Source organism: Magnolia sinica, chromosome 18 (genome assembly GCF_029962835.1).
Source record: "Magnolia sinica isolate HGM2019 chromosome 18, MsV1, whole genome shotgun sequence".
Taxonomy (NCBI): Eukaryota; Viridiplantae; Streptophyta; class Magnoliopsida; order Magnoliales; family Magnoliaceae; genus Magnolia; species Magnolia sinica.
In genome coordinates, this window is record NC_080590.1 from 56,023,639 (window position 1) to 56,095,727 (window position 72,089).

General features: G+C 39.3%; 1 protein-coding gene and 1 long non-coding RNA gene across 4 annotated transcripts; both read left to right on the plus strand.

Annotated features, from left to right (window-relative positions):
- The first annotated feature begins 13,179 nt into the window (after window positions 1-13,179).
- On the plus strand, window positions 13,180-14,806 carry LOC131233633 (uncharacterized). The gene is made up of 2 exons (XR_009165304.1): window positions 13,180-13,660; window positions 13,743-14,806. It is a non-coding gene; the product is annotated as an uncharacterized LOC131233633 (long non-coding RNA).
- Window positions 14,807-26,361: 11,555 nt separating this feature from the next.
- Window positions 26,362-34,476, plus strand: LOC131233799 (annexin D8-like). Of its 3 annotated transcripts, XM_058230597.1 has the most exons (6): window positions 26,362-26,439; window positions 30,023-30,218; window positions 30,311-30,538; window positions 31,494-31,712; window positions 32,001-32,090; window positions 34,132-34,476. In XM_058230597.1, exons 2-6 carry the CDS (start codon window positions 30,150-30,152, stop codon window positions 34,333-34,335), a joined length of 810 nt encoding a protein of 269 aa, XP_058086580.1. In that variant the 5' UTR covers window positions 26,362-26,439; window positions 30,023-30,149; the 3' UTR covers window positions 34,336-34,476. The 3 variants fall into 3 exon arrangements, with proteins under 3 accessions (XP_058086580.1, XP_058086579.1, XP_058086581.1); XM_058230596.1 differs by lacking the exon at window positions 26,362-26,439 and having other exon boundaries at window positions 29,469-30,218; XM_058230598.1 differs by lacking the exons at window positions 26,362-26,439; window positions 34,132-34,476 and adding an exon at window positions 32,263-32,366 and having other exon boundaries at window positions 29,473-30,218.
- Window positions 34,477-72,089: the final 37,613 nt, after the last annotated feature.

Sequence of the window (72,089 nt, forward strand, 5' to 3'; positions counted from 1 at the left end):
AAGAAACTTTCCAACCATATTTGAAAAAATACTTAACATTCATTGTTGGAAAGTTACTAAGGCGTTGCACAATTCAAATGGCATCCGTTTGAAAGTAAACGTGCCATATGGACAAGTGAACCTGGTTTTATCTTGGTCTTCCAGGGCTATCTCTATTTGGTTATATCCGGAATATTCATCAAGAAAACTATAGAAGGAGTGACCTGCTACCCTCTCTAAAACTTGATCAATGAATGGTAAAGGGAAATTGTTCTTCTTTCTGACCTGGTTCAATTTTCTAAAGTCAATGCAAACACGCCAACCTGTGGTGACACGTGTCGGTATGAGTTCATTATTAGAATTCTACATGATAGTTATTCTGGATTTCTTTGGGACTACTTGAGTTGGACTCACCCAAACACTATTGGATATTGGGTAGATGATTCCCATATCCAACAGTTTGATCACCTCATTTTTTACAACTTTCATCATGTTTGGATTGAGGCGCCTTTGAGGTTGTCTAATTGGTTTGGCGTCCTCATCGAGGTGGATCCGATGGGTGTATATAGAAGGACTTATACCATTGATGTCAGAAATGGTCCAGCCCAAGGTTCCTTTGTGGTCCCTTAGAATGTTCAACAATTTAATCTCTTAATCCTTGTCTAAAAATAAAGAGATCACCACAAGATAAGTTTTATTTTTACCTAAGTATACATACTTAAGCTCATTTGATAGTGGTTTTAAATCAAGCTTTAGAACATTGGTTGGTAATGGTAGAGGTCGCAAGTCCTCAATAAATTGGATTTGAGTGTGCGGTCTCCATTACCAATGTCATGGGTAGTAGTTCTCTCATTATCATCACAAATTTCAGCAAGCACTTTTTCTAAATCAGAATTTTTTAAGTCCCCAAAGACTTAAATCAATTACTTAGTCAGACTAGGTTCCAATTCTTCTTCTTCTATCAAGCAGTCCATGAAATTCAACTCATGGATCTCATTATTGTTAATGGGCTAGTTACATATATTGAAAATATTTAGCTCTAGAGTCATATTACCAAAAGACAATTTCATCATTCCATTACTGCAATTTATGATTGTATTTGAAGTTGCTAGGAATGGGCGGCCTAAAATGATGGGAACTTGAGCACTAGCGGTTACACAAGGTTCAGTGTCTAGTACAATAAAATCCACGGGGAAGTAAAAGTTCTCCACTTGGACCAGCACGTCCTCTAAAATTCTCCTTTGTACCTTAATGGAGTAGTCAGCGAGTTGGAGTATAATCGTGGTTGGTTTAGGCTCTCCTAACCCCAATTGTTTGTAAACAGAATAAGGTAATAAGTTGACACTTGCACCTAAATCTAGCAAAACATGCTCAATTTAGAAATTCTCAATAATACAATGAATAGTGGGACTTCCCGTGTCTTTGTATTTGGGTATGCCCCTTTGTTAAATGATAGCGCTCACTTTCTCAGTAAGGAATGCCTTTTTGTGCACATTTAATTTCCTCTTTACAGTGCACAAGTCCTTGAGATATTTAACATATAATAAAATTTGTCTAATGGCATCAAGCAAAGGAATATTGACAGTAATCTTTCAAAGCACATCCAACACCTCTTAATATTTCATGGGGACAGTCGGGTTCCAAAGTCTAAATGGGAACGAAACTGGAGGCTCATGTGACTTAGTCTCTTTATCCTTTTGTTGTTGCGGCTCTTGAACCGTAACTAGATCATCATTCTCTTGAGACGGTGGCTCATCTTACGGTATTTCTACCAGTTGCATTATCTTGTTATCGACCTATTTTCCACTTCTCAAGGTAATGATGGCCTTGGCTTGTTCATGATGTAGCTCACTTGGATTTGAGTCTCCAATGAAATGTGTATTTCTAGGGTTTGGCATGGGTTGAGAAGGAAGGGTGCTTTTTTTCCCTAGCATTTAGTTGAGTCTCAATCCTAGCCATGGCCATTTTTAATTCCTGATTTGATTGGATTAAAGGCTGATTCATTTAAGCTTGAGAGTTCATGAATGCGGTCAATACATCCTCCACAGATGATCGCTTTGGTGGGGGCACATATGGTGCATTGTTAGGTGCCCCAAAGAAGTTGTTTTGTGGAGGGCCTTGAGGTGCATTGGGCACATTAATTTGTGGTCCATTCTTCTAACTAAGATTAGGATGGTTACGCCAATTTCGATTGTACATGTTGTCTATTGGTTGCATAACTGACCTTTGGTAGTTATTTATAGCATTTGCTTGCTCATGTTCATGCGTGATATTTTGTACAACTGGGATTATTGGACAACCTTTGTGTCATGGTTTGCACCACTACAAATGCTACAAAAATTACCTAAGGAAGTGTTTACTTTAACCATATCAACCTTCCTAATTTTCAAGGCTTCGACCTTTCTAGTTAATGCAACGAATTTTCCATTAAGGTCGTCTTCCTCCCTTTGGACATGCATCCCCGCTTTCTCTCTATGAATAGGTCTAGTTTGATCTGGTTTAGCAGAGACATCTCATGTCTGAGTATTCTCTGCTAATATGTCTAGAAAATCCCAAGCCTCATTATGATCTTTGTCAAGAAAGGTTCCATCACACATCATTTCTATGATCTAACGGGTATCCATGGTGAGCCCTTTTCGGAATGCATTAATCAAGTGTTATTGTTCATAACCATGATGTGGGCAAGTAAGTAGAAGGTCTTTGAAGCGCTCCCAAGCTTGGAAAAATAGTTCATTCCCCTTTTGGGAGAACGACATGATTTCCTATTTCAGTGCATTTGTTTTGTGCTCGGGAAAGAATTTTTTCAAAAACTCTCTACTTAAGGCTTGCCATGTTGTGATGGTATGAGGTCTTAGAGAGTTGAGCCATGCTTTGGCCCGATCCTTTAGAGAAAAATGAGAATAACCTAAGTTTGGGTAATTCCTTATTGCCATTGTTTATTTGTAATGTTGCAATTACTTCCTCAAAGTCCTTGAGGTGCAAGTAGGGGCTTTCAGAATCGAAATTTAGGAAGCAATTGAATCTCACCTGATTTAAAATCAATGTTCCCTGTGTGAGCAAGGAACACAATACAAGATGGTAAAGTTGATCTCTCAGGGTGTAGATGTTCACGTAAAGTCTGTGTTTGGTGTAACACATTCCTATGAACTTCATTTTCATCTTCAAGAGGAGGGTTGCGTTGATTTTCACTGTTTATAGTTGGATCTGGTAGATTTGGATTTACATTATCAACTGGGTCTGCCATGGAATCCAAGTGGTGTTGACTACCTCTCCTAAGTGAATGATCAAGGCCTAGAACTAGTCTGTCTTCGGAGGAGAGTTGATTGTTTTGATCCCTACTCCAACGGGACATAAACCATCCACACCACACAACAACAAAAAAAACACTACTTCAAAATAGTGAGTATGATATTTAAAGTTAAAACAAAAACTTATCCAACAACCCAAGCGACAGAGCCGACCATGAGGGTTCAATCCACAAAGCAAAATAAATCAACAACCCAAGCGACAGATCAAACCATGAGGGTTCAATCAACAAAGAAAAATAAATCAACAACCCAGGCGGCAGGGCTGACCATAAGGGTTCAAACCACAAAGGAAAAATAAAAAATAAATCAACAAAAGTAAAACTAATATAGAAATTAAACTATGTTAATCTAGAAAATAGATTCAACGAATGATCTTTGTGATTAAACAGCAACTGTAGGACAACCATAGCACTTGGGTGATAAAATCCCAAGCAGGGCAACCTTATGTCACAGTTAGTGCTTGAAAAATCCAACTGAATTTACTTTTAAAGAAAAATAAAAAATCTACAGAAATTTTGGAGGGTTTAGAAGAGAACCTACCTTAGAAAAGAACTTACCTTAGCTATCTTACACAGATTTAACCTATCTCAGTCTTTCCCCGGCATCGGCGCCAAAAACTTAATTGCTTGCCTCCAAGTGCAGAGGTTCGTAAGTAATATCCCGTGAATACGAGGTCGATCCCACAGGGAGATGAATTGTGAGAATGAGAAAATCAAATGTAAAATAAACTAAGTAATAAAAACTAAACTGATGATTTGATTTTGGAAGTTTTGAATGGATGTAATTCAACTGAATTAAAACAACACCCAAGCTTCAAAGTTCCACACATAGGTTAATGTTCCAAAATCATGATGACTTGGATAACACAATTAGGATCTGAGCACTATGGTCGGCCTAATCGAAAAATAAAACAGTTTAAACATTTTAAATAAATGATATAAAATATTAGAAAATCATGGATTTACACCATTGATATATATTCTCAAGTGCCAGTGATTTTAAGCATTCAATATCCATGAGATAATGAATTAAAGAAATGTAGCAGGTTGAGAACATCTCCCATCTAGGAAATCTAACCAATCTAGGTTAAGCCTATCCATCAATATGGATCTCACATGAAGATAAAAAGCCTAAACTTAGATAATTGATAACATGCATACACCATTCATTTTGTCATTAAAAAACTCAATCATCAAAACTTAAAGAATTATTAAACCCATGTGCTTCCCTTCTAGCTTAGGCTAGAAGAAACTAGAAAAACATAACTAGAATAGAAAAAGAAAGCAACAAGAAAGAATAAATATCTAAAAGCTTGTAAAGAAAAATAAATTAAAACTATGAAACTTTTCAAAAACCCTAGATAAAACTCTCTAAAAACCCTAGATCTTTTTTTGAGATGCCTTGAATGATGCTTAGGAATGCCCTGGGAAGCCCTATTTATAAGTGGGGAACCCCAACTTTCGCACCTAGTTGGAAAACTATATAAACTGCCTCAAATTTACGCAGTTTGCTAAAATAGATTTCACGCTACGCAGTTTTTCAAAATAGACTTCAGAGTTTGAAAATATATTTTTTCAGGACAATTTTAGGATTCCTTTTTTTTCACTTCAAATCTTTGATTCTCTTCATTCCTCACTTGGTTTTCTTAGATCTTTATCATGTGAATTCTTCAATCTTGGTTTCCTAAGATCCATCCTTTACCTTGGTGATTCTTGAGCATCAAATTCATCCTTTTAGCACCCTTTCCAATCCAAGCTCTTAAATTCACCTTGCAACACAAACATGAGTAAAATAGAACATTGAGCTAATTCATGTTTATAAAACCAAGATATAAATGAGGAAAATTATGCAATATTTGAGTCTCAAAAATGACATCGAAGGTCACTCGATGGGAATAAATTCTGATGCAGAACTGTTTAGCAAAGATTCAAAGAAAAATTTAGATTTTCTCGATAATATCAAAGGTTGATTGATGGCATCGAAGGGACACTTCGATGCCATAGAGGGTCGTTCAATGACATCAAAACTGATAGATTTCTGTTCATTTTTTGTAACTATTGCAAATCTTCTTTACATATATGAAAGAATGGTTTCTTAGCAATTCAGTGAAAAAGAAAGAGTCTTGTGTGAGTGAATACCTATAGTTATTACCCATCTTCCCAAAGATTTCTTTCCTCACAGAGTTAATCATTCAATTCATGTCTTAAATATATTCATTGAAGCATTCAAAGCTTGGATTGAATAATGAACTCCAACATTCATTAATGCTCTAACAACCTCACTTATAGGAAAATCTTTATGCTAGCTTGCATTGAATGCTTGGCAGTGGGAATCCTTAACTAGTTCATAAAGACTCATCAATATCAAGTTAGGATTCACTAAACCTTAACCCAAAAGCCTTGTATCTTCAACATCACACTACAAGAAAAGGGGTTTTTAGCGACGAAATTTTTTTCGTCGCTAAAAGAGACTTTTAGCAACGAACAAAACTTTCGTTGCTAAAAGTTTACATTTAGCGGCGAAATTGTAAATTCGTACCTAAAAGTAACTTTTAGCAATGAAAATTTTCATGCTAAATGTTGTGAACATTTTTTAAATGTGTGAACACTTTATCTAAAGGTTTACTTTTAGTTACACATATTTTCGTAGCTAAAAAACGTGGCTGGGACTTGTAGCGACGAACATTTTCATTCCTAAATGTGTGAACAGTTTTTGGAACTTTACTTTTAACTACGAAACGTTTCTGAGCTAAAAGAGTGTCTAGGACTTTTAGCGACGAAACATTTCGTCGCTAAATGTGTGAACGTTTTTTGAATTAAAATCCAAAGCTTTACTTTTAGCTATGAAACTTTTCATAGCCGAAAAAGGCGGCGGGGACTTTTAGCGACGAAAAGTATCGTCGCTAAATGTGTGAACAGAATCCAAAGGTTTACTTTTAGTTACGAAAATTTTCGTAGCTAAAAAATGTGGCTGAAGCTTTTAGCGACGAAAATGTCGTCGCTAAATGTGTGAACAATTCTAAATGTTTGCTTTTAGCTACCAAAATTTTCGTAGCTAAAAAAACATCCCTGGGACTTTTAGCGACGAAAATTTTCGTCGCTAAAGTCTTTTTTTAAAAAAAAAAATCATCTCAAATTTCCTTTCATCGTATTTTTCCTGATATACACCTGTTATATAAAATATTTCATCACATTCATATTCACATCCATCTAAACCGAAACTACATAAATCCATCCAGACATAAGCTACATTCATCCAAACATAAACTGCATCCATCCAGACATAAACTACATTCATCCAAACATAAACTGCATCCATCCAGACATAAACTACATCATCCAAACAAAAATTGCATCCATCCAAACACAAACAATCCTATGGAAAAAACAAATGAAAAGAGAGAGAACATATGAAAGATGATCCAGACAAATGAATTTAAGTTTAGGTTTAGGTTAGGGAGTTGAGATTGGGATTTGGTGTAGGTTTAGGTTTAGGGATTTGAGAATAGGTTAAGGTTTAGGTTTACAAAATCGGGTTTGGGTTTGGGATCGTGTTTAGGCTTAGGTTTTCAAGTTTAGTTTTAGGTTTAGGTTAAGGAGTTGAGATTGGGATTTGGTGTACGTTTAGGTTTAGGGATTTGAGAATAGGTTAAGGTTTAGGTTTAGGAAATCGGGTTCGGGTTCAAGTTCGGGATCGGGTTTAGGTTTGGGTTTTCAAGTTTAGGTTTAGTTTTAGGTTAGGGAGTTGAGATTAGGATTGGGTGTAAGTTTAGGTTTAAGGATTTGAGAATATGTTAAGCTTTAGGTTTAGGAAATCGGGTTCGGGTTCAGGATCGGGTTTAGGCGTGGGTTTTCAAGTTTAGGTTTAGGTTTAGGTTAGGGAGTTGAGATTAGGATTTGGTGTAGGTTTAGGTTTAGGGATTTGAGGATTGGTTAAGGTTTAGGTTTAGGAAATCGGGTTCGGGATCGGGTTTAGGCTTGGGTTTTCAAGTTTAGGTTTAGGTTTAGTTAGGGAGTTGAGATTGGGATTTGGTGTAGGTTTAGGTTTAGGATTTGAGAATAGGTTTAGGTTTAGGTTTAAGAAATTGGGTCGGGTTCGGGATCGGGCTTAGGCTTGGGTTTTCAAGTTTAGGTTTAGGTTTAGGTTAAGGAGTTGAGATTAGGATTTGGTGTAGGTTTAGGTTTAGGGATTTGAGAATTGGTTAAGGTTTAGGTTTAGGAAATCGGGTTCGGGTTCGGGATCGTGTTTAGGATTGGGTTTTCAAGTTTAGTTTTAGGCTTAGGTTAGGGAGTTGAGAATGGGATTTGGTGTAGGTTTAGGTTTAGGGATTTGAGAATAGATTAAGGTTTAGGTTTAGGAAATCGGGTTTGGGTTTAGGTTCGGGATCAGGTTTAGGTTTGAGTTTTCAAGTTTAGGTTTAGTTTTAGGTTAGGGAGTTGAGATTAGAATTTGGTGTAAGTTTAGGTTTAGGGATTTGAGAATATGTTAAGGTTTAGGTTTAGGAATTCGGGTTCGGGTTCAGGATCGGGTTTAGGCTTGGGTTTTCAAGTTTAGGTTTAGGTTTAGGTTAGGGAGTTGAGATTAGGATTTGGTGTAGGTTTAGGTTTAGGGATTTGAGGATTGGTTAAGGTTTAGGTTTAGGAAATCGGGTTCGGGATCAGGTTTAGGCTTGGGTTTTCAAGTTTAGGTTTAGGTTTAGGTTAGGGAGTTGAGATTGGGATTTGGTGTATGTTTAGGTTTAGGGATTTGAGAATATGTTAAGGTTTAGGTTTAGGAAATCGGGTTTGGGTTCGAGATCGGGTTTAGGCTTGGGTTTTCAAGTTTCGGTTTAGGTTTAGGTTAGGGAGTTGAAATTGGGATTAGGTGTAGGTTTAGGTTTAGGGATTTAAGAATACATTTAGGTTTTAGGTTTAGGTTTAGGTTTAGGTTTTAGCTTATAAGTTTAGGTTATAGGTTTAGGTATTAGTTTTAGGTTTAGGTTTAGGTTAAGGTTATAAGTTTAGGCTATAGGTTATAGGTTAATGTTTAGGTTAAGGTTATAGGTTTTGGTTTAGGATAAGGTTTAGATTTAGGTTTAGGTTAAGATTATAGGTTTAGGTTATAGGTTAAGGTTATAGGTTTAGGTTAGGTTTAGGTTTAGGTTATAGGTTATAGGTTATAGCTTTACGAATTGAGAATAGGTTAAGGTTTAGGTTTAGGAAATCGGGTTCGGGTTCAGGATCGGGTTTGGGTTTTGTTTCGGGATCGGGTTTAGGTTCGAGTTCGGGGTGGGGTTTAGGTTTGGGATTTGAGAATAGGTTTAGGTTATAAGTAGATGTTTAGGTTAAGTTATAGGTTAAGGTTTAGGGAATTGACTTTAGGTTATAGGTTATGGGTTAAAGTTTAGGTTATAGGTTCAAGTTCTAGGTTATAGTTATAGGTTTAGGGTGTAGTTTTGGTTAAGGGTGTGGTCCCTGCAAATACAGATATAAACATGGCCACCAGCGCAAATGGCCAGGCCCCTCCAATGCTGTCCATAGGAAATGGACAGCTTCATTATGATCATAATAGTGGTTCCCACCTTCCAAGGACCCCCGCTCATCCGGATAGCTCCGACGCACATCCAGGTCTGCTCCATTAATTTTGAGCAAATACATAAACACGGCCTGTCCAAATGGCTAGGCCCCTCCAATGTTCTCCATAGAAAATGGACAGCTTCATCATGGTCATAATAGCGGTTCCAACCTTCCAGGGACCCCCACTCAACATCCAGATAGCTCCGATGCACATTCGGCTCTGCTCCATCAATTTTGAGCAAATACATTTAAAAACAAGTTAGGCATCTATTTTTTTATAGATGAAAACCAATCTTGAAGACTATTCATCAGGCAGTCCCTACAATGGATAGTAGTTGGACATTGAATGATTAAAAGCATTAACCACTTCTGTTGCTTTTCTACATATACATAAGATTCATAGGCTGAAAAATTGCCATTGAGTTCGTATTTTATGTTCGATTAGTAGAGACGGACAAGCTCTTTATACCATATGACCTATAGCTGATGAAAATTTCAAGTAAATTGTACGAGGTTTATAATAATCTTAGAGTGCAGAAAATTTCCTAGTATGTGCATTTCAGTCTGAGTTATTTGTCTAATCACGATAGCCTTAGGAAGGTTGATACAAGGGATGGGTTGATTGCAAGAGGCCTGATTAAAACTGTATTGGGTTATCTTGCCGGACATAATCATTTCAGGACCAGCAAGATAACCCAATATAGTTTTAATCGGCCTCTTGCAATCAACCCATCCCTCATATCAACCCTCCCAAGGCTATCGTCATTAGAGAAATAACTCAGACAGAAATGCACATACTTGGAAATTTTTTGCAGTCTAAGATTATTATAAACCTCGTACAATTTACTTAAAATTTTCATCAAATGAAATAGTATGTGCCAATTATCAAATCCCAAAACCTATAACCTAACCTAAACCTAGACTTATAACTTAAAACTATTCCCAAATCCCAAAACCTATAACCTAAACCTAAACCTAAACCTTATCCTAAACCTATAACCTATAACCTAAACCAAAACCAAAACCTATAACCTAAACCTGAACCCATTCTCAAATCTCAAAACCTATAACCTATCCCTAAACCTTAACATATAACCTAACCTAAGCCTATACTTATAACCTAAAACTATTCCCATATCCCAAAACCTATAACCTAAATCTAACCTAACCTTAACCTAAACCTAAACCTATAACCTATAACCTTAACCAAAACCTATAACCTAAACCAAAACCAAAACCTATAACCTAAACCCGAACCCATTCTCAAATCCCAAAACCTATAACCTAAACCTAAACCTAAACCATATCCTAAACCTATAACCTATAACCTAAACCAAAACCTATAACCTAAACCAAAACCAAAACCTATAACCTAAACCCGAACCCATTATCAAATCACAAAACCTATAACCTAACCTATACCTATACTTATAACCTAAAACTATTCCCAAATCCCAAAACCTATAACCTAAACCTAAACCTAAACCTTATCCTAAACCTATAACCTATAACCTAAACCAAAACCTATCACCTAAACCTAAACCAAAACCTATAACCTAAACCCGAACCCATTCTCAAATCCCAAAACCTATAACCTATCCCTAAACCTTAACCTATAACCTAACCTAAGCTTATACTTATAACCTAAAACTATTCACAAATCCCAAAACCTATAACCTAAACCTAACCTTAACCTAAACTAAACCTATAACCTAAAACCTTAACCAAAACCTATAACCTAAACCAAAACCAAAACCTATAACCTAAACCCAAACCCATTCTCATATCCCAAAACCTATAACCTAAACCTAAACCTAAACCTTATCCTAAACCTATAACCTATAACCTAAACCAAAACCTATAATGTAAACCAAAACCATAACCTATAACTTAAACCCGAGCCCATCATCAAATCCCAAAACCTATAGCCTAACCTAAACCTATACTTATAACCTAAAACTATTCCCAAATCCCAAAACCTATAACCTAAACCTAAACCTAAACCTTATCCTAAACCAATAACCTATAACCAAAACCAAAACCAAAACTTATAACCTAAACTCGAACCCATTCTCAAATCCCAAAACCTATAACCTATCCCTAAACCTTAACATATAACCTAACCTAAGCCTATACTTATAACCTAAAACTATTCCCATGTCCCAAAACCTATAACCTAAACCTAACCTTAACCTAAACCTAAACCTATAACCTATAACCTCAACCAAAACCTATAGCCTAAACCAAAACCAAAACCTATAACCTAAACCCGAACCATTCTCAAATCCCAAAACCTATAACCTAAACCTAAACCTAAACCTTATCCTAAACCTATAACCTATAACCTAAACCTATAACCTATAACCTAAACCAAAACCGAAACCTATAACCTAAACCAAAACCAAAACCTATAACCTAAACTTGAACTCATTATAAAATCCCAAAACCTATCCCCTAACCTAAACCTATACTTATAACCTAAAACTATTCCCAAATCCCAAAACCTATAACCTAAACCTTATCCTAAACCTATAACCTATAACCTAAACCAAAACCAAAACCAAAACCTATAACCTAAACCCGAACCCATTCTCAAATCCCAAAACCTATAACCTATCCCTAAACCTTAACATATAACCTAACCTAAGCCTATACTTATAACCGAAAACTATTCCCAAATCCCAAAACCTATAACCTAAACCTAACCTTAACCTAAACCTAAACCTATAAACTATAACCTTAACCAAAACCTATTACCTAAACTAAAACCAAAACCTATAACCTAAACTCGAACCCATTCTCAAATCCTAAAAACTATAACCTAAACCAAAACCAAAACCTATAACCTAAACCCGAACCCATTCTCAAATCCCAAAACCTATAACCAAAACCAAAACCAAAACCTATAACCTAAACCCGAACCCATTCTCAAATCATAAAACCTATAACCTAAACCTTATCCTAAACCTATAACCTATAACCAAAACCTATAACCTAAACCGGAACCCATTATCAAACCCAAAACCTATAACCTAACCTAAACCTATACTTATAACCTAAAAGTATTCCCAAATCCTAAAACCTATAACCTAAACCTAAACCTAAACCTTATCCTAAACCTATAACCTATAACCTAAACCAAAACCAAAACCTAAACCTAAACCTAGGACCTAAATATATTCTCAAATTCCTAAACCTAAACCTACACCTAATCCTAATCTCAACTACTTAACCTAAAACTAAACTTGAAAACCCAAACCTAAACCCGATCCCAAACCCGAACCCGATTTCCTAAACCTAAACCTTAATCTATTCTCAATTCCCTAAAACTATAACCTATAACCTAAAACCTAAATGTATTCTCAAATCCCTAAACCTAAACCTACAGCTAATCCAAATCTCAACTCCCTAACCTAAACTTGAAAACCCAAACCTAAACCCGATCTCGAACCCGAACCTGATTTCCTAAACCTAAACCTTAACCTATTCTCAGTTTCCTAAAGCTAACTTATAACCTATAACCTAAACCTTAACCTAACCTAAACCTATAACCTTAACCTAAACCTAAAACCTAAACCTAAACCTAAAAACTAAATGTATTCTCAAATCCTTAAACCTAAACTTACACCTAGTTCTAATCTCAACTACTTAACCTAAACCTAAACGTGAAAACCCAAGCCTAAACCCAATCCCGAACCCGACCCCGATCTCCTAAACCTAAACCTTAACCTATTCTCAAATCCCTAAACCTAAACCTACACCAAACCCTAATCTCAACTCCCTAACCTAAACCTAAACCTAAACCTAAACTTGAAAACCCAAGCCTAAACCCGATCCCGAACCCGAACCCGATTTCCTAAACCGAAACCTTAACCTATTCTCAAATCCCTAAACCTAAACTTACTCTAAATCCTAAGCTCAACTCCGTAGCCTAAACCTAAACCTAAACTTGAAAACCCAAACCTAAATGCGATCTTGAACCCGAACCCGATTTCCTAAAGCTAAACCTTAACCTATAACCTAACTTAAATCTAAACCTATAACCTACACTTATAACCTATAACCTAAACCTAAACCTAAAACCTAAATTTATTCTCAAATCCCTAAACCAAAACCTACACCTAATCTCAACTCCCTAACCTAAACCTAAACCTAAACCTAAACCTAAACTTGAAAACCCAAGCCTAAACCTGATCTCGAACCCGATCCCGATTTCCTAAACCTAAACCTTAACCTATTCTCAAATCCCTAAACCTAAACCTACACCAAATCCTAATCTCAACTCCCTAACCTAAACCTAAACCTAAACTTGAAAACCCAAACCTAAACCCGAACCCGAACTCGATTTCATAAACCTAAAACCTTAACCTATTCTCAATTCCCTATAGCTATAACCTATAACCTAAACCTAAACCATAACCTTAACCTAAACCTTATCCTAAACCTAAACCTAAACCTAAACCTTAACCTCAACCTAAACCTAAACCTAAACCTTAACCTTAACCTTAACCTATACTTATGAATTCTAATTTATTTTATAAAAGTTCATTTACGACTAAGTTATTTTCTTAATAAGTTTATTGCCTTAATCTATTATTTACAAAATTGCAGGATAAATTTCACTTGGATTTGAGTGTTCCACACATCTCCTATGTCGTCGACGACATGATGGAGCGGTTCAAGGCTTACCGCGGTAAGTTATACCAGCAGTACAAGCGGTCCACAAGCCACGAGAAGCCCGCACAGTCCGCACCGTCTCACATGACCCATGAGGACTGGCGGATACTCTGCGATAGGTTTTCGTCTGATTCTTTTTAGGTAATATTTACATATTTACGATATCTTAACGTAATAATTAAATTCACAATTAATAATAATGCATTATGTATAATGTGTTTAGAAGAGGAGCAAACTAAATTCTGACAACAAGAGAAAGTTAGAAGTGAACCACGTAGCTGGTTAAAGTTATTTGTACGACTTCGTCACGACATGGTAAGAAATTACTGGTAATTTATATATTCTTTCCATGCATTTATATTAACTCTATTTTTCTTTCGATTTTATAGCGAGAGTTCGTCACTGGCCAGGCGCCCGGACTATTAGACTTCTACAAAGGGACTCACTGTCAGCAGGCGAGTGGATCTTGGATACATTCTAGAGCCAGCGAGATTTGGGTAAAAATCCTTATATTGTAAAATTTAATTGCATTAAATTATAATAATGTCATTTATTATGAAAATTCATATGTTTTCATTACATGAGGAGATGGACACCTTATGTAGTCAGCCCACTCCCGATGGTACTCAGCGGAGTGAGCCAGAGATCCTGAGTCAGGTGCTTGGCACCCGTTCTGGATATGTGCGTGGGCTTGGCTATGGTGCCAAGCTCATGGCACCCGCTAGAGCTACCTCCAGCCGATCCGTCGTCGTTAACGACAGTGTCGCACACTGAGCTGATACTGCAGAGAGAGAGGTTCAGCAGCTACGGGTTATCGTCGATGACATCAGAGATCAGCTGGACAGGCAGAGGGAGGAGCAGGAGAGGAAGATGATGGAGGAGCTGGCGAGGCAGAGGGAGGAACAGGAGAGGAAGATGGAGGATCAGCTGGCGAGGCAGAGGGAGGAGCAGGAGAGGAAGATGGAGGAGATGTGGGTGGAGCATGAGCGACAGATGACGAAGATGTTTCAAGCTTTTGTTGCACGCTTACCCACCGATGCCCCACCACCTTCGCCTTCATCTTTATGATTTTTTCTTTTTTATTTATGATATTAAACTTATATGTATTTATGCGTGAATGAATGTGATGCATATAAGATTGTTTGTGTTTGGATGTATATAGTTTATGTTTGGATGGATTTACTAGTTTGGGTTAGATGGATCTGAATGTGAATATGATGAAATTTGACAGGTGTATTATGATATAACAGGTGTACATCAGGAAAAATATAATACATAACAGGTGTATATTAGGATGTGAATATGAATATGATGATATAACAGGTATATCAGGATGAATATGATGAAATATATTGCAACGGGTGTCTATCAGGTATTTTGTACGGAATTTTGTATTGGACATTTTTTTTAAAAAAAGGACTTTTAGTGACGAAAATTTTCGTCGCTAAAGGTCTTTTTAAAATATATATAGTGATGAAAGTTTTCACCGCTAAAAGTTTTGTAGCTATTTTTAGCGACGAAAATTTTCACCGCTAAAGGTCTTTTCAAAATATATATAGCGACGAAAGTTTTCACCGTTAAAAGTTTTATAGCTATTTTTAGCTACGAAAATTTTCATTGCTAATAGTTTTCTAAATATTTATAGCGACGAAATTTTTGTCGCTAAAAGCGAAAAATTATATTTTTGGTAGCGAAAGCTTTCGCTGCTAAAAGTCTTGCAAAGTATATTTCGCTATTTTTAGCAGCGAAAAGTTTCGCTGCTAATAGTCTTGCAATATTTTTTTAGCGACGAAACGTGTCGCGGCGAAAAGTTGTATGAATATTTTTAGCAGTGAAATGTTTCGCTGCTAATAGTCTTGCAGTATTTTTTTAGCGTCGAAACGTGTCGTGGCGAAAAGTTAAATGAATATTTTTCACAGCGAAAAGTTTCACTGCTAATAGTCTTGCAGTATTTTTTTAGCGACAAAAAGTGTCGTGGCGAAAAGTTGAATGAATATTTTTAGCAGCAAAAATTTTCGCTGCTAAAAGTCTTCTATAGATTTTTTAGCAATGAAAATTTTCATTGCTACAAGTGGAACACTTATTTTTTGCAGCGAAAATTTTCGCTACTAAAAGTCCTGTACAGTTTTTTTAGCGATGAAAAGTTTCGTCGCTAAAAAGCATCCATTTAGCAACGATTCGATTTTTTTGCCGCTGAAACTCTTTTGTGGCGGTGTATTAGTGACGAAAAATTTTGTCGCTAAAACTATTTAGCTACAAAAAAATGGCTTTTAGCGACAAAAATTTTCGTCGCTAAAAGTGGGATTTCTTGTAGTGTCATATCATCATACGATTGTGGTACAAGGGAGCTGAAGACATTCACGATTCGAGAAGTTCTTCATCAAGGTGCTTAATGGGGCTCATCCACTTTTAGGTAAGAAAGGATTTTTGAGTCCATAGAGTCTGGAAACTATTCCTTGTGTAGGATTGGATTTCAGAGTTTGAACTACCAAACTCGAGAAGTCCTTGTGTAGGCCTTCGACGTGAGAGTACGTTTTTATTGTCCTTGTGTAGGACTTCTTAAGTTCTTGTGTAGGACTTAGTAAGACCTCGTGTAGGCCATCGACGAATGAAAAATGTAGACCTTGTGTAGGTTATGAAGGTTTATGGTGAAACTGATTTAAAACCATCTGAATAGTAAAATCTGGCACATTTTAGGAGAAAGTGGGTCAGCAGAGAGTAAAGTAGGCACGTAGCCGAACCACTATACATTTTATATATTGTGGTGAATTATTTAAATCTTTATTTGTTATGTTTTGTTGAACAATATATTCGGTTTATTTTCTGCAACAAACATGTTTGATAAAATGCCTAAATGATGTTTTCACTAAATAGACTTTATTTCTGCATTTCTTCTTGCTTGTATTCCTTTACATACATATTTAGAAGTAAGTGTATGTTAATTGGTTAGTTAAATTTTAAAATATCCTACTCACCCCCTCTAGGACATTAGCCATATCTTCAAGCTTCACTTGCAGCGCTAAAGTTGCAATTTCATTAGCGTGACTTTGTACTTGTCGAACTCACTGAACAAGTTCCGAGCTTTCTATAGATAAGTGATCATCTTCTCTCCTCTGGCCTGATATTCTGTAGTGGTTTGATTTACCACCAATTGGGAGTTATTGTAGATTCTCAACGCTCTATCTCCCATGGCTTTGGCTAGTCTTAATGTAATGAGGAGTGCTTTGTATTCAGCTTCATTATTGGAAGCCAAGAAGCCAAATCTTATAGCATATTCTATATTAGCCTGGTTGGGTGAGACGAGGATCAGCCCTACTTTGCTTCATTGGGAATTCAATGACCCATCCATGTGGAGAGTCCACTCCTATGATCCAAGCTTTGTTTAACCTCGGTTTGTTGCTTAGGGGATGAATAGGTGAATTCAGCGATAAAATCAGTGACAACATGTCCTTTAATCACCGCTCATGGTTGGTATATGATGTTGAAGTCACCTAACTCGATTGCCCACTTGGCTAGTCACCCTAATACCTCTATTTTTTGCAACAACTATCGGAGTGGCTAGTTAGTTAGGACTATGATCATATGGGCTTGGACATAAGGTTGGAGACATCGAGACGATATGATCAATGTCAACACCATCTTTTCTATTTTTGGGTATCGCGTCTTCACTCCAGTCATGGATTTTCTTACATAATAGACTGGTCATTGCTGATTTTCCTCTTCTTGTATGAAGGTTAAGCTTACCACTATAGTCAACACGCTAGATACAGTAGTAGCTACTCATCGTGCTATGGCTTGGAGAGCAATGATGGAGACCCTAGGTATGTTCTGAGCTGTTGAAACTTTTGCTCACATTCTTCAGTCCAGGTCGGCTTCTTACTCCCTTTCAACTGCTTAAAGAATGGAAGGCATTTGTACGTGGCCCGAGAGAGGAATTTGTTTAAGGTTGCTATTTTTCCCGTCAAGAGTTGAATTTTTTTGTCAAGCCGGGGGAGCTCATCTCTAGGAGAGCTCAGATCTTATCAGGGTTTGCCTCTATTTCCCTTTGATTAACTAAAAAGCCTAGGAATTTTCCTGAGCTGACACTAAAGGCACACTTTCTCAGGTTCAGCTTCATCCGATACTATCTTAAGATTTCAAACATCTCCTTTAGGTTAATCATGTTGTCGCTGGCCTTGGAACTCTTGATGAGCATATCATTGATGCATACTTCCATTGTTTTCTCGATATTCTTAGTGAACATTTTCTTCAACAAGCATTGGTACATTGCTCCTGCATTCTTTAGCCAAAATGCCATTTCCTGGTTATAGTAAAACCTTTTGTCGGTGACTAAGGTTGTTTTTTGCATATCATATATGTGCATTGTGATCTGATTATACCCTAAATATGCATCCATGAAGCTGAGGAGGTGTGCCGAACAATGCCATCCACTAGTCCGTCAATCCTTGGGAGGGGAAAACTGTCCTTCGGACCTACCTTATTCAGGTCGGTGTACTCACCATTTCGCACAGGCCATTTTTACCAGCACAACATTAGCTAGTCATTCAGGATAATGGATATCTTTGATGAACCCAGCTTCGAGGAGCTGGCCGACCTCCTTGCTAATGGCCGCATATCTCTTGGGGTCGAGCGCTCATCTTTTCTACCTTATAGGTTTATAATCGAAGTTTAGGTTGAGTCGATGGACCATGACCTTTGTATCTATACCAGGCATATCCTAGTGGGACCAAGAAAATACATCAGCATGACGTCTTAACAGGTCGACTATTTTCACTTGCAGGTGTGGCTCAAGTAATGACCTGACCTGAATAGTACGGGACATGTCAGCTTCAAAGAGCTGTATCAAAATGAGGTCTTTGTAAGTGTTTTATACACACCATCCGTATTTGGACGATGGTAGGTGCAGCCCACAGTGATGTATTTCTTATACATCCAAGCCATCCATCTGCTTTGGTCATGGGACCCACCCACACGTGTCACACGTGTGGGGTAGGACCCACCCTGATGGATGTGCCTTGTATCCACATTGTCCGTATTTAGACGGTGGTGTAGCCCACCATGACTTATGTATTTTATCCATGTCTGTCCATCTGGACATGTGGGGCCCACCCCACACGTGTGGCATGTGTGGGGATGGGACCCACATTGATGATATATGTTTTGTATCCATCGTCCATGGTGCTAGGGATGCCCGTGATGTATGTGTTTCTCCACATCATCCATCTAGACGTGTGGGGCACTCCGTGATGTATGAGTTGCTCCATGCTGTCCGTCTGGACGTGCTGGTGGGATCCAACTTGATGATATATGTTTTGTATCCTCCATCCACGGTGCTAAGGACGCCGTAATGTATGTGTTTCTCCACATCATCCATTTGGACATGTGGGGCACTCCGTGATGTATGAGTTGCTCCACGCTGTCTGTCTGGACATACTGGTGGGACCCACATTGATGCATTTATTCTATATCCACTCCATCCATCTGTCCAAGACAGTGGACCCACTGTATTGTATGTGTTTTATACATGTTGTCCATCCACACCATCCAGATGGCTGGACGGTGGGACAGACCTTGATGTATGTAGTTTACATCCACGCCGTCCACCTATTTTGCATCCACAGCATCCATCCGATTAGCGAGCTTGTCTTGAGATTAAAAATGAGGCAGATCTATCAGGTGGGCCACACTACAGAAAATAGTGGAGAGTTGAATGCCTACCATTGAAATCCTTTAAGGATCACAGAAGTTCTGGATCAATATGATATTTATTTTTCCTCTTGATTCAAGTCTTTGTGACCGTATAAGCAGATGGGATGGAAAATAAACATTGTGGTGGCCCTGTGGAGTTTTAACAGTGAAAATCATTTTCACCACTATTATTTGTGGTATGGTCCAGATGATCTTTCGATCATTATGTCCGTTACTATTTTTGGTGTGGCCTACGTAATGCGACCCATCTTGATGTATATGAGGCCCATTGTTATGGCCCGTCTTGATGCACTTAAGGCACATTGTGGTGTATTAATGGCCATGTGAGCGGCCCATGGTAATGTATATTAGGCTCATGTGAGAGGCCCATTGAGATGTATATAAGGCCCATGTAATGCGGCCCATTATAATGTCTATTACGGCCATGTGATGTGGCCCATTGTAATGTGTATGCGAGGCCCATGTGACGAGGACCATTGCTATGTATGAGACCCTTATCTAAGGCCCATCGTGATGGTATAAGGCCCATTATGATTGTATGAGGCCCATTGAGATTGTATGTGGCCCATGGTGATGTATATTAGGCCCTTGTGTAAGGACATGAGCCCATTATATATTATGTTAGGCTTTATGTGGGCCACTCCTTAGGAGCAATGTTGGTTAAATGTCCACATTGATGGGCAATGATGGTTGAATGTCCATATTGTGACCTTCCCTTAGACCTTGTTAGGCCCATTCTCATCGAGGCCGATTATCAATGTTGATTATCGGTGCCGGTTATTGATACCGATTACGAGTATGTGACAACATAGCATCATGATACATGCCCATATGCATCATCTGCATGTTTATTATGAGATGTGGATGACTATTGCATTGCCGCAGGGCAGGTTGTTATGGGACTCCCTAATAGGCGGATTCATTCCACATGAGCACACGGTATGTGCAGGATTGATGCATGATTCAATTGTGTAACTTATGCATCTCGCATTTTAGGATATAACTACTGTATGCCCTAGCGACATCAGGGTCGTGGCCTCTACAGGCATATCATGGATGGCCAGATGGGACACCGAAAATTTTTTTCTACATGGGGTGTCATAGATGTCATTGGGTGAAAGTCCCTAAACCACCGTGGCCAAGAGATGCTCCAATGTCTAGACCGAGTGGATACATGAGTGTCCGAGTGTCAAATACCAGTAGGCAGAGTCTCCCACTATGTCGTGGTCAGTTGGAAGGGGGTATGGCCTTACCCGCTCGAGGGTAGGGGGCATAGCTAGGCTGAGTTTGACCAGCTCATAAATGGGTCCGCTATCGACGTGCCGGGTAGATATTGGTTGATTACTAGCTAGGCGGATAGTGAGGTCTCTTCTACTTGCATGGTTACACGTTCAGTGGGTGGCGATCGCGTGTAGAGTGTACTAGAGCCCAGTGATGATCCCAGAGATGTACTGTACTGATATGTGGACTTATTGAATAGGAGTTCCATACTCATTCATTCACTATCCACTCGGGCAGGTGGTGCGCAATTAATAGTTATGTGTACCTTTGTAATGGTTAGGATTTCGGTTGGGGCGCGCGACCAACCTGAGATTAGGAGTTTACCACATTGAGTCTGACTATCTAAATTTAGGTATGAGACTAGTTTGGATAGAAGTCCCTTGTGATGGACCCCATAGCCTGTGATACTACGTACTATCATCCGACTTCACACTCCAGCTCGGTCATTTCATTCGCATCGCATATTGCATTGCATCCTCAACACATAACATTTAGTTTATTGTGCTTCTGTATTGCATAACCTGATTAAGGTTGACGGTGTTGATGGACTCAGTATCTGATATTTGGCTTACTATATCTCCGCATTGCATAGCTGATCTACATTGCTTCCTCAGTATATGATATTGGCTTATTATATTTTTGCATCGTATAACCTAGATAAGGCTAATGGTATTTATGAACTTGCTAGCATGTTTCCACATTACTCTGATATTGCATTCTGAGCAAGCTTACCTTGCGCACACACTTACACCACCCTTAAAGCTTTCTATAAGCTTATGCATGATATATGCATGCAGGTGACGTTAGGTCGCAGCAGCGTTGATCTTGGAGTGTACAACTATATTCTGGAGCTTTGATTTTTGATATATGTATATTTCCTTTTAGCACTGTATTCAATTGTTTATATTAGTGGATATGTGATGATGATGTTGCCTTTGTGATTTGGGTAAACTTGTGGTTATGCTTCTTACGAGATAAATGTACATTAGAAAATCCTCCTTGTAAGATCCTAGGATCGGAATCTGGCATATGGGTGCTGGGAGCCGAGAATGGGGTACTATGGAGGTTGTTGGCACCGGATTCGAAAATTAAAAATTTTGTGAGCCCGGTTTCTGAATTTGGGGTGTGATAGATGGCCTGCACATAATCATGTTATAGACTGAGCGACAGTCTATCACAAGAAAATCAACCATGGTGGTCACCTAGTTAGTACCTTCGCTAGCTGTTACAAGTAGGAGAATGCTTCCTTCAGAGGTTACCTTTTTCCTCACGAAGCCAAGCAAGGGTGTTCGGACAGGTCGCAATCTTGACCTTTCAACCCCCATTTTATCAAATGCAACTATGAATAGGATGTCGGCCAAGCTCCCTGTGTTAACCAGTATTCGATGCACTTTGTGGTTGGTGATAGTCATGGCGACTACTAGGGCTTCATCATGTGGATAATGAAGCCCTCGTACATTATCTTTAGTGAAGGTGAGGCTGCATGAGTTCATCCTGGGTTTCTTACTGGCTCATCCAGTCAGGTAGACTTGATGCTCTCTTTCACTGCTGGTCATTCTTCACGTGTGGGCTCAGCGTGCTCGATTGAGTCCCCACCTCTGACGGGACCCCCGAAGATGGTATGTATTTTACCTGTCGCATCATTGTCGACCTGCTCATCTTGTTGCTCTTGTTCTCTGGTCGATTGATCTTCTTTGCCTTTGTCGATAAATTCACGCAGGTGTCCCTTTCGAATAAGGGCATTAATCTCTTCCTTAAGATTAAAACACTCAGCTATGTTATGATCATGATCTTGATGGAAGTGGTAATATTTCTTTTTGTATCTCTTCTTGGGGTCAGCTCTCATCTTACTTGGCCATCTCAGGATACTTTTATCCCTGACCTCCATTAGTACTTGTTTTGGCATGGTGTTCAAGGGGGTGTATCTGCATAACCGACTTTCCGAAGGTCAGCTCAATCAGGGAACATTGCTTTAGTCATCGTCTTTTCTTCTCTTAGGGTTCGTACAAGGTGTCTCTCATTGTTCCTTCGCTCTCTCTTTAGCCGAATTATTTTTGCCTTGAATGGCTCTACGTGTGCCAAATAATTCCTCCACGTTTGAATATTTTTGGGCTCGGTTAAGGAGGTCGGCAAGAGTCATTGGACGTTTTTTCCCAATAGAGAAAAGGAAATCCTCTGTTTAAGACCAGCCATCATGGCCATGAGAGCTACCTGATTAGAGTAGTCGTTCACTTGAACAACCTTAGTATTCACAACCCCAAGTATAGGGTTGCAATGTAGTAATAATCTTAGTAAGACCGAGGTTGAATCGATAGGGACTAAACTCGTACGTATTCTGAAAAGAACTAGAACTTGAACTAGAAGAATATCTATATCTAAATCTAAAATAATAGAGAGAGTAATTGTGAGTTTTGTAATTGAAACTTGTGAATTTAAAGGTTGGAACTAGGGTGCCAAGGATCCACTTGTAGCTATTAAGATGCTACCTTACTTGATTCAAGAGATTCAACTAGAATCAGAGTCCTAGCTTATCCAGTTGGAGAGAGAGATGGTCAAATCTCTAAACTTCTCATTGATCTAGCCTCAATGGAGGAGAATTGTGGAGATTTGGAAGGGATTTCATCACCTAACCATACCCAGGGGACGATGACAAACAACAAGATTTACCAATCCCACAATCTCAAATAGAAAAGAAGATATTCAAAGTTATCGCAGTGCCTATTGTAATTTGAGTCACAACAAACCATTGAAAACTGAAAATATTCCTTAAAATCAACTAGAAATCAATGAAGTTTAACATAAACATGAATTAAAGTAAAGTAAACATCTCAATCACACTACATGCTTCACCTCTTAGCCCTAGCTAAGAGGTTTAGCCAACCATAGACATGATTGAACTAAGAACTCTTAAGAAAAACATAAAAATAAACTAAGGAAGAAGAAGAAAGACTCTTCGCGGCGGCTCTCCACCATTTGGCTCCACTCCTCAAACCCTAGAAGATGCCTAGGAATGTCCTAAGGACTCCTATTTATAGTTCTGAAGCTCTACCTTACACACCGACCTAGAATTTTCGCAAACTAACTTAAATTACGCAATCCGTAGTTTTTTCGCACTACACTTCAGTTAGACCGAAGTTGAATCTGAAGTTAAGTCCGAATTTGGAAAGGATTCTATTTCAGTAATTGCCCGATTTTAGCAGATCGACCTATGTTCGATCGGACCGAAATTAAGTCATCGGTCGGACTGAATTAATTTTTGGCCGAACCGAATTAACTCCTTTCAACGCTGGAGCTTTTTGTGCACTTTCAGTCATACCGAATCCTCCCTTCGCTCGGACCGAACTGGGTTTCGGTTAGACCGAATTGTCCATCGGCTGAACTAAATTAGCTTCTGAATTCCATCGTTTGTCGCTGAACTTTATTGTGCAAGTTCGATCAGATCGAACATAGGTTCAGTTGGACTGAACCTATCTATTTTTTACTACAGATTCTACGATCTTTCAAGTCCTTTCTTCAGCTTTTGTACTTGGTTTCCTTGGATCTTTGACATGTGAATTCTTCATTCTTAGTCTCCTAAGATCTATCCTATGCCTTGGTGATTCTTAAGCATCAGATCCATGCTTTTAGCATTCTTTTCAATACAAGCTCTCAGATTCACCTTACAACACAAACATATATAAAATATACCATCAAGCATTATCATGTTCTTAAAACCAAGATATAAATAGAGGAGAATATGCAATATTTGACACACAATACTCAGCATTAAAACACATGATGTAGTATCTTAAGAGCTCATCTTTCCTCTATGTTATTGTGAGGTGGGTCGAGAGTTTCCTTATGTGTTTTTCCCTAATGAATTGGGTGGCAAATACCCTGTTAAGTTGAGCGAATGAGTTGATGGACTTGGGTTTCAGATGCCTGTACCATTTCGATGCAACCCCTCATCAGCGTTAGGGAGAATGCTCTGCACATTACAGGTCTTGAAGCACCATATAGTTCCATCCATGCTCAGAAAGACTGTAAATGCTCCTCCGAGTCTCCCGAACATGAATAGGGAGTTATCTGGGGTATTAGGAATCTAGATGGTAATTAGGCCTATATAATGTCATCTGTAAACAGAGGTCCTGTCTACTCAATAAGACGTCTACGAATGCCAAGGCTTTAGCTCGGCAGGCTTGCTGAATATCCCCAAGCTGGTCTTGGATTTCTTTCATTTCTGCTCCCCAGGGGACCTCATTCTCGGCAGTAACCTTTAGGGCCTTTCCCCTATTCTTCCTCTTCTTTTCTAATGTAGGTCTGACTCAGTGAGCTCAGTGGTCCCGAGGTGTGTGTTGGGATATGCATATTGCTTCCTTCTTTGTTCTTCGTGGCATACGGTGTGGGAGGCATAGGTACTAGGCGAGATTGCTCAATTTCTGCACCCAACTCTATGTTTTAATCGTCAGGAAGGGCATGCTGCCTTTCCAGCAACCTCATGATGCAGTTAATGTTGTTGGTAAGAGCTCTTACTTAGTTCTCTAAGGAGATAAGTCGACTTCCTCTATTTCGAGATCTTTGGGCGATCACCGGTGAGGGTGGTTGAGACCGGGGGTCTAATTGGGAGGCCTGAGGATCCTCATGTTATTCCTCCCACATAGGCTCAATGGCAACCAATGCTCTCCCTTTCTTCTTTTTCATTGAGTTAGGTGGGGAGAATAGTAGGCTGCATTGACCCAATGCTGAATGCTCTGCTATCATTTAAACTTAGATGAGCTTGCCGCTACATCTGTAAGCACTTGGATACCTGCACCAGTAAAGAGGTAAAGGATCACAATGGCGCCGGTGTTGGCTGGGACCCTTGATGCCAAAGTTAAGTGAGTAGGTTTATTACTGGAATAGGATCTGAGTCGAGAATTTTTGTGCATACCTTCCTCCCAAGGTAGGTGGTGTATTTATAAGATGCTTAGGCGGTTTGTGTATCTAAGTGGGATCTGTCAAATATATTGAATGGTCCGAATTTGAATGAGGATCTACTCCCGGGAACATCTCTGATCCCATCTTGATCGACGTGATCTTCAAATAGGATCTCATCGGATCTATCCTTGCCTAGTATGATGCGGGATTTTTTTTTGGATATCCCTCATTCGAGGTCGATACCGGTGTGATCAACTCAGCCGGCAAGTTCTATCTCTGAGCTCTGAATTCGAGTAATTCACCTCGGCAAGTGAGTCCCTTATTGGAGCTAATATCTAGGGTTTCGCCTTGGAGCTTTGCTCGGCTCATCCAAATGGTCGATACGTTGGTCGTTCGAGGAGCCTGCTTAGACAATTGTTCGCCAGCGTTACTCTGGTCTCCCCCTTTCATGGTGTACATGTGTCCCATGTAGTAGGTCGGTTTGATTTTCCCCATATCACGTATCATTCATGAATGTATGTATGAGGCATATGTACGAACATAGGACCATATATCCAATGGACACTGAGACTTTTTTCTTTTTCTTTTTTACACACGCGCACACACCCCCACACACTCACGCCATAGTGGGCTTTCACCGCCTATGGATACTCGAACCCTTGACCGGGTATTGAAACTCCCGAGAGTCTACCACCCGAGCAAGAGCAAGGATCCATGGACACCGAGACTTATTTTCAACTGTCCAATTGCGATCATATGTTAAAGTACAATTTTTAAAATGATTTAAGACCCATCTACACTGGGCCCATGATTTAAATGGTTTCGGTTGAGGTGCATTCACCGTGTGTGCACATACTTTTGGATTGTCGTATTTTTCCATTGAATGAAATAAATGGAGAGAAAGAGGTTTGGTAGGTCCACAGCCGTGCATAATGCGATTCATGTAAAATCCATCATATTCACCAACGTGGCAAAAGGGCATGAAATAGAAGTCGTCTATCATGAGGCCCGCCATGTATATCTTCTGAAATCAGGTAAATTCTCCCAACTTTACCAAACGCAAATTTTTTTCCATGGTTCAAATTATCTTCTGCATCACAACCGTATGGGTGAACACCAGTACATGCGATATGTATTGTATCCGGTGATGCAAGTCAGTCTATGGGCATATAATCATTCACCAACGCTACGGCTTGTATCGCTTTGTATTGTTGCTGTTTCAGGCCAGTACAGGTGATTGAACAGTATCTTTCATAGACAATACTGATTTATTGGACGTATATGTTGTGAATTTTGTGAATTTTGTAAGGAACATAAAATACTGAAAAAAATATAACACATCATGTGCTTGTATATATATATTTTTTCCAATTTCTGAATTTTAGATAATCTTCATATTAGCAATTGAGAGGTTGTATTCTGTTGGAGGATTAAATAACAAAATATGTAGTTTTTTTTTTTTTTTTCTCATGATTTTTCTTTGACATCGAATAACTATAATATATCAGCCTGAGATGTTTTAATCCAAAATATGTAGTTTTTTTTTTTTTTTTCTCATGATTTTTCTTTGACATCGAATAACTATAATATATCAGCCTGAGATGTTTTAATCCAAAATATGTAGTTTTTTTTTTTTTTTTTTACTTCTCGTAATTTTTCTTTGATATGCAATAAGTATAATTTATCAGCCCAAGATGTGGGCCTTTCCCTGGCTGGGGTGTGGGCGTCTCTTTGACTCTTGACACTGGGTAGGTTTTCTTTTGTTTATCTGTTTTGTTCTTTTCTTTTCCTCTCATTTATCCTAAGTGTGGGCCTCTTATATTTTTAACTAATTTTTTATTTTATAAAATAAAGAATTCTTATTTTCTAAGAAAATAATAATAAGTATAATTTATTATATCAGTCATGACGGTTACCCAGAATGTATCGGCCCATATTTAAAACCATGGTTTTATTTTCCTGCGTTTATGTAGAATTTTGATAAATTGTGGCTCTATATGTTTACCTTATCAGCCTCACATTTGTTGTAGAGAATCAAAACAACATAACCCACCCGATGGAAGCCCTAGATATCATGGTCGTGTGCCACACTAGCACATGTGGGGGCGTGTAGAGGGGCTGAGCAAAGTCTCTGAAAGCATAGTCTTAATCTACCAAAAGAATGAAAAGTCTCAAAAAGTGGAGAAATAAAGAAACCCACTTCACACTCAATGTCTACAAGGAATCCATGAAGTCTTTGCGTCAATGAGCAACAGAAACTCTTTTTTATATGGAAAATCTACTTCTTAGGGATCACTCTTCTCCTAGTTTATACTACTTTAGACGAGATTTGTACTTTATCTAGACATGAATCCACTGCCAGCACCTACTATGGCCCACCCAACAGAGGCTGTGAGACAGATCAAAAAAGGTACCTTCCTTAGCACGCAAGGCATCACTACACGTTGAGAAATGCTATAACCACCTATTGGCAAGGTGAGTGGTTTTCCTCACGGTGCATTTTTATTGTAAAAAACTTTTGGAGGCAAGTTAAAGTTAGAAATTGGGTTGGAGTCCTTACCTCAGTGGTAGGTCTTGGGTTCGAAACCCATAGGGGGTGAAATCCCACTATGGTGTGTGTGGGTGTGTGGCGGGTGTGTGTAAAAAAAAAAAAAAAAAAAAGACTCCGAGGAGTTTCAACATGAGGTCTTGGGTTGGATATCCATAGGTAGTGAAATCCCACTACAGCATGCGTGGGTGTGTTAAAAAAAAAAAGAGTTAAAAGCTAAAAATTGGCAATAGCCACCGTTGAAGCAATGAAGTAAATGGTGGAAGATTTTAGTAGAGATGTATTGATGGGGACTGCTTTAAAAATGGATTAAAGAGAGGGAAAAGATTATATTAACCCACTATTCCATTACCTATATACATATTTGGATCCCACTTTCAGTGCGATAGGATAATTTATAATACTCACGATCATTTTCTTAATCACACCTCTAATTTCTCCTGCCATGACTTTAGTAGTTTACTCTTGTAATTTATTTCATTTTAACCGATATTAATACATTTCTGCAAGTATCAATAGAGAAATTAAGATCCTATGTTGAGATTGAGAGATAATCCTTTTGTGCTTAATCTATTTTATATGGGACATTAGCAACGTCACCATAGTTTTTGAATGACATATGGTAGGTACAACCATCAATTAGGATGGTTTATTCCATAGTATTATTGGGAGCAAAGTCATGGGGAGAAAATCACACGGATCAGATGGTGCTAACCCTTGTGGGTGGGACCAATTTTTTTAAAACCATTCAATATTTATGGGCCATACAAAGTGAGATTTATTGAATAGACGTTTCAAGGTGATGATTGGACCAACTTTTTTTTTCTCCACTCAATCTTGATTATACATTTTTTATGCTACTAATTAGGCGTTTGTGATCATCTAATTAGCATGATTTTTGTGGCATGGTTTGCCCCTATTGGTATTATTCCCGATTGATGATTATGCCTCCCAACCTCAAAACAATTTTGGGACATGGCTAACCTTCCCATGAAAGGGTCATTAGCAAAACCATATACATAATTGATGTTGTATTTATGAATTTTAATTAAAAAAATAAATTTAACCTTTTCTAATTTTTATTATTAATACATGCGAGCGCACACACGATATGTACTCACACAACTAGTTATACGTCCAACTAATTGACATGTGGGGCCACCATGGTGTTTGTGCGATATTTTACCTGCCTAAAAATCAGGTTGATCCAACTATTAGGTAGGCACATAATAGAAAATCATGAACAACCACTCAAAAATCTCAATATTATGTGAGCTATCCCATTTGATGATTGGATTGACCTGATATTTGGAGAGTTCCAATTTCAAGATAAGACAACCTTGTTAGATGGGTGAGATATCACACAAACACTATGGAAGCCCCACATGCTAATTAACTGGATGACTTGTTGTGTGTGAGCATCTCTACACACCCTTTTCTCCCTTCTTTTTTATTGTATCAGGAAATATTAACCCCCCAACTTTTCTTTCTCGGTATTTTTTGACTTTTCAATTTTAACTAAAATTTTACAGTCGTTTTACTAATCAGGACTGAATTAAACCCACACATATACCATACCTACGGTATTTTGCCAACTATGAGCATGACTACAAGTTGGGAAATGCCATAGCTACCTTTTCCTGAAGTGGGCAGGTTTCCTCACGGCAGATGTGCTAATCTGGCATGTGTCTGAGAGATCCAGGCCGTTCATCAAGTAGCACCCATCGTGAATATGCAGTATCTCCAAAACTAGGTCTCACCATTCATTAATTGGGTGACGCAAAAATTTGACATTGGTCATGTGTCCTCCTTTTCAATTCTTCTCATGAACATCCGTCCTACCCTGATGAGTGGAGTGACTTAATTTTTAAGACCGGGGTTCGACGGGGCCCACCTAAAGAATAATCACCCGAATCTCTCACATGCATGCCATGTTGGCGCGTGTAGGGAGAGTAGGATTTGGATGACTACTCTTGCGAATAACTATAACATGGCTCCTACATCTATATATATGAATGGCATGTACATTCATGAATGCTCTGGGCTACTCACATGGCTACAAATCCTAGTTCCTCAAGGGAAAATCACGAGAAGGCTTGCAAGGAGATACATGACACATGGGACCGGCTAAACCACTTGGGCCAAGCCCTGGCCCACAAGACCCGCATCGAACTACGGCAGATCAGGGACACATACATGGCCATGTATGGAGAAGACCTGGCCCATCAACTCCAAAAGACCCATGCAACTAACCCCAAGAATCAGGTGACACTCCCATTCCATCCGCACAAGACATCGTTCTTTTGGTTACATCACAATGATAATGCATCATCATGCATGCCCTTTCCTTTGTCTAGATATGTTCTATCTTGGCCATGTGGGTGATGGATCCACATGAGCGGGACGCCGTCGTGGCAAGGGATGCGATCGAGCAAGGAGATACCATGCACAAAGCTCTCATCGAGATCTACATTGGGCGGAAATCGAGCCAGCTACTCCTCACACAACAGGCCTACAATGCAAAGTTTAAGAGCCATCTAGACCAAGATATCAGCATCACCGAACCTCCCACCCCTTACCAAAGAGTAAGTTGCATGGTGACAGTCCACAGTGCCAAATACCTTCGTACCCGTTCGAGCCTGGACCAATTTTATTTATTTATTTATTTATAATTCATTCGGACGGTAGCAATTGGCTCCAGGTCAAGCTGCAATGATCCAAACCATTTATATGATGGGCCTTACTGGGTATGGCTTATATCCCAAATATTCTTTAAGATTCGGAGATCGATCTTATGAAAAGCCCACAAAACCACTGTTGAAGGAGACGGTTCAAGGTTAAATTATCAAAGGGTTGAGATATTTTAATACGAGAGTTTTTTATTTTTATTTTATATCCCCCATCTATGATGAGTATGTCATATAAACGGTTTGAATTATTGAAAATGATCCTAGATCCAAGAGCTACGTCTCAGTACGGACATAAATATACCAGTAAGTGGGGACTTATAGCAAACCATCCCCGCCATATCCAATGTGACGATTGTAGAATAAGCTTATTCTGCAACTCTGCTTTTAGTGTTCATTTTGATTTGTGTAGAATCCCCAAATAAGGGCCGATCCAACCATCAGGTGGACCACCAGATGAATTTGGTTGGTTTTAGATGCACATTATTTTCTATGGTGCGGCCCACCCAATGATTGTATTGACCTGAATTTTGGATAATCCCATTGACATGATGGAGGGCACTTGATGGGCAGGTTGGACGCTACACGCACAATACAGTGAACCCCGTACTGACAGTTGAATAACATTTAAAAAGTAGGTTAATTACATTTCCATGCTGGTGAACAAGAGTTGTAGAAAATGTTATTCTACAAACGTGTTGTAAAGGATCTGATCTCTCCATTTTTATATACACACCTCTTTAGTCTACTTTTAGACTACTCTAAAAAAAAACAAAAAAAAAAAAAAAAGTATCTAATACACATGGTTAGGCATGGATTGTCACTAACAAATCTATATGAATTGGCATTTTAGATTCTCGTCGCCCTTGCGACATCTCACAAATCCCACCATGCTGACATTAGCCAACATGTCGCAAAATGCGATGCGAAGAGGTTGTTCGAAGCCGGGGAGGGAAGCATCGGAGCAATTGACGAGTCGATAGTCCTTGAGATACTCACTAAGAGAAGCATCCCCCAACTCAAGCTCACACTCTCTTGCTACAAACACATCTATGGACACGACTATGTAAAGGTAACTGCAATTAAGGCCGTGTTTGGATCCACAAGCTAATTGAATTGCAAACATTCTGCCAAATAAAGTGGAAATCACGGAAGTGAACAATGATACCTAGCAATAGTACAACTTGAAAATAATGTGGTTGAAAAATAGGGCCCAGTATGAAAGCTAGGGAAGGAAGTTACAATTTGGCAATTGTTGTCGATTGTGATTTAATTAGATAGTGCATCCAAACGCAGCCAAGTGCAATTTCTGGATAGGCACACAAAATGTTTATATGATTTTTTGCGATCCATCGTGCAGTCACTGAAGAAGGAAACCTCCGGGGAGTTTGAAGATTCCTTAAGGGCAGCTATGAAATGCATGTACACACCATCTAAGTATTATGCAAAGGTAACAAGTATTTGCTTTCTTTTGATGAATTCATTGACACATCTTAAAAGAAGGAAAAAAAAATAAAATACATAGGCCCACATACAAGCCCATCTATTAACCATTTATATCATATATGCCAAACACTACTGGTGGATATCCATTCCCTAATTGCCACTCTCATATGCAGCAGATGGATGGTTGAATCAGGTGGAAGCTAGCCTGAAACTCTTGCCACAACTTTTATCATGATTACTCTTAGTGGAATATATTTGTACAATTGACCCCAATTAGTTAGGATAATGCTTAAATGATGATAATGATAATGACCACACATTCCTAATAAGTTATTTATGTGGGTCTGGCATTTTGGTGATCCAAATAGTTCCTATGGTGGAAATCATGGCAGATGGGAGACAACCCACAAAAAAAAAAAAAAAACACAACTCTCTAAGATGAACATAATAATCCAGCATTTGCACATTAATGTGGGCTATTTAATTGCCTGTTTTCCATAGATAGAAAAGATCATCTGATAGATATTATGATGGGTCCATTCATGATGGGCCCACCAGGTCAATGTCTTGGAACACTAAGACATGGCATCGAATGAACATTTTAGTTCGATCTATAAGTTTGAACATGATAGTTTAAACTGGAACGGTTCCTACTCATGGGTCGGTGGCAGAGAGTGTGTTTCAACACAAGGTCATGGGTTGAGTGCCATGTGGTGTGTGTGGGTGTGAGTCCGTGTGAAAAGGAAAAGATCATGATGGTTTGAATACCACCTAATAAGTAACTTCTATTTAATTATGTGAGTTAAGGTAGTTTCCTAAGCATTATTATCAAAGCAATTTACATGCGCTGAAAACTAATTATCTCAATAAGATTTATTTTTTAAAAAAAACTTTTTCACTTATTACTTTTCTACTTCTTTCTCTCCATCCATATCAAAGGAGGCCCCACGTGATGGACTATCCATATTGAAGGTAGGGCCCACACGATGGATAGCCGACATCAAAGGTAGGCTCCAGATGATGGATGACCCCATATTAATGTGGGCCCATATAATGGATAGTCTACATAAAAGGTCAGCCCCTAATTATAAATAGCCCACATCCAAAGCGGGCTAGTATGATTGACGACCCACTTCAAAGGTGAGGCCTATACGATGGACGACCCACATCAAAGGTAGGCTGCACATGATGGGCATTGGACATTGAAGTTGGGGCCCACCTGATGGATGGGCCACATCGAGGTGGCCTCACATGATGGACAATCCACATCAAAGGTCAACCCTTAATGTTGAATGACCCACATCCACGGTGGACCCCGCATGGTGGGTGACCTTCATTGAAGGTGGGACCCACATGATGGACAATCCACATCAAAGGTGGGCTTCATAGGATGTGCAAATGATAATGAACGTGGCCCCCACATGATGGATGACCCACATCAAGGTGGGCCCCACATGATGGACAATCCACATCAAAGGTCAACCCTTAATGTTGAATGATCCACATCCTAGGTAAGCCCCGCATGATGGGTGACCTACATTGAAGGTGGGACCCACATGATGGACGATCCACATCAAAGGTGGGCTTCATAGGATGGGCAAATGATAATGAATGTGGCCCCCACATCAAGGTGGCCCCACATGATGGACAGTTCACATCAAAGCTCAACCCTAATGATGAGTAGCCCACATCCAAGGTGGGCCCCACATGATTGATGGTCCATATCAAAGGTGGGCTCCATAAAATGGGTGGTGGATATTAAAGGTGGGCCCTGCATAATGGATGGCTCACATCAAAGGTGGGGCCCACACAATTAATGGTCCACATCAAAGGTTGGCCCAATATGAGGATGGACCAAAGAAACTTGTGGGTTAAATACTTATGTGGTGTAGGAAACTACAAAAGTATGTTGTGTACCAAACATGCTTATCTACTTAATTAAATATAAACCAAGATAAGCTACTTGAGACATAAGTAGCTTATCTGAAGTAACTTATGATACAAATGTCCCTTTAGATGGCAATTTTCGTTGCAACATGTTTCAGGTGTTGTACACGTGCATCAAAGGGACGATGACGGACAAAAGCTCCTTGGCACGTGTGATGGTGAGCAGGGCAGAGATAGACATGGATGAGATTCAAAGTGTCTTTCATGGGAAGTATGGCCTGAAGCTAGAAGATGCCATATGTGAGAGCATTCCAAAGGGAGACTACAGGGATTTTCTTCTTGCACTGGCAACAAAGGTTTAAAGTATCGTCTGAAACCGATTCATATTGCCCGAGACATATCGGTCTTGTCCGGAACTATACAACTATATCTGCTGTATTGGCTGAAATAGCATGATCTGTCCCGGTCGCAATATAAATGAAATGATACTCTATACACCCGCATCTTGTGCCCCTTTAAGTTCCATACTGGGTGAAAACCCAATGCATTGTATGATTGTGTCAACAACTTAAGTACCATACAGGTTGCACGAAATTCTAGTTTGTTGTATTTAGCCCCATCTGTGCATATGTGGCGCACGTGGGTGAGATCTGAACCGTTCATCATGCAGGGCCCAAGGTTCAGGTCGGTCCAGTCAATGAGGGTGGATGCCATGTATGAATCTAATGGAACATGAGAGAGAGAGAGAGAGAGAGAGAGAGAGAGAGAGAGAGAGTGCCTGACCCTTGCCTGACCCTTGATCAAGGGCACCTGCAAATAGGGGTTGGATCTTGCACACGCGTGGGATCAGTGAAACGTTTTGTTCCATCTTTGGGGAGCTTGAATCCAGGAACCCACAGTTAACACCATAGTTTAAAACCCAAAAACTCGATTCACCTTGATGTTCCACTGGGTTCAGTCCGCTCGTAGACTCGATGGATTTTTTAGTCAACTGGGCTCGATAATTTCATAATTAAATACAAATTAATTATTTTGTGTGATGATTAATATTAAGGTTTCTGAACATGTGAAAAATAAATAAATAAATCCAAGGAAAAAATAACTTAGTTGAAGTGCTTGGGTATGCTTAGTATCTAGTGTACACACCTTTTTTCTTTTTTTCTTTTTGTTAGTAAAATTTTATTGATGAATAAACGACCGAGATATGCAACCAGGAAGGCATATTCGGGCAGGCCGATGGCACAAAAACCGCCTCGGACAGCCTATCATTTACCTCTACAGCCTAAACTCAAGAGGACTTCAGAGGGGCACTTCTCTCTCTAATTTGCCCCAGCCCTGCACGATCCAAAAGGAGGATCCCCTAATAGATTGGACACAACATGGAAAGCCTGAAAAGATTGAGAGTCGCCGCGCAACCTGGCCAGACCATCAACAACACCACTTACCTCCCTTGGAGCATGAACAATTCTAACTTTAGCATCCTTCCTGAGAAAGTTCATCCGGCCCACCAGTACCACATGCTCTACCTAGAGGGCTGCTCCATTTAAGTAGAGGTGTACACGAGTCGAACCAAGTCGAGCTGGGCACGGCTCAACTTGGCTCAGCCACTTGCTGACCCCAGCTCGAGCTCGACTGGGCTCGGTCCTTTAGCCCAACTGGTCAGCTTGACTTGGTTCGGACAATAGCTCAGGCCAGCTCGGCTTGGTTCAATCAACAACTCGGGCCAATTCGAGCTGAGTTTGAGCCAAGATCGAGTCAAGTTCGCCTGTGCAGCATTTTCACAAACACATGGACTGCACCTTCAAAATCTGTATGTAAAACAACAGTAGTGGTTTTACAGGTATTTCATCAAACACCTTCTAAGCAACATAAAAATCAAGAAAAAAGGGTATTTGTTTCATATACAAACCTTTCTTACTACCAGCCACACTTCCTTGAGTCATTTCATCAAACAGTTGGTGAGAAACATTATTATCGGGTGCTAGAGAATGGCGAGAAATAGAGGAGAGGAGTGGTATCGATCACCGTTCGGGCGCTGAAGAGAGTTGAGTTGGAGTTGGGGTTAGGGTTTTTAGAATTGGGGGAACGGTCGAGACGAGATGACGCTGGGGGGTTAGGGTTTTTTTTAAAAAAACCTATTTTAGGCGTCTGATTTTTTTTACATATACTTACTCAAAAATCAATCCAAGCCGAACCGAGTGAAGTTCGAGCTCAATACCGAGTCGAGTCACGTCGAGTTAGGTCCAGCTCGAACTCAACTCGAAAAGTTTCGAGCTCAATAAAACTATCTCAACTCACAGTTTCGATCTGAGTCAAGTTAAGCTTTTCCTACTCGATACGAGTGAGATAACGAGCTAACTCGACTCGTGTACACCTCTAATGTTAAGCCTGTCCACTATAATCTTCTAGTCACTCTCCACCAAAATTTTGGAGAACCCACGATCCATATAAAGGGACATGCTATCGAACAACGCATGGACTTCAGCACAAACATTTGATACGTCCCATACCCTCTGGAAAAAGCAAAGATGAATTCTCCGTTCCTCCCCCTACACACTCCCCCACCACTAGAAGGCCCCGAGTTACCACGCATCGAGCCATCCACATTGATCTTGATCCAGTGACAGGGTTACCATGCGTTGAGCCCTTTTCAAGCCTCTCCCATTTCAGAAGCATCAGGGTTTTGTGATCGAACCCATGAGTTGACAACCCCAAGTATAAGGCTACGATATAGTAATAACTCGGTGAGACCGAGGTCGAATCCTCAAGGAATGAGGAACACAACTTAAAACTAATCTAAAGGTAATGGGTTGTTTGGGTTTTCAAGTCAATGAAGTAAAAAATGGTTTAAAATAATACATAAAAGACCAGTGATCCAAAAATCCACTTATAGTAATCACAATATCTCATTCATTGATTTAATATATAACTCTAAAATCAAAGTTCTATCCTATTCAATCGGAGAATAATTTTGTTAAACTATTCATTAACACCAATAAAACATGATTTCAATCGAACAATTTTCTCATGAAGCACTCATATTTCAATTGTAGGGAATCAAAAGCGTCTAAAGCACCATTATGTAACAATAGATCAATCAATTATACAGATTGAATTATTCTCTGATTTAGGCTAAACAATTGTTAAATCAAAGCATTCATTGTACCCGTAGTACACAATAAATATAGAAATAAATAAATCAAAGACTTTAAGTAGAATTCAAATATGTTTCAATCTACTATCATCATTCATACCAATGTTATCGAATCAAGTAAACTAAATATTTAAAATAACTAAAAGCTTCATCCCTTAGCATTAGCTAAGATATTAGCCTAGCATAGGTAACATCATAGAACAAAAGAAAAATATAAATGATAAACTTGAACTAAATGATTGAGGAAGAAGGACAGCTCCATGGAAGCTTCGTCATCCCTAGGTCTTTCTTCCAAGCCCTCATTCATATCTAAAATAGCTCAGACACACATTTAAATAAGAAAAATTTGCACTGATTTGGATCCGACTTTAAATTTATGCACTTTTTTTACACTTCAGTCGCATTAACTATAGCATTCAGTCACACCGAACATCACTTCAATCGCACCAAATGGGTTACTCGGTTATAGCCGAATTTCCTGAATATTCATTTGAAGCCTCTGTCTCCCTCATGTCACATCGAACTCTCTTTCGGTGAAATTGAACCTAACTTTGGTCGCACCTAAGTATTGAGCCGAATTGACTTGAAAATCATTGTTTCTCATTGGACAGTTCTGGGCACTTTCGGTCGGACAGAACCAACCTTAGGTGGGACTTGTTATCTCTATTATTGTACTTTGTGATTTTTCAATCTTTTCTCCATCCTTTGTACTTGGTTTTATTGGATCTTTGACACTTAAAATCTTCATTAATGTCCTCCAAATCTCTAATTCTTCAATGATCATTATTTAGAACTTTAATCTATCTTTAGGTCTAAAATCTCATCGTTTGTAAAAATACAAATATCAATGAATCAATTTAGCACTTAAATACTAGGAAACTAATGTAATTGAGGGGATAAATATGCAATATTTAGTCGTTATCATTTTTCTATGTAGGGGCCTCAAGATGATCCCCAAATCCTTGAAAGCCAAGTGATGAGAAAGATGGTTGGCCCTAATAGGAGGTAAGGTCGAGGTTATGAGCCTTAACCACCTCTGAACTCAGATGCTAATTCTACCCACACCCACTTGAATGTCTTCATAGTGGCGACCATTTCTTTCTTTTCAAATTTCTCAAAAGATCAAACTGGGAATAAAACCCCACAGCAAGGAAAAATAATTCACCATTAGGAGGATGCCCAACCACTTGTTGACCCTCTAAAAAGGAAATATAAAAAAATTGTATTGAAGTATCTCCATTCCTTGGTCGCTAGCTTGCACTAAGCAAAGAGGTGATCCAAAGATTTTGACACGGACGTTTTCATATTTTATTGAAAAACAACTGGCTAGGTGAGTGACTCAGTTTAGTCATCCTGAGCTTTGTTGAGTTAAATGACTGAGCCTGTCAATGAGTCTTATCGAGTTTCGACAGAGTCACATTCTTCAATGAGTATCTAATAGACTCGGTTTGAACTTTTTTTTAGTCGAGTTGACTTGGCCGAGTTTTGAATCGAGCCATTGAGTTCTAGAACTATACGTAACACATTTGTAAAATAGAGAAGAGATCAAAGTCGAACAGTCCACATTGATGGACAATCACAACCGTAGAAGCCTACACTCAGGACAATGTAATTGATCCTTAATTTGTTGGAAGAAATCTTTTATTTAGTGATCTTTATTGAAACATTATAAGCTGAAAGGTGAGGATAGATGGCAATGATTTATTCATTTTTTTTCCTCCATTGCCTAGTCATGCCTTTGAATCTTGGTTGTTGATCATTTTGTTTTAGGCTACTTTAAACTGTAGTTTACTACTATATAATATAATATAAATAAATAAATAAGAAGAACAACAAAAGAAAAAGAAAATGAGAAATATTCAGATTTGCTCATCCAAGCCATTAAAAAGGTAGGACCCATAGTGAACTATTCAATAGGCTTGGAGACTTGTTGAGATTCACATAAATGCCAAAGCGAGAGGGCAGATGCAGTGAGAGAATGAAGGGTTCAATGTGCCATTGTGTATACTATTGTGTCCATGTTAGTAGGGTTAGGCGGTTGCAACAAGTAAATTGTGTTAGTGCACTTATTTATGCACCTATTTGTTAATCGCGTGGGTCTGTATATTAGTGAGTCAGTTAAGCCCATAGAAGCCTAAGACCGAATACATAAGAAGACATGAAGCATCAATGAGTGAAGAACAAGTAAATCATGAGGTGCCTTGGTTACCTTAACCTTAGACCTAAAACAACCTAACCTCTAAATGATCATTTCAAAATAGGTAAACCCTTATTAATCATCATTTAGCCTTAGGAGCTTCATTAGAACATGCTTATTTAGGCTTTAAAGAGGTTCAAGACTGTTGTAAAATATATAACCCAGAACAACGGAATCATAGGTTCTATCGATCGAAGCTCGATCGAATCGACAGACCTTCGATCGATCAAAGGTTTGGATCGACAACAACCAGATATGTCGAGCAAGAAAATTGAATTTATCTGGAATTTCTCGATCGAATCAAAGGCCTGTTAGGCATCGATTAATTGACATTTTAATCTTTTTTTATTGTTGCAAATCTATTTCTTTATAAATCGTAGTCGGACCTTGGGAATTTTGATGGGTTTTTGGTGTAAGTAGAGCTTAGGTAATTCCCCACTCATATTCCTCATCCTAAGCCTCTAAACCTATGAGATTCATGTCTTCTTCTTGAGCTTTGTTACTATAATGAGGATTTCAACCTCCATTAGGAAGATGAACTTGATTTTCAAATTGTTCTAGAGATTAGACACAAGCCTATAGGCATATTCTTATCTAAATCCTCGAGAACACCCATCTAGGTGAATCCCTACTAGGAACCAACTATAATCTTTAGTTGTAGGAGATTTGATCAAACCCAAGGGTTGATAACCCCTAGTACAGGGCTGTGATGAAGTAATAACTCGGTAAGATCGAGGTAAAATCCTCAAGGAATGGGGAACACAACCTAGAACTAATCTAACATTAAAGGTTTTTCTGGGTTTTTAATCCAGCGAGATAAAAAGGGTTTTAAAGTAATAAAATAAAATACTAAGGATGCAAGACTCTGCTCATAGCAATCATAATATCTCATTCATCGATCCAATATATAACTCAATTAGAATCGAAGTCCTATCCTATCCAGCCAGAAGATAATTCTATTAAACAAATCATCAACACTAATAAGATATGATTTTGATTGAACAATTCTCTCATGAAGTACTCGAAGCTCAATCACAGGGTATCAAAAGCATCTAAATTACCCTTGGGAGATAATAGATCAATCAATTATGCCAATTGAATCCTTTTCTAATTCAAGCTAAATAATTGTTAAATCAAAGTATTCATTATACCCGGAGTGTACAACAAATACAGAAACAAACAAATCAAAGACTTTAAAGTAAATTCAAACCAAATCAATCCACTATCATCATTCAAACCATTGTTACTGAATCAAATAAACTAATTACTGTAATTGAATTACAAGCTTCATCCATTAGCCTTAGTTAAGAGATTAGCCTAACATGGCTAATCATCTTAGAAAGAAAAACTAAATAGAAAAAATAGGTTTGAGGGATTAAAGAAGAAAGACGGCTCCATGGAAGCTCCGCCACCCCTAGGTCTCTCTCCCAAGCTCTAATTCATACCTAGGAAAGCCTAAAACACCCATTTAAATCGAGAAAACTCACACTGACTTGAAATATACTTCAAATTTATGCACTTATGTTACGCTTCCGTTGCACCGACGATAGCCTTCGTTTGCATTCGAACATATCTTCAGTTGCACTGAACTCTCCTTTGGGAGCCAAATTTCTTTAAAATAAGTCTAAAGTCTCTGTCTCCCTTAGGTCACACCAAAATCTCCTTCGATGACACCGAATATGGCTTTAGTCGCACCTAAGTGTTGAGTGGAATTAACTCTAAAAATTACAATTTCTTGTAGGACTGTTATGTGCACATTCGGTCGGACTGAACCAACCTCGGGTGGGACCAAACAATTTGTTATTTCTATTTAATACACTTTGTGATTTTTTCAGTCTTTTCTCTCTCTTTGGCAATTGGTTTCTTTAAATCTTTGATATGTGAAATCTTTATTAATGGCTTTCAAATCTTCAATTTTTCATCAATCATTCTTTTGAGCTCTAAATATTCTCTTTAAGCATGTATTCATCTTAAGCTTCTGAATCACCTCGCATGTAAAAAATATATGAAATTATATTATAATAGCACTTAATTACAAGGAAAACTAATGTAATTGAGAGGATAAATATGCAATATTTAGGCATTATCAGACCCACCAACAAGCATTTTACTAGTCCCGAGCAAAACATGCGAAAGATATTTTAAAACCAAATGAACAATTTCTTATAAACTCAAATAATTCAAAAATTGATCCAAATTATATAAATCTAAAGTACATTAATGGAGAGCACTACTTTCACCTAAACCATAACACTTGGTAAATATCATAATCAAGTTCAAAGCATTAATCTTATAATTAGAAAATTTCTAATAATTGAGTTCCATGAGTACATAGTGAAGTCTAAACTTAATACAACCAAAGGTTCAATTCTCTACTTTCATGATAATATTAACCTTCAAAAGATTATTTAGGATAACCAAAACCTAAACCAAAACTTGCCTTACGGTTCAATATTCTACTCTTCCAGCTTTTAATTTTTCCATCGATGGCTTTCACACTAATTTTAATATTTTCTTCTTTTTCTTTTTCACAATAGTCCTTTAATGGAACTTTGATAGGTATCCCTTTTCAACGACAATTATTTTTTTAGATGGATATTATTTTTTTCTCTTTCTATTTTTTTTTTTTTTTTAATTTACTTGAACATGATGGACAATTTCCCCAGGTTTGGTTCCTATTATTCTCAATAATCATCAAGTTAACAATTCAATATCCAAATAAAATTTTAACATGTAAGCTAGATGTGATATGTGAATTACATGACTCGATCAATATTTAAAACTTCCAATTAAAAGTTAATGACTTCAAACTTAATTTTAAAATTTATCAAATAACTAAAATTCAGGTTTAAAAAATCATCAACATTAAGTATCTCTAAATGCATAAATTCATAGAAAATTTTAAATTTTTGAAAATTTTTAGCTCAAAAATTCAAACATTTAGTACAAATATGAAGAATTTTCAAAGGAAACCCTACCCCCAACCTAAATGCTATATTGTCCTCAATGTATAAACATATACAATAAGAGCAACATGAGAGCAACGAAAATAAAGAGTAGATAAAAAGTACTTGAAAGATGACAAAAAGATAAGTTAATGCAAACTTGCTATCAAAATATGTTTCATCAACTAAATTGATTTCGTAAATTAAACTAATCCTAAGAAAGTAATAAATTCCTAAATCTAAACTATCAATCATCCAAAGGCATCGATTCTTCCTTTAGTAAGTTTTTTACCAAATTTCTTAGCAAGGTTTTCTACAAGATCATTCATAAACCAACTTTAGAGTAAGTTTGGATGTCCTAGACCATGATCGCCCAAAGAAATTTATGCACCATATTAAAAATTTTATTTTTATTATCGTTAGGTGTCCAAAGAATGTATGATTCACCTGTGGCAAAAAAATCTTCAATATTAGTGGACCATGATAAATAAGAGACTAAAAAAGTTAAATACCAGAAAAGTTCTATTTATTCAACGTAGTCTCCATAGAATCCGAAGTTTCAGACTTTGGTTTAGAATCCAGCTCTTCCACCTTTAATGGTAAACATTCAGAATTGGTTGAAGGAGGTTGTTCAGAACAAATCTCTTTCTGGTCAGTGTCAAGCACCGGGACACAATCCCTCAAGGCATTCACTATGTCTCTAATCATAGGATCATCTAAATCCGCAAAGTGTGCCAAGCGTACTTGTAGAGGCTTGGGAATTTCAGTTAAAAGAGGCTCATCATTTTCAAATATACCAACAAAATTTACCTCATGAGTCACATCATCATCCTCTTACGGTTTATACAAATTAAACACATTCAGCTTTAAGGTCATATTCCCAAAGGATATCTTCATGACCCCATTCTTCCAATTGATTAGCAGTAACCAGGAATGGTCGGCCTAATATGACAGGGATTCAAGTGCTCACATTTATAACTAGGTATGTATCTAAGATAATAAAGTCTACCAGATAGTAGAATCTATCCACTTAGACCAACACATCTTCCACCACTCCTCTCGGTATTCTAGTCAAGCGGTGAGCCAATTGTAATATTATCTTGGTGGGTTTCAACTCACCAATGTTTAATTACTCATATATAGAGTATGGTATCAGATTAACATACTTAGTTGTGAACCAAGAATTTTCCTATTATACATGATATCATAGGACTTTTGGGATCTTTGTATTTTGGAGAGTATTTTTATTTATGGTAGTACTCACTTGTTCTATCAAGAAGACTTTCTTATGCACGTTCAATTTATGCTTTACCGCACATAAACCCTTTTAGAATTTAGCATAAAATGAGAACTATCTAATTGCATCTGACAATGAGATGTTAATCTTGACTTGTTAGAAAACCTCTAAAATGTCCTTATTTTCATTTGGTTGTTTTAATGAGGTAAGCTGTTGGGCAAACAGTGCCACAGGATTATATTCTTGTATTGGCTCTATGTTATGTGTAGCATTATCAGATTCACTATTATCCTTCAAGTCTTTGGATTCCTCAAGTTTCTCAACCTTCTTAGGAATCTCCTTGTCAATCTCTTTACCATTTCTCAGTAAGGTGATGAATTTAACATGTTCCACATGTTGGGTTGAAGAACTGGGATCACTTATCGTGAATTTCCCTTAGAGTTACGCTAAGGTTGGGCCGAGAAGGTCCCTTTCTCCCTAACGATTAGTTGTGTCTCAATTCTTGTACCTGAAGTTTTAAGTTCATCTATAGCCTGCATTTGCCCTTGCATGAAAGCATTCAACGTATCCTCAAGGGTTCTCCTAGATGGGGGTCCAGTAGATGGCCCCCTAGGGATTATTGGGTGCATTTCCAGTCAGTCTGTTTCTCCAACTGAAATTTAGATGATTCTACCAATCGGGAGTGTATGTGTTAGAATTTGGTGCACTGAAGGGGCGTTCATATGCATTCATAGCATTCACTTAAGCATGTAACACCTCCTGAAAAGTGGGGGTTGTAGGATAATCCTTAGTTAGGTAAACATCGCTCTCATAAATACCACATATGGTTTCAATAAACACAATGGGTTATATTGCTTCCTTCCTAGATTCCAAATATTCCTTGTGAGATCTGTCAACCTTGCATAACATTTTCCTCCTTGAGTACAAGTACTCCCCTCTCCCTTGGCACTGGCCTAGGGTTACTAGCTTGGTTAGATGTGTCCCATGATTGGGCATTTTCAGCTAGCATGTCCAGGTAATCCCAGGCATCTTCCGGATCATTGTTCATAAATTCGTCGTTACACATCATCCCTATGAATTGGTGTTTATTTGAGCTTTATCCCTCATAGAAAAAGCAAATCATCCATCAAATCTCATAGTCATGGTGTGAGCAACCAAGAATTAAGTCCTTGAATCGTTCCCAACACTAAAAAAGCTTTCTCCTTTTTAGGAGAAGTTCATAATGTCACGCCTAAGTTTGTTGGTTTTCTGAGCTGGGAAAAACTTTTTAAGGAATTCTCAGGTCATCTCAACACGTGCTAATGGATCTCGGCCTTAAGGAATGAAGCCATTCTTTGGCCTTCTCCTTGATGGAAAATCGAAATAATTTCACTCTAATCACATCAGAAGGAATGTTGTTAAAGTTGGTTGTGACAGTCTCTTAAAATTCTTTTTTGTGTAAGCATGGACTTTCTGAATCGAGTCTATGAAATTTAGGGAGTAATTGGATCATCCCTGTCTTAAAATCCATATTTCCTGCATTGGTTGGGAAAATCATGCAAGAATGTGTACTTGTTCTTGCCAGTTATAAGTAATCATGTAAGGTCCGAACCAATAGAACTTGTTGTACCTCATTCTCATCACGCACTGTCCTAACCGGTGGTATGTTCCGTATAGGATTCTTATTGAGGTGTTGTTCAGTTTCGGTCATATTTTCAAATGATGTTTCATGAGTATTTAGGTGTTTTTTAACTTGCCAATGGATTGCGAGCTTGTCAACTAAACCTCCTTCACTCAGAAGTCTCAATGTTTGGTCCCTTACCCACATGGGCATGAACCACACAAAACCCTAATTCTAGCGATAACTGTTAAGTGTTATAACAATTAAGAAAGCAAGTAGAGAGAGTAAGGAAGAATGTTATGATCGGTAAGGAAGAACTAGACTAGAAGACCCTAAAAAATAGAAATAAATAAATAATGTTAATAATGTTAGAAAGTCTACAATAAAATAAATCTAAAAATAAAATTATGAAAATTCTAGAAAAATGAAAACCTAAATTAAAAAAATTCAGAAAATAGAAAAACCTAACCCAAAATAGAAAATAAACTAGAAAACTTAAACCAAATTGTGTTCACGCCACTCCCCAGCAACGAAGCCAAAAACTTAATTGAACCCAAGGCTTGACAACATGAAGTGCAGGGTTGTAATGCAGTAATTACTCAGTGAGACTGAGGTCGAATCTTCGGGGAATGGGGAACACGACTTAAAACTAATCTAAAAGTAAAGGTTTATTAGGATTTTTAATCCAGCAAGATAAAAAGGGTTTTAAAATAATAAAATAAAATACTAAGGATCCAGGAATCTACTCATAGCAATGAAAATGCCACATTCATTGATTCAATATATAACTCAATTAGAATCGAAGTCCTATCATTTCCAATCGAAAGATAATTCTATTAAATCAATCATCAACACCAATAATATATGGTTTCGATTGAATAATTCTCTCATGAAGCACTAGAATCTCAATCTCAAGGAATCAAGAGCATCTAAAACACCCTTAGGCGAAAATAGATCAATCAATTATATTGATTGAATCCTTTTTTTATTTAGGCTAAACAATTGTTAAATCAAAGCATTCATTGTACCCGAAGTGCATAGAAGATCCAGAAATAAACAACTCGAAGACTTTAAAGTAAATCCAAACCAAATCAATCTATTATCTTTATTCAAATCGTTATCACTGAATCAACTAAACTAATTACTATAATTGAACTACAAGCTTTGTCTCTTAGCCTTAGCTATGAGATTAGCCTAACATGGCTAATCATCTTAAAAAGAAAATAAAAGAAAAACTAAAGAGACAAACTAGATTTGAGGGATCAAAAAAGAAGGACGGCTCCGTGGAAGCTCCGCCACCCCTAGGACTTTCTCCTAAGCCCTAATTCATACCTAGGAAAGCTTAAAACACCTCTTCAAATAATAAAAAACTCGCATCAACTTGAAACTGACTTCAAATTTACTCACTTATGTAACACTTCGGTTCCACCGATGACAACCTTCAGTTGCACCCGAACATACCTTCAGTCGCACTGAATTCTCCTTTGGTGGCAGTAGAATTTCTTTAAAATAGGTCTGAAGTCTCTGTCTCCCTTAGATCGAACCGAACTCTCCTTCTGTTGCATCGAACATGGCTTTGGTAGCACTAAGTATTGAGTAGAATTAACTTTGAAAATCATAATTTCTTGCTGGATTGTTCTGTGCACATTCGATCAGATCGAACCAACCTTAGGTGGGACCAAACGGTCTATTATTTTTGTTAATGCACTTTGTGATTTTTTAGTCTTTTATCTCTCTTTGGCACTTAGTTTCCTTGGATCTTTGGCATGTGAAATCTTCATTAATGTCCTCTAAATCTCCAATTCTTCATTAATTATTCTTTTAAGCTCTAAATCTTCTATTTAAGCATGTATTCATCCTAAACTTCTGAATCACCTCACATGCAAAAACGATATATAATTATATCAAATTAACACTTAATTTAAAAGAAAATTAACATAATTAAGAGGATAAATATGTAATATTTAGGCATTATCAAGGTTCCACCATCCTTTCGTTACCTTGGTCAGCTCATAGGAACATCGCATGTAAGGTGTTCAATCATGGAGCTGAACCGTTCGACTTTAACAATCGTGAAAGCAATTGAGAAGTTGATTCAATAATGAGAGACCTGTTCACAACCCTAAGTGTAGGGTCGCGATGTAGTAATAACTTGGTGAGACTGAGGTCGAATCCAGAGGGACTAAAGTTGTACACATGCTGAAAATAATTAGAAGTAGAACTAGAAGAAGATCTAAACCTAAATCTAGAATAAAATAGAGTAATTGTGAAAGATTTATCAAATATCAAAAGGGAACTAGGGTGGCAAGGATCCACTTATAGCTATAAATATGCTACCTCACTTGATTCAAGAGACACAATTGGAATTGGAGTCCTATCCTATCCAATTGGAAGATGAGTTGATTAAATCTCTGAACATTCATTAAACTAGTCATCAAAGGAGGAGAATTGTGAAGCTTGGAAGGGATTCCGTCACCCAACCATGCCCAGGAGACAATGGAAAACAACAAGATTAACCAATCTCACAATCTCAAATAAGAAAAAGAAGATATTTAAAGCTATTGCAGATCTATTGTAATTTGAGTCACAACAAACCATTAAAAACTTAAAATATTCCTTATAATCAACTAAAAATCAATGAAGTTCAACATAAAAATGAATTAAAGCAAAGTAAACATCCCAATCACGTTACAAGCTTCACCTCTTAGCCCTAGTTGAGATATTTAGCCAGAGCCAGGGCTAGTCGAGATTCACGTAAATTCCTTTTCTTCACTTCAAGTCTTCAGCTCTCTTCATTCCTCACTTGGTTTCCTTAGATCTTTGGCATATGAATTCATCAATCTTCATCTCCTAAGATCCATCCTTTGCCTTGGTGATTCTTAAGCATCAAATCCATGCTTTTAACATTCTTTTCCAGCCAAGCCCTCAGTTTCACCTTGCAATACAAACATGTATAAAATATAACATTAAGTAGTTTCATGTTCATTAAACCAAGATATAAATAGGTGAAAATATGCAATATTTGACACTCAACACACTCCCCCACCAGCATTTTGCTAGTCTCGAGCAAAACATGCGTGAAGTAATCTTCAATTCTCAACATTCAAACCTTTTTCAGAAATCAATCTTTTGTGCAATTAAGGCTTCTCTCATTTTTCTTGCCACTACTACAAGAATCTCTTTTTCTTTCTTTTCCTTTGGCTAGTAAGCTGTTTCAGTTCGCCAGGTTGTCTCTTGCCTGCCCATGGATTCAGCATCAGTTAGAAAGGTTGACCTATTTGGGAATCTCTGGATCTACGCTTATTTTCAACTCCCCGAAGCATTTCGTCAATTACTACACCCTTCCTCATCTCTGAGTGCCTAGGTATCCACTGTAAGCCTTTCCTCATTTGAGCCTTGCCATAACATTAAGGCTATGCCATCTTAAGGTGGTCCTAAATATAACAATCTTATCAACGTCCATGAATGATAAATCATAGATTGAATTGGCAAATCAAAAAAACTAGTTGTTATCTTATACCTTTGTATCGGCTAAGGTAATAAGCTAGAGATAAGCCCTAACTAAGAGATTTAGCCAACCATAGACATGATTGAACTAAGAATTCTTAAGAAAAGCATAAAAATAAACTAAGTAAGAAGAAGAAAACTCTTGGCAGTGGCTCTCCACACTTTTACTCCACTCCTTAAACCCTAGAAGATGCTTTAGGGCATCCCAGGAACAACTATTTATATTTGGGGAACTCCAACTTTCGCACTGAGTTGGAAAAGTCTGAAAATCGCATCAAATTTATGCAATCCCACAAAATCTGTGTAACCCTCGATTAGTCAAGGGAAATCCTCGACTGGTCAAGAGTCTCCTTCGACTGGTCAAGGAAAATCTACGACTGGTCAAGAGTCGCACGAATTTAGAAGATAATGTTACTGGAGTTCGAGTCGAAGTTTCAAAGGCTAGTCGAGCTAGAGCCAGGACTAGTTGATATTCATGCAAATTTCTTTTCTTCACTTCAAATCTTCAAGTCTCTTCATTCCTCACTTGGTTTCCTTTCATCTTTGGCATATGAATTTTACAATCTTGGTCTCTTATGATCCATCCTTTGCCTTGGTGATTCTTAAGCATCAAATCTATGCTTTTAACTTTCTTTTCTAACCAAGCTCTCAGATTCACCTTGCAACACAAACATGTATAAAATATAACATTAAGCAGTAACATGTTCATAAACCCAACATATAAATAGGGAAAAATACGTAAAATTTGACACTCAACACACTTCCCAACCAGCATTTTGCTAGTCTCAAGTAATACATGCATGAAGTAATCTTCAATTCTCAACGTTCAAACCTTTTTCAAAAATTAATCTTTTGTGCAATTAAGGCTGCTCGCATTTCGCTCACCGCTACTATGGGAATCACTTTTTCTTTCTTTTCCACTGGCTACTAAGATGTTTTAGTTCGCCAGGTTGTCTCTTGCCCCTTCATGGATTCAACAGCAGTTCGAAAGGTTGACCTATTTGGGAATCTCCGAATCTACGCTGATTTTCAACTCCCCGAAGCATTTCGTCGATTACTACACCCTTCCTCGTCTCTGGGTGCTTAGGTATCCACCGTAAGCCTTTCCTCGTTTGAGCCTTGCCATTAACGCTAAGGCTATGCCATCCTAAGGTGTTAGTTAATGGAAGAATCTTATCAACGTCCATGAACGATAAATCATAGATCAAACTTAGGAATTAAAAAAATTAGGTGTCATCCTATACCTTTGTATTGGCTAAGGTAATGAGCTGAAGATAAGCCCTAGCTAAGAGATTTAGCCAATCATAGACATGATTGAACTAAGAACTCTTAAGAAAAAGCATGAACTAAGAACTCTTAAGAAAAGCATAAAAACAAACTAAGGAAGAAGAAGAAAACTCTTGGCGGCGGCTCTCCATGTTTTTGGTCCAATCCTATAACCCTTGAAGATGCTTTAGGGCATCCTAGGAACTCCTATTTATAGTTGGGGAACTCCAACTTTCGCACCGAGATGGAAAAGTCCTGAAATCAAATCAAATTTACACAGTCCGCTCAAAATCTGCATAACCCTCGACTAGTCAAGGGAAATCCTTGACTGGTCGAGGACAATCTTCAACTGGTCGAGAGTCGCTCGAATTTAGAAGATAATGTTGCTAGAGTTCGAGCCGAAGTTTCCTAGGCTAGTTGAGCCAAATTCAGGGCTAGTCGAGATTCAAGTAAATTCCTTTTCTTCACTTTAAATCTTCAAGTTTCTTCACTCCTCACTTGGTTTCCTTGGATCTTTGGTATGTATTTTTTCAATCTTGGTCTCCTAAGATCCATCCTTTGCCTTCGTGATTCTTAAGCATCAAATCCATGCTTTTAACATTTTTTTCAAACTAAGCCCTTGGAATCACCTTGCAACACAAACATGTATAAAATATAACATTAAGTTGTATCAAGTTCATAAAACCAAGATATAAATAGAAAAAAATATACAATATTTGACACTCAACACACTCCCCAACTAGTATTTTGCTAGTCTCGAGCAAAACATGCATGAAGTAATATTCAATTCTCAATGTTCAAAACTTTTTCAGAAATCAATCTTTTGTACAATTAAGGCTTCTCCCATTTCGCTCACCACTACTATGGGAATTGCTTTTTCTTTCTTTTCCTCTAGCTACTAAGATGTTTCAGTTCGCCAGGTTGTCTCTTGCTTGCCCACACATTCGACAGCAGTTCAAAAGGTTGACTTATTTGGGATTCTCCAGATCTACGCTTATTTTCAACTCCCCGAAGCATTTCATCAATTACCACCCCCTTCCTCATCTCTGGGTGTCGAGGTATCCACCGTAAGCCTTTCCTTGTTTGAGCCTTGCCATTAACATTAAGGCTATGCCATCGTAAGGTGCTACTAAATGGAAGAATCTTATCAACGTCCATGAATGATAAATCATAGATTGAACTTGTGAATCAGAAAATTTTGGTGCTATCTTATACCTTTGTATTAGATAAGGTAACGAGCTGGAGATAAGCCCTAGCTAAAATATTTATACAACCATAGACATGATTGAACTAAGAACTCTTAAGAAAAGCATAAAAACAAACTAAAGAAGAAAAAGAAAACTCTTGGTGCAGCTCTCCACGCTTTTGCTCTACTCCTTAAACCCTTGAAGATGCTTCGGGGCATCCTAGGAACTCCTATTTATAGTTGACGAACTCCAACTTTCGCACTGAGTTGGAAAAGTCTGAAAATCGCATCAAATTTACGCAGTCTGCACAAAATCTGCGTAACCCTCGACTAGTCGATGGAAATCCTCGTCTGGTCAAGAGTTACCTTCGACTGGTTGAGGACAATCTTAGACTAGTCAAGAGTTGCACAAATTTAGAAGATAATGTTGCTAGAGTTCGAGCCGAAGTTTCCTGTGCTAGTCGATCCAGAGCCAGTGCTAGTCGAGATTCACACAAATTTCTTTTATTCACTTCAAATCTTCAACTTTTTTCATTCCTTACTTGCTTTCCTTGGATCTTTGGCATGTGAATTCTTCCATCTTGGTCTCCTAAGATCTACCCTTTGCTTGGTAATTCTTAAGCATCAAATCCATCCTTTTAACATTCTTTTCAAACTAAGCTCTCAGATTCACCTTGCAACACAAACATGTATAAAATATAACATTAAGCAGTATCATGTTCATAAGACTAAGATATAAATAGGGAAAAATATGCAATATTTGACACTCAACACACTCTCTAACTAGCATTTTGCTAGTCTTCAGCAAAACATGCGTGAAGTAATCTTCAATTCTCAATGTTCAAACCTTTTTTAGAAATCAATCTTTTATGCAATCAAGGCTACTCCCATTTCGCTCGCTGCTACTACGGGAATCGCTTTTGCTTTCTTTTCCATTGGCTACTAAGATGTTTCAGCTACTACGGGAATCGCTTTTGCTTTCTTTTCCATTGGCTACTAAGATGTTTCAGTTCGCTAGGTTGTCTCTTGCCTGCCCATGGATTCATCAGCAGTTTAAAAGGTTGACCTATTTGGGAATCTCCAGATCTACGCTTATTTTCAACTCCCCGAAGCATTTCGTCGATTACTATGCCCTTCCTCATTTCTGGGTGCCTAGGTATCCACCGTAAGCCTTTCCTCGTTTGAGCCTTGCCATTAACGTTAAGGCTATGCCATCCTAAGGTACCGTTAAATGGAAGGATCTTATCAATGTCCATGAATGATAAATCATAGATCGAATTGGTGAATAGAAAAATTTGGGTGCTATCCTATACCTTCGTATCAGCTAAGGTAACGAGCTAGAGATAAGCTCTAGCTAAGACATTTTGCCAACCATAGACACGATTGAACTAAGAACTCTTAAAAAAAGCATAAAAATAAACTAAGGAAGAAGAAGAAAACTCTTGGTAGCGGCTCTACATGCTTTTGCTCCACTCCTTAAACCCATGAAGATGCTTTGGGGCATCCTAGGAACTCTTATTTATAGTTGGGGAACTCCAACTTTCACACCAAGTTGGAAAAGTCCAGAAATCACATCAAATTTACCCAGTCCAGGCAAAATCTGTGTAACCATCGACTTGTCGAGGGAAATCCTCGACTAGTTGAGGACAATCTTTGACTGGTTGAGAGTCACATAAATTTAGAAGATAATGTTGTAGGAGTTCAAGCCAAAGTTTCCTAAGCTAGTCAACCCAGGGCTAGTCGAGCCAGAGCCAGGGCTAGTCAAGATTCATGCAAATTCCTTTTCTTCACTTCAAATTATCAAGTCTCTTCATTCCTCACTTGGTTTCCTTAGATCTTTGGCATGTGATTTCTTCAATCTTGGTCTCCTAAGATCCATCCTTTACCTTGGTGATTCTTAAGCATTAAATCCATGCTTTTAATATTCTTTTCAAACCAAGCTCTCAAATTCACCTTACAACACAAACATGTATAAAATATAACATTAAGTAGTATCATGTTTATAAAACCAAAATATAAATAGGGAACATATGTAATATTTGACACTCAACACACTCCCCAACCAGCATTTTTCTAGTCTTAAGAAAAACATGCGTGAAGTAATCTTCAATTCTCAATGTTTAAACCTTTTTCATAAATGAATCTTTTGTGCAATCAAGGCTGCTCCCATTTCACTCGCCGCTACTACAGTAATCGCTTTTGCTTTCTTTTCGTCTGGCTACTAAGATGTTTCAGTTCGCCAGCTTGTCTCTTGCCTGCCGATGGATTCACAAGCAATTCGAAAGGTTGACCTATTTGGGAATCTCCAAAATTATGCTTATTTTCAACTCCCTAAAGCATTTCATTGATTACTACACCCTTCCTTATCTCTGGATGCCTAGGTATCCGGCATAAGCCTTTCCTCATTTGAGGCTTGCCGTTAATGTTAAGGCTATGCCATCCTAAGGTGTTGCTAAATGGAAGGATCTTATCAATGACCATGCATGATAAATCATAAATCAAACTTACAAATCGAAAAAATTGGGTGATATCCTATACCTTTGTATTGACTAAGGTAATGAGCTAGAGATAAGCCCTAGCTAAGAGATTTAGCAAACCATAGACATGATTGAACTAAGAACTCTTAAGAAAAGTATAAAAACAAACTAAGGAAGAAGAAGAAACCTCTTGGCGACGGCTCTCCATGCTTTTCCTTCACTCATTAAACCCTAGAAGATGCTTTATGGTATCACAGGAACAACTATTTATACTTAGGGAACTCCAACTTTCACATCGAGTTGGAAAAGTTCAGAAATCACATCAAATTTACACAGTCCATGCAAAATATGCATAACCTCGACTAGTTGAGGGAAATCCTCGACTGGTCAAGGACAATCTTCGACTGGTCAAGAGTCGCGTGAATTTAGAAGATAATTTTGCTAGAGTTCTAGCCGAAGTTTCTTAGGCTAGTCGAACCAGAGCCAGGGGTAGTCGAGTCAGAGCTAGCGCTAATCGAGATTCATGCAAATTCCTTTTCTTCACTTCAAATATTCAAGTCTCTTCATTCGTCACTTGGTTTCTTTGGATCTTTGGCATGTGAATTCTTCGATCTTAGTCTCCTAAGATCTATCCTTTGCATTGGTGATTCTTAAGCATCAAATACATGCTTTTAACATTCTTTTCAAACCAAGCTCTTAGATTCACGTTGCAACACAAACATGTATAAAATAAAACATTAAGCAGTATCATGTTCATAAAACCAGGATATAAATAGGGAAAAATATGCAATATTTAACACTCAACACACTCCCCAACCAGCATTTTGCTAGTCTCTGGCAAAACATGCGTGAAGTAATCTTCAATTCTCAACGTTCAAACCTTTTTCAGAAATCAATCTTTTGTATAATCAAGGCTGCTCCCATTTCACTCGCCACTATTATGGGAATTGCTTTTACTCTCTTTTCCTTTGGCAACTAAGATGTTTCAGCTCGCCATGTTGTCTCTTGCCTGTCCATGGATTTAGTAGTAGTTCGAAAGGTTGACCTACTCGGGAATCTCCAGATTTATGCTTATTTTTAACTCCCTGAAGCATGTCATCTATTACTACACCCTTCCTCATCTCTGGGTGCCTAGGTATCCATCGTAAGCCTTTCCTCGTTTAAGCCTTGCCATTAACATTAAGGTTATGCCATCCTAAGGTGCTGTTAAAGGGAAGGATCTTATCAATGTCCATGAATGATAAATCATAGATCGAACTTGAGAATCAGAAAAATTGAGTGTTATCCTATACCTTTATATCAGCTAAGGTAACAAGCTAGAGACAAGTCCTAGCTAAGAGATTTTTCCAACCATAGACATGATTGAACTAAGAACTCTTAAGAAAAGCATAAAAATAAACTAAGGACAAAGAAGAAAACTCATGGCGGCAGCTCTCTACACTTTTGCTCCACTACTTAAACACTAGAAGATGCTTTGCGGCAACCCAAGAACAACTATTTATAGTTAGGGAACTCCAACTTTCTCACCGAGTTAGAAAAGTTCAGAAATCACATCAAATTTACGCTACTAGTTGAGGGAAATCCTCAATTGGTTGAGAGTCACCTTTAACTAGTCGAGGACAATCTTTGATTGGTCGATAGTCGTGCAAATTTAGAAGATAATGTTGTTAGAGTTCAAGCTGAAGTTTCCTAAGTTAGTCAAGCCAAAGCCAGGGCTAGTCGAGATTCACGCAAATTCATTTTGTTCACTTCAAATCTTCATGTTTCTTCATTCGTCACTTGGTTGCCTTGGATCTTTAACATGTAAACTCTTCAATCTTGATCTCCTAAAATCCATCCGTTGCCTTGGTGATTCTTAAGCATCAAATCCATGCCTTTAACATTCTTTTCAAACCAAGCTTTCAGATTCACCTTGCAACACAAACATGTATAAAATATAACATTAAGCAGTATCATGCTCATAAAATGAAGATATAAATAGGGAAAAATATGTAATATTTGGCACTCAACACACTCCCCAACCAGCATTTTGCTAGTCTCAAGCAAAACATGCGTGAAGTAATCTTCTATTCTCAACATGCGTGAAGTAATCTTCTATTCTCAACGTTCAAACCTTTTTCAGAAATCAATCTTTTGTGCAATAAAGGCTGCTCTCATTTCACTCACCGCTACTACGGGAATCACTTTTCTTTCTTTTCCTCTGGCTACTAATATGTTTCAGTTCGCTAGGTTGTCTCTTGCCTGTCCATGGATTCAGCAGCAGTTCGAAAGGTTGACCTATTCAGGAATCTCTGGATCTATGCTTATTTTCAACTCCCCGAAGCATTTTGTCGATTACTACGCCCTTCCTCGTCTCTGGGTACCTAAGTATCCATCGTAAGCCTTTCCTCGTTTGAGCCTTGCCATTAACGTTAAGGCTATGCCATCCTAGGGTGCTACTAAAGGGAAGGATCTTATCAATGTCCATGAATGATAAATCATAGATCGAACTGCCGGATCAGAAAAATTGGGTGTTATCCTTTACCTTTGTATCGGTTAAGGTAATGAGATGGAGATAAGCCCTAGCTAAGAGATTTAGCCAACCAAAAACATGATTGAACTAAGAACTCTTAAGAAAAGCAAAAAAATAAACCAAGGAAGAAAACGAAAACTCTTGGCAGCGTCTCTCCACACTTTTTCTCTACTCCTTAAACACTTGAAGATGCTTTAGGGCATCTTAGGAACTCCTATTTATAGTTGGGGAACTCCAACTTGCGTACCGTATTGTAAAAGTCTGGAAATCACATCAAATTTATGTTGCCTACGCCAAATAGGTGTAACCCTCGACTAGTCGAGGGAAATCCTCGACTGGTCGACAGTTACCTTTGACTGGTCGAGGACAATCTTCGATTGGTTGAGAGTCATACGAATTTAGAAGATAATGTTACTAGAGTTCGAGCTGAAGTTTCTTAGGCTAGTCGAGACAAAGTCGGGGCTAGTCGAGTCAGAGCCAAGGCTAGTCGAGTTTCACACAAATTCCTTTTCTTCACTTTCAAGCATTAAGTCTCTTCATTCTTCACTTGGTTTCCTTGGATCTTTGGCATATGAATTCTTCAATCTTAGCCTCCTAAGATCTATCATTTGCCTTGGTGATTCTTAAGCATCAAATCCATGCTTTTAACATTCTTCTCAAACCAAGCTCTCAGATTCACCTTGCAACACAAACATGTATAAAATATAACATTAAAGAATATCATGTTCTTAAAATCAAAATATAAATAGGGGAAAATATGTAATATTTAACACTCAACAAGAGCATTGAAGAAGCATATCAAGAAGGCGCAACAACGTGACTCAAATTGACAAGTAAGGTTGTCAATTTAAAGTCTACACACTCTTTCCTTATATAGGATTGAGTGTAAGTTTGTGACCAAAATTGAATGGGTTCTTGTCCATGACCTAACTCTTGTGTAGGGTCGAATTCACCAGACATGGGTCCATATGTGTTAGTCTCCATGAGGATCCTTCAATGGGAGTATACATAAGGCCTTGGATTAGGATCGCATTAACCAAATAAGAGTGCGTACTTATTAGTCTCCATATGGAGCCTCCAATGGGACTGTATGTAGGGCCTTGGATTAGGACCAGTAGTGGTTGTTGGTTAGCCGATAGAAAACCAAATAAATCTCTATGGAAGCCACCGACAGGGTGGAAGCGTGTTCCTCCAACATGAGAGTGTCTCCATGTCAAGTCCTTGTGTAGGCATCTGGTGAGAGTGTATGCTTGTAAAGATTAGAGGTGAACCTGATTTGAAACCTTCGATAGTGAAATTCGGGTACACTTGAAGAGAGTGCATTCATTGGGAATGGAGTAAGAAAGTAGTCAAACCACTTTATATGCTTGTGTTTGGGATTGTCATTTGTGAAAATTTCTATTCTTGCTTATAAGTGTAAATGATTGAATTATATGAATGCTTGAATGGATTGAATGCAAGAAATCTAATTAATCATATCTCACACATAAGATTACTATCTCTTTTATAGACTTTTTCTTTATAATGATGCATTTAATATAGTATGTGTGATTGGACCCACTTAGCATGGAAGCCTAAGTGTTACTTACCTTATTTGGTTGAATTGGTAATCATTTAATTAGGCAAGAATTTTTAAGTGGTCTTATTCACCCCCCCCCCCCCCCCCCCAGGACTTAGCCATAATTCTAGGCTCCTCCAAACTTCGACAATGTCGTGCAAGGCATTCACCTTTTCCTTAATCATGTCATCACTAAAATCCTCAAAGTATGCCAAGCAAACTTCTAGAAAGTCAGAACATTCAGTTAAATGGACTCATTCTCTACAATAGAATCAAGCATGTCATGTTAGTGAATTATATCAATATCATATTTTTAAAAAATTTCATGTATATATCTTGATCATAAACTAGGGTCTTAGATGAGATCAACCTTTGGGAAAATTGGACCATGGGCTCATAAACACACTTTGGCTCATCATGTTGAACATTGTTAATCTCATTATCAACCTTACTGCTTATAAGGGTGGTGGTAAATTCAATATGCTTAACAAGTGTGTTGAAAGAATTTAGGTCACTCACCTCCAATTGTACTTCTAGGTTAGGCTAAGGTTGGGCTAGAAAAGTGTCTTCCTCCCTAATGAGGGATGATTTTATTTTCTCAACTGACGTTTTTAACTCTTGTATGGCATGCGAGATGTTTTGATTAATTTGCAATTACCCATACATAAATGCTTGCAATGTATCCTCAAGCATGTTTGTTGGGAGGGGCATAGAAGTAGGGGGCCGTAGGGATAGTTGTTAGCATCCATGGTTAGTCTATCTGACTAAAATTTTAATGGTTCCTCCTATTAAGATCATACATATTATATATTGGAGTACTCAATGGTTGTTGATAAGCGTAATCTCCCACATAATAATAATGCATCATCCTAACCGATGGAATATCACATACCTTGTTTTCCTCATAAATCGGCCGCTTCTCAATCATAGTTCTAATTAATTTATGGGACAAAGGGCATTTCCTAACATAGTGATCTAACAACAATTTAACTTATATTCCATCTCTTAGAGGTTGATTAGAGTAATCCCGTCTCCACTTCGGCATGAACATGACAAAACCCTAACTTAAATGTAAAAGTAAAATCAAAATCCTATAAAATAAAATAGAATCCTATAAAATTTTGTAATAAATTAGAAGGGTGTAAGGAAGGATGTCACTGGATAGGGAAAAACTAGAACTAAGAAGATCCTATAAAATAGAAAATAATGTTAGTGATCCAGAACTTTATAAAAAAAAAATTAGGAAAAGCCCTAAAATAGAAATTCTGAAATTAAACCCTAGGACTAACTTATGATATCAGAAAATCTAAGAACAGAAAAATTAGATATTAGAAAACCCTAAATCAAAACCTTAGGTTAGTTTATCAAATCATAAAAACAAAAAAGACCTAACCAAACCCTAATCTAAAAATAGGAATTAAACCTAAAAACTAAAAACCTAATGTGTTCTCACCACTTCGCAGTAATGACGCCAAAACCTTGTTAGGCAATCTCAAGTGTAGGATTACGCTGTAGTAATAAACTCGGTTAGACCGAGGTCAAACCACGGGGAATGGGAAACACATCTAGAATAACTTTAAAGCTAATGGTTTGTCTGCATTTTTAATCCAAAGAATAGGTTAAGGCTAAAAATAATAAAAATAAAATACTAAGGATCTAGGGATCCACTTCTAATAAGCACAATGCATACTTCATCGATTCATCTTCTATAACTCAATTAGAACCATGTTCCAATTCATTTTAATCAGAAGATCAAACATTTAAACCAATATCAACATCCAACAATGTATGATTTCAATTGAATGTTTCTCTCAAGAAGCACTTGACATAAATTGTAGGGAATTCTAAGCATTTATTGTGCCCAAAGTCTATAATAGATTAAGAAATTTTAAAGATGAATTCCTTCTCTAGACAAACATTGTAATTGCACTTCCAAGCATCCAATGTAATCAGAGTCAATAATAAATCAAATTGAAGCAACAAAAAATATTTAACGTTAAATTCAAACAATTTCAAATAACTATCATCATGAAATCCCAAAAGTATGAATCCATAAAGTAGAACATTGAAATAAACGATAAGTTTTGCCCCTTTATCCTTAGTTAAGAGATTAGCTAGACATATTTAACTCTAGAACAAAAGAAAAACTAAAGATCTACTAGAACCCACAAAGAAATCGAAGTGGAAGAACGTTGTTGGCACTCCACCTAAGTTTTCTCTCCCTCCCCAAACCCTAGAAGATGATTTTGGACGTCCTAGGGACCCCAATTTATAGTTTTGTAAATCTAACTTTCGTAGCTCACAAGAAAATTTGCAAATCGATTTTTATTTATGCACATGTAGCTTCTGCCGATGGGAGCTTCAATCAGATCGACAGGGCATCGATGGGAGTTCGATCAGATTGATTTGGAACAAAAGTTTTGAAGTAACTAAACTTAAAAATTCATGAATATCTTGATCAGATCGAAGCCATTTTTGATTTGATCAAAATTTTCATTGGTTGATCGAAGGGTTGCTTCTGTAGTTTTCAGGATTTTATTTTTCTGCCTTGAAATTTTAGGATTTGATTTTCCTTGCCCTAAATTTTTAGGACTCCTTTCCCTTGGTTTCTTCATATTTCTTTTTTCAAGCATCATTTGACTGACTCTTGATATCCTTTTGGCATACATGCTCGAATATGCTTGATCCTCATCCCTTTAGTTCTCAAATCTTTAAATGCTCCACTCTTAATTGGGCTTTAATTTGAGGTTTTGAGTGCATATTCTTCTTTAATTCCAAAATCACCTCACATGTAGAAAACATATCTTTATTATCTCAATTTTAACACTTGAATGCATGATAAAACAATGCATATGAAAGGATAAATATGTGACCTTAGAAGGTCCATATTGGATTAATAGGAAATTTGATGATATCAACCTCATTATGTGAGCTTATAGGAAAACCTGAAGATTCTAGCCTCATTGAATGAGCTTATAGGTAAATATGAGGATTAAGCCTCTTTCTTTTTTATAGTTTAGCTTTAAAGTTGTTTAATTTAATATCGTATGTTTATTGCTAAATTATCATTGGTCGTTATTATTTAATAGGTATATATTTTAAATAATCATATATGCATGCTCCATATTTTTATGTTTATATGTACCCTATACTCCATAGACAGTATGTACTTATAGGAAAATATATGATTTATAGATCTTTCCATTTTCTATACTTATTAATATATCTATGGAATTAACTCTTTACAAATATATACAAAAAGGAAGAGAAAAATAAAGTCCCACCAAAACATGTAGAGTTTTTTTTTTTTTTTTTTGCAGGTTCTGTTTGTTGCGTTTCAAGAGTTGTTACATAAGCAATCCAATGCCATGAACAATTATAAAAGGCATTTTAGTGCCTCAATCTCAAACACATACAATTCTAGTTCGTGGAACCACCCGAACCTCGGTTGGAAGAACAAACCAATGGCTAATGCAGATAAAAACCTTCAATGGCCTCTTCCTTCGATCCTTATCTCGTTGTTAACGCAGAAGATGACCCAAGAGGATCTGCTCCAAGGGTTTATGAATAATCAAGAGCAATTCAAGAAAAGTACAATGCAAACATTTAAGGATATTGAAACATCCTTAGGAATGTTTGCATTAGCCATTCAAAGATTAAAGTCATAATCAACTGTTAAGGTGAAGGGGACTCTTTCAACCTAACCTCTACCTAACCTGAAACTGCAATATAAGATAAGTGACCCTAGATTTTTGACTCAACATGTGGAGCAAGCCAAGTCTATCACCACTCTTAGAAGTGGGAAAATGATCAATAAAAGCATCCCGATGAGGGCTGAAAAGCCTAAGGACTCAAAAGAATCTAAGGGAGATCATGAACCTAGTGACACTCCACATAAGAAAGAACCAAAAAAAGAGTATAAACCAGTGGCTCCATTCCAACAATGGTTAATCTCACCCAAATCTTTACCCAAAACTCGGGATATCTTAGAGGTTCTCAAATAGGTGAAAATCAACATTCCCTTGTTAGATACTATAAATAAATCCCATTATATGCCAAATTCCTTAAGGACCTTTATACGATCAAGAGATGGCACAATGTGCATAAAAAGATATTTTTGATATGGAAAGTGTAAGTGTACACAAGTAGATTATCGAATTTCGTAGACAAAATATATAGTATATGGAACTTCAGCTCACTTCAACATTTCAAGACTAGAGCACGACTCAACATCTTAGGATTAGAAGACTCCGAAGAATTTTAAGAGAAGAATCAACTGTATGCCAACCTACAATTAAAGAAGACCTTAGGAAAGATCCTAAGTTAAAGTACATCTTAGTGGTTTTCTAAGTTGTAACTTATTTCATTTTTACATTAAAATTCAGGGGTGTTCTGTTAGCCCAATCCTCTCTTCGGCTAGCCAAACTATCTCGAGTCAGCATGAGATCAACTTGGGTCAAGTTTCCAGTAATGGGTGATTTTGAATTTAGGAATCTTAGGCTAATGAACCCTATCTCCGACCAATCGAAGGAATCTCATGCCATCCAAATTCTGTCTTAGTCTAGCCTAAGTTTGGTTCAAAATCAGATCCCACAAAATCTGTTAGCTGTTGAAATAGAATCGTGAAATTCCAGCCAACCGAAGGGATTCTTAGGATTACCAAAGTTTTAATCTTTTGGTTATAAATAGAGCTCGTTACTTTTTCAAGCTATTTGTATTATCTTTTATATATTATTTTTTGCTTATTCAATTCTCTTCTCAAGTCTTGTTAAATTCAAATAGAGAGTGGTATATACTTAACTTGAGAATATAGGATTGAATCCGCAACTTTTAGGCTTTTGTTATTTGAAAAATCATGTATCCCTATATCCTTCTTAGTTGTGCATACATTGGTTTATTTTTATCTAAGAAAATAAAGGATTGATGCATCTACTAAATCTTTATCTTTAAGGCTTCATCAATATCTTCGCTTTGACTCATGTCTTTAAGAAGATAAATTTTCATCTAGTAAATTACTTTTACTTTGGGTTGATTGAGAGTGTCCAAAAAATCTCATCAGATTGAGGAGTGATAAGCCCATTAAAATCACTTGAGGTTAGTTGTGATAGCCTGTGAAAATCATAAATTGTAAAAGGTCGTTGATGTTAGCCTGTGAAAACATTGATTATGGTAGAAAGCCAAAATTACATGGAAAAGTAATTTTGGGAGTGGAGTAGGTGTGTGTTAACACCATACCACTATAACTCTATTTGTCTTATGGTGGTTGATAATCTTTTCCTTGTATTTATTATCTTAAAATATTGAAATTAAGAAAGTCGTGAAATAAGGTTGTCCGACCTAGAGATTAGGTGAAGGTTGTCCTACAACTCAATTGAAATCAATATTTCAATATTAATTGTTGTTTCAAATTTATTTTCTGAGATTGATTATCAAAAATTGGTTAAGTCCTATTAATGATTGTCCTACAAGTCAATTGAAATCAATATTTCAATATTAATTGTTGTTCTCAATTTTTATTTTTATGTTTTTAGGTTAAGTTTGATTTTATTTTGTTAAAGATGCAATAATGCCTCATTAAGAGGAAAAATATTGGACTTATATTTGTTTGATTTTGGACTTTATGTTGATACCTAGATTAGAATTATTAATGGAATAAGATTTTAATTCCATCGATTATGGTATGAAAGTCATGAGAATGTAAATTGATGTAAATGAAAGGAATATGTGGGATAATATCATTGACATATTCAAGTTAACACTTGGGAACTCGGCCCATCATGTTATCCATGAGAGCCGAAATCACAAAGCTTTACAAGTGGGCTCATTTGATGCACTTAAATGGAGTTCGATCAAATCGGGCTTAAGTGGGGTGAAGTGAGGCGAAGTGGATGTAATCACAAACCATACATGGGGCCCACGTTGATGATTGTGAGAAATCTAACTTGTCCATCTGTATTACCAGCTCATTTTAGTGCATAGGCCCGATATAAGTCAATTCCATTACTCAAATTGGCCCCATGATGGTGCCAAGATATCTTAACGGTGTCATTCAATCCCACTATTTCATGTCATGTGGCTCACGTGAGCTTCAAATCTGCCTCATGTTTTGGGCCATCCCTAAAATGAGTTGACAAAACATATGAAGAGGTTGGATTTCTTATAAACATCAAGGTGGGCCATACTATGTATGGTCATAGAGCTATTACTCCAATTACTTTGTTACTACCCAAGACTACAATGAATTGAACAAATTGAGGTGGGATCTAACCCCAACCATACATAGGGCCCACATCGATTATCATACCAGGCCGAGCTAACCAAGTCAGCTTGACAATAAGTCGAGCCAAACTCAAGCCAGTCCCCTTGGCTGAATGAGCCTAGTTTACCTAAGGCAGAGTTCATCCTAGCTGGGCTCATATACAATTCTAGGTCCACTCGAGATCTGTATATGTTTCAATTTTGGGCACATGCCATAAAAATGAGTAGAAAATACATTTATACATATGGCATGGATCATGATACATACATAACAGTGGACCGCACATGGTAAAGCATGGTGGGAAGTGGATTGGCTGGTATACCACACACCAGCTATGTAGCTGGTTATTGACGTCAGCAAGTTCCATGGGTCTAATCATGAGGTTTGTGTTATATCCAAACCGTCCATCCATTTGGCGAGCTCGTCTTAAGGCTTGATACGAAAAATAAGCAATTACTATTATTGAGGTCAAAATATGGACCACCCTCCACTCAATACTGCGAGCCTCGAACAAACCCTGGTCCTGCACAAAGGGGTGAGCAAAGGAGACCTTGGCTCAACCAGGGGACCCTCTGATACTTAAATTAGGCTAGGGAATCTAGGTCTAAGTCGAGTAATGCAGAGAGAGGGTGCGAGAACTTGCATACCTATTGTAATGGGGTCCAATGGTATTTATACCTGTGGGTCGAACAGATCATGTCCGTTAATCTCGGCGCGATTTACTCAATTAGATAGATTTTGCAATCGTGGAGATATTCTCCGTAATCTTTGGGTCGTGCAGCGTATCATGTCTTAAGTGTGCGTATCCCCAAGCAAGATCTTCGGTCACATCCGTATGTAAGTTAGTCTCCCGGCTTGGCACTCGAAGTGTCCTCACTAGGGTTTAGCCTCATCCTATCTAGACCTGAGGCCAAGTACTAGTATTCGGAGTCAATCGAATAGTTAGCCTCCGACTCGGATGCACTCATGGCTCGGCTGTTTCGTTAGTGAGTCATTAAACAAAGATCATAGCTCGGAGTCATGATTCACCGGTAATGGACTTGGCCACACTGAACCTTCATAGCCTACCGAGGTCTCCCCTCTGAGCTCCGAGGTCTATAATCAGCTTGACTTTCAGATCAGATTTCACCATAACAGAAGCCCCCTACTCTCTTGGTCCGAGCTCGGACTTAGAGAGTAAATGCTTGAGAAATGAGACGACGCCTCCATATCTCTGCTATTGATGTTGATTGGGATGACGAGAATGCAATTATTGTGATGTCTATACTTCGGGTCACGTATGCTTATACAGTGGCTGCAACCATTTGGACTTTGACCTCTGGATGAAGGACGTGTGGTGACGATTACGATTCACAATCGGCAGAGCAAAGGAGACGGTGTCACGTGCCCATGGAGAGGCGAGAGATCGCCTGCACCATAATAGCCTTTAATGATGAGATGATTCTGTCCTCAGAAGGCAGGCTTGGATGTATCGTCTTTCTCCATGTGTCACTTGGTGTCAGCACTGAGGCACCTCAGCTTCCAGGGTAGTTGCCTGCAATGATGACACTGAGTATTGGGGGGGGGGGGGGGGGTATATAAACCCCTCCTGTCCTCATTCATACACTTCTTTTGTATCTCTCGCTCTCTCGCTTTCCATTTCCCTTGCTTTTTCCTTCCAAATTGCTCTCTGCTAGAAAAAGGATTTTCGCCACTAGATAAAGGGTTTCTAGCATCGAAGAAGAGATTTCGCTTGAAAGAAGTGCCAGAGTTGGCAAAATTTCTGTCAGAGCGAATCGCCTACAGCACTATGAGTCTTCCATCACTTAAGACTTTTTCCTTACACATTGTCGAGCAGTTCTAATGAAGTAGAAGAGGTCCAAGGAGCAATATCTGACTCTGAACCAGAGACCACTGCCTCAGGGCCCAGAGACTCCGAAGGCCCTTTTGAGGCCATACCACTTGGCATCTTGGCCCAGGGAACCATGAGTCAAAGGGCTAAAGGCCACGGCAAGAGGCCGGAGAGGGCTCTCAGAGATCCCACTGGGCAGTCGAAGGTAAGCCCGTCGAGAGGCAGACCGAAGCCGTTGGTCCCCGGGGGCTCGATCCTGGTCAAGTCTCAGATGGCCTAACTTCGTAAAAACTATCAGATTCCCGACTCAGTGCACATCCGAGCCCCTGTCTCCATGGACCAAGCGGGCCTTCCTGCCGAGGGAGAGATCGCCATCTTCACTAGTTTCTTCCAATGCGGGCTTCAATTCCCCATCCATCCATTCATACACGAGTTGACCGCACTCATGGCTTAGAGTGGTGCCGGGTCAGCTGGTCCCGAACGCTTGAAGGACTCTTGTCTCCACCTTTATTCTCTGGCATCGGGTGAGGAGCCAGAGGTTAACACCAGAAGAGTTCTTATTTTCGTATATGGCCAAGTACAACAGGTCAAAGCCGACCTGGTATTACTTCTCGGCTAGGCCTCCATACATCCCGGGTCTGGTAACCTTGCCTCTGAGTTGGACAGACTGGGGGTTCGTGTCCCCACCAAGTTTTCCAACCCAGGTTAGGCACTTCTATTTTTTATCTTTTTCGCACTTTATATGCTCGATTTGTCTTTCCGTGTTCTAACTCGAACCCTGCCTTTACTTGCAGTTCAGCTGAAAGGGGCCCCAGAACTCTCTCTTCTCCAAAAGCAGTAGGTTGCCCGAGCCAGATTACTTACTGAGGACCAACCCGTCTAGTTTGAACTCATCAATGGGGAGAACATGGTGTCGTCTGGTTTCTACAGACTCCAGCCCACTCTCTCTGTTTTGGGTAAGCGGGTTAAGGGTCCTCAGAGATTGTTTGCTGGCATTCAGTAGATTTTACTTTGGCTAATTTCCTTCTTTTTTAAGCAGGAATGGAGACAGGTAGCTCGAAGAGGAGGAGGCCGGTTGTATCACGCCCTCCAGTGGACGTTGTCCTCTCATCTAAGCCGAGGACAAAAGTGATGCTGAAGAAGAGAAAGACTTCCGAGGCTGAGTCTATTCCAGCTGCAGCCATGACCTTCTCTGCCCTCGGGGCTGACCCTTTTTCGGCTGCAGCCATGACCTTTCCAGCCGAAAATGTTCCTGCCACGGCCTCAGCCGAAGCCGTTCATGCCACAGCCCCAACCCCTGCTCCCGAAGTACGAGCTCCTGAAGCCCCCATTGGATTTGAGCTTATCACCATCTCGATGCCGTCTCCAAAGGAGTAAGCCTCAAAGGTTCCATCTTCGGTCCCTATGGGTCCCCCCCAGGATAGGGAGAGAGGTGATCAGGGAGACTCCTGATGCTGACGTCCCCGTACGATTCGTAGCCCGCCGCGCTGCTGCTGAGACTAAGCTCTTAGTCGGCCGAACCGATGCCCTGGTCGGATACACTGCCACGTTCGAGGTGGCTACTCAAGCTTCTACAGCTAGTGGGGTCGGAGGAGCTTCCGATCCCACTCTAGAGACTCTACCTCCTGGTTATCACATGGCTTTGCGGAACCCTTATGCAACTAAGCATGTGCTAGAATCGAGGATAGCTGACACCCTCTCTCGAAGCTGTGTCAAGTTCATGAATGACTATACAGCGGTCTGTTACCAGTCGCTGCTAATGATGATGGAAGTGAAAGAGAGGTTGAAGGAGATGGACCAGCTCAATGCAAAGAGAGCCGAGCTTGAGGGGCAGAAGGCTGAGCTCAAGGTGGAGAAGACTAAGCTCGGAAGGCTTCTAGAGGCTTCAGTTGCTAAATGGGAAGAGCTGAAGAGGGCTATGGGTGAGGGCTGAGCGAGAGAACTGGTGCTCCAGGGTGAGGTTAACCAACTTCAAGCTCGCTTGGATGTGGCCGACCCTGAAGTCGTGTGCCTGCGGGAGGCCGTCGTGCGCTTGGAGGCCTCAGTCACGGAAGCAGAGTTGGAAAACGTGCAGCTGGAAGAAGACCTCAGGAGGGAAAAGTGTAAATCTGCTGAAGGGTTGGCTCAGCAACGGAATGTTCTCAAGGCCACGGCGTCCGTGGAGCAGGAGAGGCTGCAAGGGGAGCTCGAGGCTCAGGTGGCCCTACAAGCTATTGCGGCAGGGCAAGAGTAGAAGGAGTCATCAGAGAGGACCAGAGAGTTAGATAAATTGTATCTCTTCAGTTACAATACCGGCTTTGACACTTACCTTGCTGAGGTCCAAAAGCCCTATCCAGACATCGACCTCCACACTCTTGCTGCGAAAGAAGTCGAGGACGCCGAACCGGCCGTGGCTGATGAGCCCGAGAGTGCCCCTCCTGTCATCGAAGCCACCCATGATGATCAGCCCCTCAGTTCGGCAGCTAGTCCCTCTAGTCAGAGGGAGTGAGATATTTTATATTTCTTTTGCATAAGATGGATAATTTTTTATGATAACTTTTTAGATGAATGATGATCTTTCATCCCTTGGTAGAGGGCATATTCATATGTGTTGATTACTATGTTATGATTTGTCGATATTAAGGACCGATCCCCAACCCCTACTCCCGAAGTACGAGCTCCTGAAGCCCCCATTGGATTTGAACCTATCACCATCTCGATGCCGTCTCTAAAGGAGTAAGCCTCTGAGGTTCCATCTTCGGTCCCTACGGGTCCCCCCCAGGATAGGGAGAGAGGTGGTCAGGGAGACTCCTGATGCTGACGTCCTCGTACGATTCATAGCCCACCGCGCTACTGCTGAGACTAAGCTCTTAGCCAGCCGAACCGATACCCTGGTCGGATATGCCGCCACACCCGAGGTGGCTGCTCAAGCTTCTACGGCTAGTGGGGTCGAAGGAGCTTCCAATCCCACTCTAGAGACTCTACCTCCTGGTTATCACATGGCTTTACTGAACCCTTGTGCAACTAAGCATGTGCTAGAATCGAGGATAGCCGACACCCTCTCTCGAAGCTGTGTCAAGTTCATGAATGAGTATGCAGTGGTCTATTACCAATCGCTGCCAATGATGGTGGAAGTGAAAGAGAGGTTGAAGGAGATGGACCAGCTTAATGCAAAGAGAGTCGAGCTTGAGGGGTGGAAGGCTGAGCTCGAGGTGGAGAAGACTGAGCTCGGACGGCTTCTAGAGGCTTCAGTTGCTAAATGGGAAGAGCTAAAGAGGGCTATGGGTGAGGGCTGAGCAAGGGAACTGGTGCTCCAGGGTGAGGTTAACCAACTTCAAGCTCGCTTGGATGTGGCCGACCCTGAAGTCGTGTGCCTGCGGGAGGCTGTCGTGCGCTTGGAGGCCTTAGTCACGGAAGCAGAGTTGGCGAATGTGCAGCTGGAAGAAGACCTCAGGAGGGAAAAGTGTAAATCTACTGAGGGGTTGGCTCAGCAGCGGAATGTTCTCGAGGCCACGGCATCCGTGGAGCAGGAGAGGCTGCAAGGGGAGCTCGAGGCTCAGGCGGCCCTACAAGCTGCTGCGGCAGGGCAAGCATAGAAGGAGTCGATAGAGAGGACCGGAGAGTTAGATAAATTATATCTCTTCGGTTACAATACCAGCTTTGACACTTGCCTTGCTGAGGTCCGAAAGCCCCATCTAGACATCAACCTCCACACTCTTGCTGCGAAAGAAGCCGAGGACGCTGAACCGGCCGTGGCTGATGAGCCCGAGAGTGCCCCTCCTATCATCGAAGCCACCCATAACGCTCAGCCCCCCAGTTCGGCAGCTGGTCCCTCTAGTCAGAGGGAGTGAGATATTTTATATTTCTTTTACATAAGATGGATAATTTTTTTATGATAACTTTTTGGATGAATGATGATCTTTCAACCCTTGGTAGAGGGCATATTCATATGTGTTGATTGCTACGTTATGATTTATCGATATTAAGGACCGATCCCCAACCCTTGCTCCCGAAGTATGAGCTCCCGAAGCCCCCATTGGATTTGAGCCTATCACCATCTCGATGCCATCTCCAAAGGAGTAAGCCTCCGAGGTTCCATCTTCGGTCCCTACGGGTCCCCCCCAGGATAGGGAGAGAGGTGGTCAGGGAGACTCCTGATGCTGACGTCCCCGTATAATTCATTGCCCACCGCGCTGCTGCCGAGACTAAGCTCATAGCCAGTCGAACCGATGCCCTGGTCGGATACGGCGCCATGCCCGAGGCGGCTGCTCAAGCTTCTACGGCTAGTGGGGTCAGAGGAGCTTCCGATCCCACTCTAGAGACTCTACCTCCTGGTTATCACATGGCTTTATTGAACTCTTGTGCAACTAAGCACGTGCTAGAATCGAGGATAGCCGACACCCTCTCTCGAAGCTGTGTCAAGTTCATGAATGAGTATGCAGTGGTCTGTTAGCAGTCGCTGCCAATGATGGTGGAAGTGAAAGAGAGGTTGAAGGAGATGAACCAGCTCAATGCAAAGAGAGCCGAGCTTGAGGGCCAGAAGGCTGAGCTCGAGGTGGAGAAGACTAAGCTCGGAAGGCTTCTAGAGGCTTCAGTTGCTAAATGGGAAGAGCTGAAGAGGGCTATGGGTGAGGGCTGAGTGAGGGAACTGGTGCTCCAGGGTGAGGTTAACCAACTTCAAGCTCGCTTGGATGTGGCCGACCCTGAAGTCGTGTGCCTTCGGGAGGCCGTCGTGAGCTTGGAGGCCTCAGTCACGGAAGCGGAGTTGGCGAACGTGCAGCTGGAAGAAGACCTCAGGAGGGAAAAGTGTAAATCTATTGAGGGGTTGGCTCAGCAGCTGAATGTTCTCGAGGCCACGGCGTCCGTGGAGCAAGAGAGGCTGCAAGGGGAGCTCGAGGCTCAGGCGGCCCTACAAGCTGCTGCGGCAGGGCAAGCGTAGAAGGAGTCATCAGAGAGGACTGGAGAGTTAGATAAATTGTATCTCTTCGGTTAAATACCAGCTTTGACACTTGCCTTGCTGAGGTCCGAAAGCCCCATCCAGACATCAACCTCCACACTCTTGCTGTGGAAGAAGCCGAGGACGCCGAACTGGCCATGGCTGATGAGCCTGAGAGTGCCCCTCCTATCGTCGAAGCCACCCATGACGCTCAGCCCCCCAGTTCGGCAGCTAGTCCCTCTAGTCAGAGGGAGTGAGACATTTTATATTTCTTTTACATAATATGGATAATTTTTTTATGATAACTTTTTGGATGAATGATGATCTTTCAACCCTTGGTAGAGGGCATATTCATGTGTTGATTGCTACGTTATGATTTGTCGATATTAAGGACCGATCCCCAACCCCTGCTCCAGAAGTACGAGCTCCCGAAGCCCCCATTGGATTTGAGCCTATCACCATCTTGATGCCGTCTCCAAAGGAGTAAGCCTCCGAGGTTACATCTTCGGTCCCTACGGGTCCCCCCTAGGATAGGGAGAGAGGTGGTTAGGGAGACTCCTGATGCTGACGTCCCCGTACGATTCGTAGCCTGTCGCGCTACTGCTGAGAGTAAGCTCTTAGCTGGCCGAACCGATGCCCTGGTCGGATACGCCGCCATGCCCGAGGCGGCTGCTCAAGCTTCTACGGCTAGTGGGGTCGGAGGAGCTTCCGATCCCACTCTAGAGACTCTACCTCCTGGTTATCACATGGCTTTACTGAACCCTTGTGCAACTAAGCATGTGTTAGAATCGAGGATAGCCGACACCCTCTCTCGAAGCTGTGTCAAGTTCATGAATGAGTATGCAGTGGTCTGTTAGCAGTCGCTGCCAATGATGGTGGAAGTGAAAGAGAGGTTGAAGGAGATGGACCAGCTTAATGCAAAGAGAGCCGAGCTTGAGGGGTGGAAGGCTGAGCTCGAGGTGGAGAAGACTGAGCTCGGAAGGCTTCTAGAGGCTTCAGTTGCTAAATGGGAAGAGCTAAAGAGGGCTATGGGTGAGGGCTGAGCGAGGGAACTGGTGCTCCAGGGTGAGGTTAACCAACCTCAAGCTCACTTGGATGTGGCCGACCCTGAAGTCGTGTGCCTGCTGGAGGCTGTCGTGCGCTTGGAGGCCTCAGTCACAGAAGCGGAGTTGGCGAACGTGCAGCTGGAAGAAGACCTCAGGAGGGAAAAGTGTAAATATGCTAAGGGGTTGGCTCAGCAGCGGAATGTTCTCGAGGCCGCGGCGTCCGTGGAGCAAGAGAGGCTACAAGGGGAGCTCGAGGCTCAGGCGGCCCTACAAGCTGCTGCGGCAGGGCAAGCGTAGAAGGAGTCATCAGAGAGGACTGGAGAGTTAGATAAATTGTATCTCTTTGGTTAAAATACCAGCTTTGAAACTTGCCTTGCGGAGGTCTGAAAGCCCCATCCAGACATCAACCTCTACACTCTTGCTGCG

What these genes read in the sequence shown, in the direction of transcription:
- LOC131233799 (XM_058230596.1), top strand. Translation starts at nt 29,988, where the DNA reads ATGCTCTGGGCTACTCACATGGCTACAAATCCTAGTTCCTCAAGGGAA. An exon ending in CAACTAACCCCAAGAATCAG is followed by an intron (nt 30,219 to 30,310) that starts GTGACACTCCCA and finishes TCCTTTGTCTAG; the next exon opens with ATATGTTCTATCTTGGCCAT. An exon ending in ATGGACACGACTATGTAAAG is followed by an intron (nt 31,713 to 32,000) that starts GTAACTGCAATT and finishes TCCATCGTGCAG; the next exon opens with TCACTGAAGAAGGAAACCTC.